The sequence below is a fragment of the Porites lutea genome, chromosome 11 (assembly GCF_958299795.1).
Source record: "Porites lutea chromosome 11, jaPorLute2.1, whole genome shotgun sequence".
NCBI lineage: Eukaryota > Metazoa > Cnidaria > Anthozoa > Scleractinia > Poritidae > Porites > Porites lutea.
The window spans coordinates 8,962,805-9,026,935 of NC_133211.1; the positions used below are offsets into that span (position 1 = coordinate 8,962,805).

The 64,131-nt window shown below is 36.7% G+C and overlaps 1 protein-coding gene and 4 long non-coding RNA genes across 6 annotated transcripts; 2 read left to right on the plus strand and 3 right to left on the minus strand.

The window, feature by feature from the left end:
- Nucleotides 1-2,682: 2,682 nt before the first annotated feature.
- LOC140953159 (uncharacterized) lies at nucleotides 2,683-5,651 on the minus strand. Its single transcript, XM_073402659.1, has 3 exons — nucleotides 5,309-5,651; nucleotides 4,830-4,890; nucleotides 2,683-4,446 (listed from the first exon to the last, which is right to left on the minus strand). Exons 1-3 carry the CDS (start codon nucleotides 5,386-5,388, stop codon nucleotides 2,683-2,685), a joined length of 1,905 nt encoding a protein of 634 aa, XP_073258760.1. The 5' UTR covers nucleotides 5,389-5,651.
- A 24,744-nt stretch (nucleotides 5,652-30,395) lies between these two features.
- Nucleotides 30,396-32,444, plus strand: LOC140952636 (uncharacterized). Its single transcript, XR_012167371.1, has 4 exons — nucleotides 30,396-30,478; nucleotides 30,678-30,745; nucleotides 31,813-31,896; nucleotides 32,192-32,444. It is a non-coding gene; the product is annotated as an uncharacterized lncRNA (long non-coding RNA).
- Nucleotides 32,445-33,254: 810 nt separating this feature from the next.
- Nucleotides 33,255-36,501, plus strand: LOC140952635 (uncharacterized). Of its 2 annotated transcripts, none has more exons than XR_012167369.1 (3): nucleotides 33,255-33,326; nucleotides 34,921-35,057; nucleotides 36,210-36,500. It is a non-coding gene; the product is annotated as an uncharacterized lncRNA (long non-coding RNA). The 2 variants fall into 2 exon arrangements; XR_012167370.1 differs by lacking the exon at nucleotides 33,255-33,326 and adding an exon at nucleotides 34,061-34,455 and having other exon boundaries at nucleotides 36,210-36,501.
- A 433-nt stretch (nucleotides 36,502-36,934) lies between these two features.
- LOC140951391 (uncharacterized) lies at nucleotides 36,935-52,047 on the minus strand. The gene is made up of 5 exons (XR_012167281.1): nucleotides 51,986-52,047; nucleotides 51,643-51,703; nucleotides 50,465-50,533; nucleotides 49,866-49,929; nucleotides 36,935-37,216 (listed from the first exon to the last, which is right to left on the minus strand). It is a non-coding gene; the product is annotated as an uncharacterized lncRNA (long non-coding RNA).
- A 244-nt stretch (nucleotides 52,048-52,291) lies between these two features.
- On the minus strand, nucleotides 52,292-58,470 carry LOC140952797 (uncharacterized). The gene is made up of 4 exons (XR_012167397.1): nucleotides 58,425-58,470; nucleotides 57,709-57,781; nucleotides 52,700-53,043; nucleotides 52,292-52,624 (listed from the first exon to the last, which is right to left on the minus strand). It is a non-coding gene; the product is annotated as an uncharacterized lncRNA (long non-coding RNA).
- Between the last annotated feature and the right edge of the window lie 5,661 nt (nucleotides 58,471-64,131).

The following is a 64,131-nucleotide window of genomic DNA, read 5'->3' on the forward strand; positions in this document are numbered from 1 at the left end:
CTGCTTCTCGTTCGTCGTCGTTGCATTTTGAATCAATATTTTCATTTATCACCGCAAACGACTTTTGAAGGAGATTGTGATCTTTTCCTGGCGGACTGTCAACCACGAAACACCCTTCTGGTTTCTTATATACATAGGGTTTCTCCCAGCAGTCATTCTCTTTCAAAAGACTAATGCATTGCTGTGGCATGTAGTTCGAAAAGAGAGCCCGCGCTTTATTGACTCCTCTTGTGTGAGCTTGGATTTGCGCTGCCTTGAATTCTGAATACCTTTCAGGGTATTCGTAGCTCTCTTGTCCTTTACTGGATCTGAAGGCGAACGCAAGCCGTTTTCGTTTGTGGGAAGAGGATACCTTTGCACCAGCTGTGGAGAGGCGGTGTTTCGCATTGATATTGAACTGTACTTTCGTGCTTCTATCGAGCATGTCCCCAAATGTTGGTTGAGAGTCCAGGGATTGTAATTCATTTGTCTTGCCTTGCAATTCTGCGATAATTCGTTCTGTGCTTTTGGTACCGGAGTTGTACGGACATGCCCAGCGTGGACCTAGGCTTTTAAAATGTAAAAACATGGCCAATTGATGGATGGTACCTGCTGAAAAGATAACTTCTGCTGTAGCATAGCAACCATATGTAATAAAGTGGCCACGCTTTGAGGGATCACTTTTTGCCCCCGGCTGAGAATGAAGACGCAGTTTCTTGAGTTCCAACGCCCTCTTCCACAAGCGGAAAATGTAGATGCCGCATGAAATCGATTCTTGAACGTCCTCTGGTGAGCCAAAGTCTGGAACTCGGAATGGCTGTAAAAGAGAGTACACCGCCCTTATGTACAAAACGGTACCTTGTGATCCAGGAACGTATTTTTCCAGAAGATCTGCAATCCGTGGAGTAAATAGTCTTTCACATGCATCTGAGTTTTGGTCACAAAAATAAATGAGGAGCAAATCCGCACTACTGAATCCGCAATCTAGCCCCAACTCTTGGCAACGGTGCTTTAGATTTTTAAGGTGTTCGATAGTTGCAAGCTTTGTTGTGTTTCCATTGTCATCCCAGAAAGTCAAATCTCGAGTTTGGTATTTCAAATTCTTCAGAAATAGTCTCTGCTCGTGATCATAGTCTAGGTAGGCAATTGATGGAAGATACCAGTAATAAGGGGCCAAATAGCACTCGTCGTCAAGCCCTAGACCAAGGTAAATAACTCCTTCATTTATTTCCTCCTGTGAAGGACTCATCAGATGGATTGCAGCTGACAATGAAAACCCGGCTGAGTCGGTTGAATAACCAACCAAATTTAAAGGACTCTTTCTAACATCTCCAAATTCGTCGAAGTAACAAGCTTTCCTCAGTGCCTCCCAGTACTTTAAGAGATGGACTGCCTTGTAACCTTTGTCTTGAATTGGCCACATGCAATTAATAACTGTAGGTTTGTCGAGTGCTGCCAAACACGTCAAATTGTGAATGGATACAGTCTTGGCTAGCCGATTTCCTTTAATGAGACCATCTACTAACCTTTTCAACGCTCCAAAGTCGTCTAAGTCCCCCTTAGTGGCATCCTTTCTTGGTATAACGATTTCTTCCTCTTTCCAGCTGTCCACAGAAGGACTCCAGGTCGACCCAATTAAAACAACGTTGCCGTTTTTATCTTTTCGCGGGTGAAGGTACCTCAGACAACGGGCACCATCGCTTGCTTCGTTCACGGGTAAACCTTTGAATTTGTTTGCAGCCAGATCTATTGCATCCATGTTTAAGCCAGGCTCCAACCTCAATTGAGACGACGAGTGCTTTGCAGCTGTCGTTTCTTTAGCCAATCCAAAGATATCTGCTAAAAGGGCATAATTAGTCGGACCAAGCTCATTTTTAAATAGCCCGCTTACGTCTTTCACGAGGTCAACATAACGATGATTGTTTCCTTTTTGAAGCTTTGACACTAAATTCTTTAAAATGAGAATCTGCATAGGGTTTCTTGCAGAGATCCCAGTCTTCATCAAACGAACCAGATTAATTACCAGCATTTGGTCTTCCCCGTTAAGGCATGCTTGATGTAGACATTCTTCCCAGTCTCTAGGGCTTAGTGTTTTCCTTACCAGCTCCTTAACTTCTGTCTCTGCCAATTTCCTTCGTTGACTTTCTTTCTCAAGAGCATTCATCATCTCTCCTCTCCTTGCGTACCTTTTGTTGAAACCTTTCAATCCCAGTCTGTTGGCTTTGTCATCTAAACTGCCAGACCTCCGATGCTGCAAAGTGTTTTTCAGGTCTCTCAGTTGACGGAAACAATTAGTGCACGTGTATGGATGTTCACCATGAGCTGACGCCTCCCCTTTACAGGGTGGGTCGAGGCTTTTAATTGCTCCATTGATTTGGACTGGTTTTCCATTTATGACCACCTGTTTAAAAACAGGAATAAACACTGACTTGTAGCTTGAATTTGCTTCATCCTTAAGGACATCAGCCTCTACTTTGTGCATTTCCTTCCAAACTTTGTAAGAGGAGCATTTTTCATGACCTGGATCATGTGGATGACACTTCAAACCGCCATTGTTGCGTCTTTTTTTGAAGAGGCCAGCAGCAGTTGTTCTTCTAATCTGTGAATCACTTCCAAAATCTTTAACGACCTCCGAATCCCATAAATGATAGCACTTGACTTTATTTCTGGTGTGTGCTTGGTGTTGGAACTCGGAGGTCCTTCCTAGTTTAAATTCACTGAAGGCTTTTGGAAATATTCAGAAATACGCTTTTGTTCTTTCCCCGCTAATCTGGCTTCCTCCTTTCTACTGCAGCGGGGCTCTTTCTCTTGGGCTCTTTGAAAGAAGGCCACGGCCTCCAAATGCAATCTAGAACTGCTATGTTCTTTGAGCTGGATCATGCCGGAGAAACATAACGTCGCAGTACCCGACAATATTGCATCCGGTTTTGCCGATTGGGCTCGACATTTGGAGTGAGGTATGCTATTAGTTATAGCCCATCTGAGGTAAGGTATGCAAATGGCGCAGCTGAAGTTACTTTTTTCGATTTGAGTGAATTGTGGGAAGACGTCTCCTTCAAAGGTATATTTAACTTGCTCGGCAGCAAAACTGCCAACCTTTAGAGGGGGGAACGAAGCTGCGACAAAGGCCCTGACTATGCAGTTCTTGTACGTCTCTGCACAGCCTGAAGCTAAATAAAGGGCTGTACGTTCCTCATTTATGTTGCCGGGATCTTTAACGACGCTTGTCAGGTACGCCTGAAATGAAGCAGGTTTCCCAGGAAGATGCGAAGGAAGCAAAGTGGACGGTTTCTTATGAAACCTATGAAATATGTCTGATGACGCCTCTGTCTTGTTGACGGGTATGATTTCTTCTGCACCGCTTGACATTTCAGTTACATCACTTTCACTACTCGCTTCACCATGTTCACTTGGTTGGCAGACGTTTTCGCCATCTCCATCCTCTGAATGGTCGGGGCAACTAGTAATATCCTCGGGTGAATGGGTACGGAATATGTCTGTCTCACCTCCTGAAAATTCATTTTTGTCGTAGCTGAAATCTCCTTCACTCTCAAAAATTTCGCTGTCACCACTTGGAAGAGGAATATCAGAACAAATCACAGTAGTTTCATCAGGATTTCTCTCCAGGACACTTTCCAAATCGGTTAAAATCGTGGAGGGACTACCAGGCACACTCCTCTGACCACCGAAATGCGATTTGGAACGATCAGGGCTTGTTTCGTTTACTTGAAATGAATTTCTTTTGACAGGGACGCTGGTTAAATCACTAGCAGCTTCTGCTAATGTAGCTGATCTGGTCGACGATGGCTGTTTCTCACAAGTATGTGCCTTAATATCGCTAGGCAACTTCCGCTTTAGGAACTGGAAAGCACCAGGCTTTTTCCTCTTAATTTGGCGTACTTTTGCAAAAGGGGGGTGCCTTATTACGTTACCTACGTGCGAAAAAAATGATCTTTTTGGATCCTCATCTAATTCATTACTTTCTTTGTAATGAATCCACAGGTTTTGCTTCGTAGTGATGTCGTTTTCTCCTCCTTCGCGGTAGTATTGACACATCCACTCTTGCACAGCTTTGCGCTGAATGTTTGTTTTAGGGGCTAATTGGTTAGTTTGCCACACCGTGGTGACCTTTTCATTCAAACTCTCAGGCGCTTTGACTTCAAGAGGTGTAACTGATACCGACGGATTTTTTTTATCGCATGATTGCGCCTTTTTATCGCTCACTGGAGCACTCAACAAAATTAGCCCCTTGTATCCCACTCGCCGGCACTTTTTGATAATCGGAACCACATTCTTGTACCCCAAACGAGATAGCGCCAACCCAAGGTAATTAAAAAATAATTCTCTTCCCACCTTTATGTCTGATTTACAAGAGAAACTTTTCCACATCTCTTCCTTACTAACAATGTCGTCTTCTTCGCTTCCTTCTGACACATGATTTTGAAGCCATCGTTCGACGTCTGACATCTGAAGATAGAGTAAGGTAAATGCGAATATTATTTCAACCTAGTGTATTCCATGAACAACGAAAGCAAACAAATTTAATTTTTTAATTTTTGTAATCAATTGACTATCAAAACCTAAAAAAAAGTATCCTGACCAATACAAATAGTGTTGAGTTAGGTTCTTTCCAAGGAAGAGGTTTCCAGACATATCTCATCGTTTTCACTTCGCTGGTGATGAGCGATTTGCGTGAATTTTTCTTTGATAGGCGGAAAAAGAATGTGATGTACTTGTCACTTATCCCAAACTTTGGAACCTTCATTCAGCTATAGTCACTTTACCATAGCAGTTGGCTGCAAAGTGACTCGTGACACATCGTTTAAGCATGTAACTACAAATATATTTACCTTAATATTTGTGAAGTTAATCTCTCTCCCATTTTCCTTTCCATCACCACCTACATCATCTCTGTGGGCAAAAGATAACATTTGTCATTGTATCTATTTCTCCAGCTCTGCCCTGTTTGTACTTGCCTAGTCTTTAGAGACGGCAGAGAGTAACGCTGCGTGTTCCTCCCATTTCTCTACCAAATCAAATCAAATTGTTTAAAAGGAGACCCAGTGGTTAGAATATGTCTGACGTTGGCCATTAGGCAAACTAACCTCAAATCTTGGGAAGGATCGTAGTTTACTACCCTTATCTTTTTTTTTTTTCATCACTTAATGCTAGGCAAAATAAAACAGTCAAATTGCTTGAGATTTTTTTCACAATTTTCTAATACACTGATAGCAATCGGAGGGGAAACAAAACAACATGAAAGTAAATACAAATTTATTGTTGGTCGAAAAGTCTTCAAGTACCATTCAACATTCAATCATCGGCATACCTTTCAATTTCCTTTTCTGCATAACCACCCCTCTTCATTTTCAGCTTGGGATCCACGTAGTCTTTGTCGTGGCTTTCCATATCTAAAAATACAACGGTAAATTACTACGTTATATTATTACTTGCAAACTTGGATTTACTTTCTTAAGTCCAACCCCACACTTAAATCATACATAAGGGAGGAGCAATCGCTGCGAAAGCTTCACAAGGTAAAAGACAACTGTTCGCAGCAGAAGCCATTACTGGCAATCACCGCAAAAGCTTTGCGAAACCTGTAAAGACAATTTCAGCAAAAGTCCTTTTTTAAGTCCAACCCCACACTTAAATCATACATAAGGGAGGAGCAATCGCTGCGAAAGCTTCACAAGGTAAAAGACAACTGTTCGCAGCAGAAGCCATTACTGGCAATCACCGCAAAAGCTTTGCGAAACCTGTAAAGACAATTTCAACAAAAGTCCTTTTTTAAGTCCAAACCCCACACTTAAATCATACATAAGGGAGGAGCAATCGCTGCGAAAGCTTCACAAGGTAAAAGACAACTGTTCGCAGCAGAAGCCATTACTGGCAATCACCGCAAAAGCTTTGCGAAACCTGTAAAGACAATTTCAGCAAAAGTCCTTTTTTAAGTGCAAACCCCACACTTAAATCATACATAAGGGAGGAGCAATCGCTGCGAAAGCTTCACAGGGTAAAAGACAACTGTTCGCAGCAGAAGCCATTACTGGCAATCACCGCAAAAGCTTTGCGAAACCTGTAAAGACAATTTCAGCAAAAGTCCTTTTTTAAGTGCAAACCCCACACTTAAATCATACATAAGGGAGGAGCAATCGCTGCGAAAGCTTCACAAGGTAAAAGACAACTGTTCGCAGCAGAAGCCATTACTGGCAATCACCGCAAAAGCTTTGCGAAACCTGTAAAGACAATTTCAGCAAAAGTCCTTTTTTAAGTCCAACCCCACACTTAAATCATACATAAGGGAGGAGCAATCGCTGCGAAAGCTTCACAAGGTAAAAGACAACTGTTCGCAGCAGAAGCCATTACTGGCAATCACCGCAAAAGCTTTGCGAAACCTGTAAAGACAATTTCAGCAAAAGTCCTTTTTTAAGTGCAAACCCCACACTTAAATCATACATAAGGGAGGAGCAATCGCTGCGAAAGCTTCACAAGGTAAAAGACAACTGTTCGCAGCAGAAGCCATTACTGGCAATCACCGCAAAAGCTTTGCGAAACCTGTAAAGACAATTTCAGCAAAAGTCCTTTTTTAAGTCCAACCCCACACTTAAATCATACATAAGGGAGGAGCAATCGCTGCGAAAGCTTCACAAGGTAAAAGACAACTGTTCGCAGCAGAAGCCATTACTGGCAATCACCGCAAAAGCTTTGCGAAACCTGTAAAGACAATTTCAGCAAAAGTCCTTTTTTAAGTCCAACCCCACACTTAAATCATACATAAGGGAGGAGCAATCGCTGCGAAAGCTTCACAAGGTAAAAGACAACTGTTCGCAGCAGAAGCCATTACTGGCAATCACCGCAAAAGCTTTGCGAAACCTGTAAAGACAATTTCAGCAAAAGTCCTTTTTTAAGTGCAAACCCCACACTTAAATCATACATAAGGGAGGAGCAATCGCTGCGAAAGCTTCACAAGGTAAAAGACAACTGTTCGCAGCAGAAGCCATTACTGGCAATCACCGCAAAAGCTTTGCGAAACCTGTAAAGACAATTTCAGCAAAAGTCCTTTTTTAAGTCCAAACCCCACACTTAAATCATACATAAGGGAGGAGCAATCGCTGCGAAAGCTTCACAAGGTAAAAGACAACTGTTCGCAGCAGAAGCCATTACTGGCAATCACCGCAAAAGCTTTGCGAAACCTGTAAAGACAATTTCAGCAAAAGTCCTTTTTTAAGTCTAACCCCACACTTAAATCATACATAAGGGAGGAGCAATCGCTGCGAAAGCTTCACAAGGTAAAAGACAACTGTTCGCAGCAGAAGCCATTACTGGCAATCACCGCAAAAGCTTTGCGAAACCTGTAAAGACAATTTCAGCAAAAGTCCTTTTTTAAGTCCAACCCCACACTTAAATCATACATAAGGGAGGAGCAATCGCTGCGAAAGCTTCACAAGGTAAAAGACAACTGTTCGCAGCAGAAGCCATTACTGGCAATCACCGCAAAAGCTTTGCGAAACCTGTAAAGACAATTTCAGCAAAAGTCCTTTTTTAAGTGCAAACCCCACACTTAAATCATACATAAGGGAGGAGCAATCGCTGCGAAAGCTTCACAAGGTAAAAGACAACTGTTCGCAGCAGAAGCCATTACTGGCAATCACCGCAAAAGCTTTGCGAAACCTGTAAAGACAGTTTCAGCAAAAGTCCTTTTTTAAGTGCAAACCCCACACTTAAATCATACATAAGGGAGGAGCAATCGCTGCGAAAGCTTCACAAGGTAAAAGACAACTGTTCGCAGCAGAAGCCATTACTGGCAATCACCGCAAAAGCTTTGCGAAACCTGTAAAGACAATTTCAGCAAAAGTCCTTTTTTAAGTCCAACCCCACACTTAAATCATACATAAGGGAGGAGCAATCGCTGCGAAAGCTTCACAAGGTAAAAGACAACTGTTCGCAGCAGAAGCCATTACTGGCAATCACCGCAAAAGCTTTGCGAAACCTGTAAAGACAATTTCAGCAAAAGTCCTTTTTTCACCCCAACGTTGAGACCCCTGTAAAGTTTTTAAAGATGGTGTTTCACAAACCATTGTTAAATTAAGGAAACTGTCATTACCAAACAAACGATACTGTAAATGTCCAAAAAAACCCTGAAGACATTTACGTTAAAACCTGTTATTTCTGCAAGGTAAAGGTAACCGTTTTCGATGAAGCTCTTCAAACAACAAACGAGTAAGGATTCAATGCTGCAAGATAAGAATTCTATGATAACAGATTAATCTCTCATGATTAACAAGCTGTGCTTTAAATGTGTCTTGTAACACCTTTTTTTAGGGCATAAAACTTAAAAAATAATATTTGAAAGGAAAACTGGAGTCACAGGCTCTGTGCGCACTACACAAAATTTTGTTTGGTTTACAGCGAAAAAAATCTGTCGGCAGGAAAGGCCATTTCCAATGTAAGCGATTTTCTTGACCTACGAAAGCTCCAGGGCTCCTTCGAGAATATTTAAGGCCTAAAAACGTTTTGTCTGGCGGCAAAATCCTTTGTTTCTTTACATTGGTCAAGGGTCGATGGTCAAGGTTTCCACTTGATAGTGTTATCCAACTGTCTTTGCTACCTTGACCTTTCCGAGCTCTGGACAATTTAATTTCGCTCGTGCTTAGGTGTAATTAACAGATTTGTTTGCCGGCGAAAAATGTTGATTGGAGTAAAATTTAATGTTTTTGCGATTATATGTAAAAAATGTGTAATAAACGACGAAGGTAATGGTCATGGACGTCAGTGTGATAACATCCGCGAGAAGTTAATCAGCGCCACCGGAAATCGCCGGGTTTTGTTTTCAGGGATTTGTTTTGATCCGCGCAAATGACTCCGCAAACATCACTGTTATTATCCAAAAAAAAATTGGGTTTTAGTAGGCCCGCAATAGGTTGACCCCGCACTAAAATGCTGCTTGTTCCAAACGTTTTTTTGCGGGTGCGGAGATTATGCTCTGGATGGTACTGTTTGACTGAGTAAATGTGATTTTTAAAATGCTGCAGTGAGAGGTCATGGCACGCATATTCATTCTCTGTGGTTTTGTTCAAGGTCGGCAAGATTTCACCTCTGATGCAAGGGCATTTTCTTTGACCTCTTTTGAAGCGTGCAGCTCTTCAAATAAGCATAAAAGTTGGAAAAATATAAGGGTTTGCGTTTTTATTATTTCCTCTAAAATTCCTTCTGGGTCTAAATAACTAAGCGTTTTTGTTTGGTCCGTGAATTTGATGTTTTACTGAAATGCTGTATCACGCTGGGCCGAGCTCGTTCGTTTTCTCTGGAAGATGTTAAATTCTCACCGACAGCGATGTTACATGTCCAAATTTTAGAAGAATGAATCGGAGCTTTAACTGAAGCTACAAAAACTATTTGATCAATTAGATGCCTTTTTCCCTGTCCGCCCTGACTTTGCATTGCGAGTCGGCTAACCTGAGTGTACTACTAGCTAGTTGCGCGGCCAATCGAAATTATCAGTGGCCTAGAGTAAAACTGAAAGATTTAAGCGATAAGAGTTAAATGGATCATGTGTGTATCCTTGTTGACGGAAGGAAAATTTTTTACCCTTTTTGTTATGTATTGAGGTGCGTCACTGAAATGAGTTCGAATAGTGTGTCAGTCAGCACTGTGATTGCTATGTGATGCCTGTCAAAATTTCAGCCGGCACACCTCCCAAAGACGATTTGTTTCTTTCTACCAGCGTCTCTGTACTGCAAACGGATAGATACAAATTATGTCGGGTACGTCTACGCATAAACAAGTCACAATTACTGAAAGAAGTAATGCACCGCCTGGAGAACGAATCCGAGCTGTTGGAATGTGTTTTTACGGACGTGGACAGGACCTGACGACAGGAAATTTGTACCGATTGAAGCGAAATCCATCCAACCCCAAAGATGACAGCTGCATTGAGTTGACAGAGAATGGTGTAGTAAAAGCAACGATGAATGCACGCCTGTCCAAGCTTATGGCACCACTTATTGATAATGCCATTATACGGGAGCCTGAATGGTATGATTAAATTTTGTCATATGGAGATTTGTAATGATTCACTTTCCATAGGTCTTGAAAACCTTAATTGTACTGTGATCCCTTGTTAAAGAATCTTTTTTTTAAATGCGGTAATTTGTGTTTTCGTCACCAGCCGTGTTTTGGAAGACGCAATCTGGAGTCGAGGAGATACTAGACGACCAGCAAGGGCCCACAAAGTTGAGGCCAAGTTCATTTCAAGCCTCACTGACCTTGAACTTGTTCAAGACGTATTTAAAGCTTACAATGTTAACCTTGTTTAAGCATTGCTTTCTTACGTGTCGTTACCGATATTTATTCCAATTGATTGATAAACAAAATGTTCTTGAAAGTGAACTTAAGGCCGTGACTGTAATTTTTGTTATGTTAATGAAATAAAATAAGCAACTGCTGGTTTCAGCTGGTTAAGCTATTGAAATACATTGTTGTCTTGCTGGTTACGAACACTATCACTTGGATAGGGTGAAACCCTGGGGGAGGGAGATACTCCTGGGAATTCTAGATGTGGATGTGTGCGCCCGCTTCTCCAAATCCTGACCCTATTTCAATCCAGAAATGTAATTTCCCACACCCGTTTTCAGACCAAATCCATAGAGGTAGTGGTAGTAGTCAAGCATTGTCCGTAAAAAAATTTAGATATGAAAGGAAGTTAAGAACAATTTCCTTACTCGCTGGGATGAACCGTTTGCAGGAAAAGGGAAACGTGTCGTTTATACCTGTTTACATGGACTAAATTCCGAGCCGATCTCCCTGGCTTCTATCCGTACTCTTATGTCCACGCGGAATAATTTCACCCTGGCCTCGGTAGCCAGGAAGGATATCATGGTTCAGTTTAGGAAAGGGGAATTTTGGAAGACAAAAGTCTAATTATAATTTTTACCGGTGAAGATGATCTGTTTGCAGAAAAAGGAATATAATTTTGATATCCTTAAGCAAGGATCAGAGCGATTTCGATTTTGGTCGCAGCGAATTTACTGTGGGTCCAGCGTGACAAAACTTAGCGGGCATTTATTTCATTCACTGGCAACAAATCTAGCAGTTATTCCCATTCAGACATTTCGGAGAAATTTAACGAAAGTAAAACCTTTGTATTTCACGGTTATGTAACTGGAATAAAAACGCGCCATTACCCATAAAAGACAAAGAAAAAAGTAAAACTAACACTAAAACTCTGTATCAGAGGTCAAATCCTGACAGCACATTATTTCCACAGGAAATTAATATGGGCGTGAAACAAAGCTTCATGACCCCTCACTGTGAGACAACTGGCAAAAATATTAAGAAATGTAGAATTCAAGAATCCTCCACAGCAAAATTTACCCACGTGAAAGTCAAGAATGGAACAAACTGCAGGAATAACATGTCAATACTAGCAATAACCAGAATGTCCCAGTTTGTTTGCCCGTTTTAGCTAGTATATTCGGTGGTCAACGCCGGGAAAAAAACACGCTTGATATTCTCCAGCACACAAGACATTATGTGTTGTTCAGCCTACTGCGAGGTCTTTTACCTCGTAAGATTGCTTCTCAGACCTGGCCTTTTGGGCTGAAATTATGTCACCATAAATCAAAATCCATTAAGAATACGGTATTTTTCTTTCTTTCTTGCTAATGTGGAATTGAAAGGATAAATACGTCCATACGCTCCCGTAGTTCCCCCGGAAAACCATACCAAAATGGACAAAATCTATACCCGATTTCAGGAGAAACACAGCATATTTGCATGTCAATTCGATTCCTCTCGAGTGTATTTCTAACCACCACCATGCTGTGACTTCACACACAATTCCAAAAGTGGAAAAGCTATGGACTGATCCACACAATACGAGTGGGCAAATTCAGTCAGTCCAAACCAAAGCTTGTCTCCAATAAGATCAAGTATTGTAAGCTAATTGCTAAAATGATTATTTGGTGTGTTTATGTGATTTTTCAGTGGGCAACTTTGACCACAAAAAAGCCGAAACAAAAGTTATGTTTAGCGAGTGAAAAATGCAAGCTGTTTTCCCCAGAAAAAAAAATCAAATTAAAAATGTCGCCTCTTTAACCGGAAATTCACTTGTACTACCTCGTGAGATGATAATTTGGTCCTGCTGAATAGCGCACCCAATCAAGCTGCACATAGTGACAGTTAGCTGCCAAAATCTAGCAATCAAAGTGCCGCGTAAACTACGTGGCTATTAAACGATCCGGCTCTTCATTTATTTCAAAATACAGTTCCTTTTGTTGTTACATTTTCCAGTTCCTCGACCGGGAACTGATCGGATAAGCCAGTGTTGATCTCACGGTTTTAAAACACGGCAATAAATTGTGTTTGGCCGTCGGCAACATGATTGCCTCCTCCTTTTCTGAACAGACCTACTAAGGTACATTCCCTGACAGTAACTTCGTCTTCTGCATATAAACTAAAGCGAGAACGAATACAAGAGAAATCATTCAACATGGTTCGTCCCCGACCAGTTTTGAAAACTGCAACGGATATCTTGCGGAGAAGTGACCTATAAATTCCTGGTTCAATTTCACAGTGAAAAGAAATGTCACGCTTAGAAAGAATGTTCAGCTAGTAAATAACACCAGTGAAAACACAGCCTACAATATAGTCAGCTATTTTATCCAGTTTTGACTAGGGCCATATTTTGTCAGTGGTGCCTTTTAATAATTTCGTTTCCTACACAAATTTTGTTATAACGTAACAAACCATCCGGCTGCCGGCTGCCGTTCCTTTCCGTTGCCATTTGTGGGTATTGATCAATACTGTATTCGCACCGACAACTAACTCTGTCTATCCAGAAACAACATTGTATTATAGAAGAATAAGACATTGGCCTTATGCACTCGTTTGCTCCCGTTGGCTAAAAAAAGAAACTTCTCACCAAATCCCGTCTGGTGGGAAATACTGGAAATACAACATGTATTTGTTTTGCCTCGTGAGGACCGGAAAATCTGGTTCTTTCAGTTATGGCTCTTTTAAATTTGTCTCAGTTAGAATCTGGACTGAATAACTTCATTTCGCTAACTAAGAATAGCATATAAATATTATATAACTATAGCATACAAATAAGAACAAACATCCCTGCAACACTTGGTCCTCGTGTAATAACAAGTTTTGAAGGGTGTTGTGCCAGAGATTGACGATTAGCATGTGAACAGGCTACTTGTAAAAGAAAAGGCAAGCGAGAAAAAACAAGGGAGCCTGTTCAAAAAGGCTTTGATACTTTGGCAGTTCTACATCCATAAAACGACTTATTGGTGTTGAATCCCAAAGCGTGCCTAGATGTATCTGGTCAACCAATACACCAAACAGATAAAAACATCTGAGGTCAATCGGAAGGCATGCGCCTCATGAAATGTTGTCCAGAATGATCGATACCAGCAAAACACTTTAGTAGCAAAATCGCTCTGATTAGGCAAATGTATTTTTTGGTTACTTTCCACTCTAAATTATCGTCTGTAGTAGATAAGTAACAAGACTAACCAAATCTATTTGGGGTGGTTTTAGCTGCAAGAACGGTTCGCTTCCATTTTCTTAGAGAAATCCTTATTACTGGAAATCAAGACACAAATGCGTAGGCTTATAGTGAAGTGAAGACGACTTATATTCTCCGCGTAGGCTATATTTTCGCCAGTAAGTAACTACACATATTACTCCGTTTAGCATTCTAGCTATTTGCAGCTGACATTTTGTCGAAACAAAAGGACTTGAAGGAATTAAAAGGCATTATGTGCTACAGTCAAACAAAACTACTATCTCTGAACAGTCATGGTTAATGGAGGTGCATACCGTATCATTGTCAAGATCAACATAATCGTGATAAAATCAAAAGGCATTCTTACCTGCTGGACTTACTTTTACGATGATCTCTTAACCAGGCTACCGGAACAGTGACCCTGCCCGCTATGGAAGGATGCACTAAAAATTGATCACAAAATGCAAAAAGACCGTTGAGACCATAAGGCAACTTACAAAAACTTGCAAAAGGCATTAAGATGAAAGCAAGGACATAGAGAAAAGATTACTTACCTAGAAATCAGCAGAGCTTGGATGTAGCAGAAATTGTCAAAACCCGTAAAAATTCACTTGAATCACACAAAATGGAGACACAAAACAACCAGTGCGACTATGACCGCCACTCCTCAGATGGCATTCCTTGCGCAATAAATATTATGAGGTCTCTATCAAAATCCCACACTGACACCATAACAAAAGACAGGGATGTTTTTTTAAAAAAGAAATTGCATTGTTTGCTGACAGCGTTTTAATGACTGACGTATTCAGTTAACATTTTGTACACGCCTTTTGTCGCTTTCAATTTTCTATCAATTTAGTGACAATTGCATACACGTGCTCGACTTTGCACTAGCCTGCGGTGCACCGTAGTTGTCACTCACAGCCAGCGCTATCTTTGAAATTTCCTTACTAGGTGTCATTTTACTACTCCAGCCAAAAAATAACCGTCAAATAAATTAGCCAGAGAACACTTTCACAAGCCACAGCAAGCCAGCTAGGGGGAAGGGTTTTTTTTTTTGGCCGAGCCAGCATCGGTATTCAAAGGGACAACCACAGCAAGATAAGCGTTTCGGCAAAATTCCCAGCTAGAGTTTCTCATCCATTATTTAGTTACTAGCCAGCAAATTCTTAGCCTGAGGAGCGGATATTTTGAGGAGCGGATTCGTTGGGTACTCCTGACAAGGTGATGAAATTTTCTATCTTTGTCTGATCAAGAAAACGTTGCTTTTCGTCTGATTGGTGGCTGCTCGGTAAATAAGGTTGCACGATAAATTTACAGCCTGTCGTCATACTGCCTGCAATATTGCAACTTGTATTCGGAAAAATAACGACAAGACCTCTCTAATACAATTGGTACTTACTGAATACTTGAGAAGGTTTCAGTTATCAGTACTAAACCATGCACTATATATAAAATAGGGAGCTTAAGCAAAGGTGTCTTTAAGCGATGCACGTCAACCCGAAGTGATGCCTTTTCCCTTTTGCTGTGCCTTCTTGACGCCACCAAATTTGTATTGTTAGTGTCCTGGGTAGTGTCTTGACTCTAATAGAGACTAATTTTTTTGAAAATTTGTGCAAAACCACTGCCCAAGATTGCAAAACGTCCATTTCCGGTTGACGTGCGTCGCTCAAAAACGTCTTTGCTTAAGCTCTCCAATAATACCTTCGCTAAATCTGAATACGGACAGCAAAACCAAGAGAATTGTAATAAATAGAAGTGTCCGTATTGCAGGGTGTCTGTATTACAGAGGAAACTGTTAACTGATGAATTTGCGTATAGAAGTGTCCGAAATGGAAGACATGTCTGTGTTATACAGGAAGTGATTGTATAAAGTTTGGTACCTTTGCTGGATTATGGTCGTACATTCAATAGTATGTTGGTTTATGGGTGCATTGAAAACAGACAACAGACCGTAGATATTTCTCATACGTCAGAATAGTTTTCTCTTACGGTAATAATTAGCTAATAACTCATATTCAACACGTTTTCTCTTTAATAAAGGGGCCCTGATTGACCACGTTTACGTCACAATTTCCTAACAGCATAACAGAAAACGAAAGTAGCCTTCCTCACAATAAACGCACTACTGTTACACTACAGTTACATTAAACTAGTTTCATGCAGACGTAATAGGCGGCACTCTTAATACCTCTTTATGTCGGTATTACCAAATCTATTGTGTTGCATTAGTGAAACTGGCACCACCGGACTAACAAATGAAATCGAACTATACAGCACGTTTAATCACGGAAAAGTAAAGAGTTGAAGGGTTTTTTAAAAAACTGATGCGCAGACCGTCACGTGGATCACCTCATGCTTCGGATTCGGGTAGATACGAACCACGTATACAGTGGAATAATAAATATAAGCCAGTAGCCGTTTCTGACATTTCGAGAGACACTCTTAAAGGTTTTATCCGCAGATAGTAAAGTTTGAGCTATATACGTGTAGGGCGTAAAGAATAAGAACTACGGGAAAGTATGGTTGCACACAAATGGAGAAAAACGCGAAAGGGAATAGGGAGACTCTCCCCAATCCCTTCCTCATTTTGAAGCCTTCAGCCGAAGCCTGCCACAAATTGCAGGCTTCATTTGGAAACATGGACACTACATCAATCAATCAACAACTTTATTTAAGTGTCTAGTCTTCTAGCTTGTGGAAGTGGAAGTATTTACTGGTTTATTAACTGGAAAGGTACTAGTTACTTGTTCATGTGACAGTGGTGTGTATAAAGACAGTTTAAATTGTATTTTAATAAGATCCCTATGTGTGTTTTATGAGATAATTCGTGGTCCTTATGTGATTCTTAGCACCACGACTGTAACATGTTTTCTTGGTTTCTTTATTCTTTATTGCAGTCAGCAGACGTTCGATGTCAACGCTGGTAGTAGATATCTCGTTTGCAACAGGTCAGTCTAACAGCTGTTGGTCAATTTTTTGGTGAAAATGTTTAAAAATAACAGCCTTACTGGCAAGTTAGCGCGCTAATAGGCTACTTGTTATGTTGTAAAATATTTTTCTGTCCTTATTTGTTAACATAAACTACGAGACCGCCGTTAATTGGGTTAACCCTGAATGGACAAACTTAAAGATTTCTTCAGAGACTACTCCTTCGTATGAAATTATATTCATGAGGTACACTGTATCTTGAAAGGAGAGGGGTCTGAATGTATTTAAAACTTAAGATCCCTATTTCTAGTTATCCTTTTATGTGATTTTTATTTGACTGGATCCTTTTGTTTGTTATTTCATCGGATTTGATGGGAAATGTGGCAAGTTTGCATTGGATATAAGGCAGCAGTAAAATGATACCTGACCTCCTTCAGATCAGGTAATAACATCATTCATTCTTTGGTATGCAACCATATTTCAAGGCGGCCGTGTTGGGGGTCAATACAATAGAGTTTTTTCTCAAAAAATTTATGCGCAAATAGTGTTTAGTGCCCACAGGAGAGAAATGCTTTTGTTCTGGACGTCATGTGCAAACCAGCAATAAGGATCCTATTTAAATGACTGCTCTGATCACTGGTTCAATCCAAACATAATACATGTGTATAGGGCATTCTTTGCTGATGTCACTGTTACATTCCCCAAAAGTTGAAAAGTTGGTTGATTTGAGCAACTTTCATAAAAATTTTGAGCTCTTGTCAAGCAGTAACAGGAAAAAGCAGCCTTCGAAAACTTCAAATTGCTGGGTGGCAAAAACATTTATGAGCACTTGGTACATACATTGTAAAATTTCGAGTTTTTCAAAGATAATTTCTCTGAAACTATTCGGTTTATGGGCTCAAATTTTCACAAGTAACCATAATTTTTATGCTCCTTTGATATTCAGCAAGTATACTTTAATAGCTTGATCAGAAAACGAAAGGCATGTGGTAATTATTATAGTACAGCTCAATGATAGGCATCCACGTTACCAGATCTTAACAGGCTTCAAACTAGTTAGCAAGAAACTTGTTTATGCACGGTGCTTCAAAAACGGTTTTGCATTAGAACTGATTAGTATGTATGAGCTAGCATATTGTCCTTGGTTTATTGTTGTCGCAACAGCCGCAACAAAAGGCTTAATGTCTGCAAGACTCAGTGAAGACTGAAACAGGGTTTTGATTCTACACAGTTAATAATGGTAGTAACAAGGTATATTTTTTAAAAATCTGATCCTGTTTTTTGACCTAATGTTTTGATCTCTGTTCCCAAAATTGCTGTAAATTTCAAAGTGCAGTAATCATTGCTTGGCTTCACAATTATCTGTAGTAGAACGTAAGACAAACAAACACACTTTTAAACTTTTTTGAGCAACCTTCTCACTTCTCTCACATCAGAAAAAAACTTTCTACTCTATAAAGTAAATTCAAGATACAGTAGCAGTTGACAACTCTTCGGGAAATTTGCATTCATTTGCACAGCTCGAGTGATACTTGGCGTCAAAACCTTAATAGAATTGTTCAAACGACATTTTGCATAATTGAAATAGCAGAAGTCAACAGTTCACTGGCTGAACTTGAAAACCAATCCATGTCCTTTTATCTGTCACATCCAAAATAACAGGAACATTGTGTAAATGAATGTTTAATACGCGACGGTGTGTAAACAAAGTCTCGAGGTGCTTCTCGTTGTTTTTGTTCTTTAGCTTGTCTTTTGAATTCTACTAGCCAATTTTTTGCGATTGCCTGTTTGAGAATGTCCATCAGCGTTATCGCAGTTGAATACATGTCCGGTCATCGGTGTCTACAGTCAGGGTTTTTTTTTTTACTGGAAACTTTACTTGTATTTTGACCTTTTGACCTGAATTGCTCAGTTTTGCGATACACGATTGCATTTCAGTTTGATATTTCACCCTTCAACGTGATTGCGTACATAAAAGTTTCGATTTGAGTATGCATGTAAAGTTTCATAAAACTTCAGAAACATCCAAGAGCTTTGGAAACAATATAATTATAGTCTCATGCAATACAATCTGCTTTTGAAATAAACATGGCACAATAATTATTTTTTCGTCATGGTAGTTGCAGTCATGTGCTGTTACAAAATAAACATGCTGTTATTTACAATGTATCTTCTTGCTCGTACATGAGTATGGACTGTTTGTTTGCATTTAGAGCAGGCATTTGAAACCATACTTATGAAGCTTGACACGGATGTCCTTGAAGAAACATAGGCTTTATTAGTCCATGGGTTGGACCAAAATTAAATTTCTTACCACTTTTAAGGACAAATTATGAGTAGTGTCATTTCAAAGAATGTATTAAAGTATTGAAAAAAAATTATGATAGCCATCCCCATTGCATAGCTCTAAGGCCTATTTTTGTAATCAAAATCTCAAAAATTACCCTTTGACTTGGAAACATGAAAATGAGGCTAAAAACATATTTTCTAAGACGCGAATTGATTTTGAGATTTACAATAGTAAATAAGAGAAAACAGACAGAAGATGGGATAATTAATATTTCTGTAGCATTCATTTTCTGAAAACCTACTTTTTTCACATCGTTATGGAAATAAAACTATCTCCATTTTTTGTTATGCATTATGGGTAACCAATATGGTGGGGCACATGTCAAGTTTTTTAATTATCTTGTTTTTTTTTTTTACCTGATTCTTTAGTTTTTCTGGCATTTATTATTTTAAAAAAGGCCTCAATAAGCCTAAACAAACAAACTTTACTTAAATAATGCAAATATAAGAAATATTATTTCGAAGTAGAAGTAAATACTTCAAGAGATTCTAGAGATTGTATTCGATAGCGTTCGAGTGCTCAATAACCATGCATTAGATTGTCCGTAGCCTATATGATTTGCTTTTGTCCTCTGTGATGGAATTATTTATTATTAATTGGTGTTCAAAAATGTAACATACCTTTCCAACAATATTTTTCCATACATCCAAAAAATGTCACAGAAAAATGCAGCCTGTGATTGCCTCCCTCTTCAGCTTGGAGTTCCAAATTGCACAGCTGGTTTTTTTGACCTGATACAAGAAACACATTCACTATTGCTTGCATTTTGTTAGGAAAGATTTACAGTTTGGAGATCACATCGTCAAATGGGCCACCAAAGAAGCGTATTTGTTTAGATTCGACACGAAAATGCCTCATTAACTACATGGAAGAGACTGGAGACCTTACAGCTCTTGATGATGCACAGTCAAGGAAGACGCGTCTTCGGGCTGCACAGATACAACAATACCAACCAAGTTTAGATCTTGTCCATAAATTGGAGGATGATAATATTCCAGTGATATATTACCATAGAAATTGCCATGGTATATTTACCATGAAGAAAGATCTTGATAGGTTTTGTAAAACTGCCGAGAGCAAAAGCTGCAATCCTGAATCCCTGAGTAAACCAGGAGAGGAGATCAAGTCCATTCTTTCTAGCAAAGATACCATGTCATGGCCACCAAAGCAATTGGAGCTTACTGTAGATGCTGTTCAGATCTCTGACAGTGTAAGAGCATTTCTTTGTACATCGCTGACCGGAAATACAGAGCCCCATAAGTTTTGTTCACAAAGGGTGCAGTGTCTTGCTAACTCTTTTGGACAAGACCTTGTTTTTGGAGTGACCAATGGATGAGTCAAGACCCCAAAGCACATGCTTGAACTACCCTATGCAGTCAAGTCATGACGAATAATGTGGAGCTAATTCAAACCATTAATCCATTCAGACATGGGGTGTCTTACTTGAAGAACTTAATACCACACTCTGTCTTGAGAAGGTGGCTGCAATGCCAGAAAATATGATCCCACTCCAGACAACATTAAACCATATATTCCTACATCTTTAGCATGGGATAACATCAATCATGTGGAGGAGACACTGTCAGGCGAGGGAACATCCCATCATTTTAACGGAATTGCTGTACAGGTTCAACATTTCGGCCCTTATTTCGCTGCTGTAGAGGGGACCTCCAATGTAGAAAAATCAAAGAGACATATTAAGTGCTGATGTTGTTTTGAAGAAGGAACTTCCGGTTTACGATGCAGGAGACTGCTGGGGAATGCCATCCAGAGCTTATGTGCAAGTGAGCTTCTCGGAAATTGAGACAAATGCTAGGAAGAAAAATCTCTTATGGCTTCTGGTGCATCGATCTTCATGCCACTGAGAATCAAAATATTAGAGGGAGGACTGGATTCAATATCAAAGTGCAGAATGAAGTTGACGAGTATCAAAGGATAACATAGGGTACTTCTCAACCATAGATGCACCAGCAGTGAACATGTCTACTGTCTTTGAAGTGCTTTGTCAGTCATTAGAGATCAAAGAAAGCCTGAAGCTCAGGTCTATAGTAGTTGCTTTTGATCAAGCGCTCTACTCTAGAGTCCCAGGTGATTGCGGAAGGTTCAGTATCGGGTGTGCTGGAAGGACAGAGATACAACCATGCCATTTGCCAACACAAGCTTGTATGAGGCTCTGATGAGACAGTTGTGGTCAGGATTCCAGACCTGGATAGCGGAGAGGCAAAATGAGAGGAGGTCCTCAGTAGACGACATGTTATTGAGTCTTCAAAGGTTGCACAACAGCATTTGCAAAGCCGAGTTCCAGCAGAAATTCTGCGAAAGTTCTCTTTCTGAAGTTGCGGAGCTGTTTGAAAGATACATGTTATTCCTTCGCACTGATAATGGTAAGTTGTTGAAGTTTTGGGTGTCGTATCTTAATTTGGTTGACATTCTCCTAGCATTGATATGAGCCTTAAGGGAAGGTGACTGGGGTCTTCACCTTTCCTCCATCAGAAAACTCATACCGTTGGTGCTTTGCTTATGATTATGTCAACTATGCGAGATGCGACCGGGCTAATTACCAGGTTGCAATATGGCGTCAAAGCCTCCAGAGCTGCCCGCATATACCTTTCCCAGTTAGCCATTGTTGAAGTCTTGAGGAAGGTAAACTGATAGTTAACTGGATGAGTGGAGAGCCAGCACCCATGGCTGTGTTGAAGTTGTTGTCATGCCAGTGTAAGAGGCATTATGAGCTGCCAAAGTGTACTTGTCTCTCAAACGGATTACAGTGTACGGATTTGTGTAGATTACAAGACTGCGACAATTGGTGTGAGAACCCAACAGAGGCTATCACAGAGACTGACAATGAGGATGATGATTAAACATCAAAGCTAAAGGTCAACTGAATTGACCTTGTTAGCCGCCAGACATTCCCGTTTGTTAGGATTCCCTCACCAGATCATCAGAGTTTTTGGAGATTTCGTCTGATTTCAAAGTTTTATATCAGTACATAAGTTATACTAATAGCTGAAAGCTTTTTGATTAACACATTGTGTATTTGTGTTAATGTAAACAAAGAAATTTAACTAAGTAGCTTTCACAAAAGTTGTTTTTAAGATGACACCATTTAATTTTAATTTTTCCAAACGCTTAAAAAGAAACTTAAGTTTAGATTTTCGTATACTAGTCAGCGTAAAATAGGAGTAGCCTGTAAAAATTAAATGGACAATGAAGAAAACTTTCTTTTTAAGGAAATAGGACTTTGTTGCCAAAGAAACCCGAAAAAAACATCATTTTTTAAAATGTCTTGAACTTAAAACATCCTTCTGCATCTTTTTATGGTATTTAAATCAATGCTCGCTCACAATTTAAGAAGTAAAACATCTTGTTTTGCCATATTCAGTCAGGAAAGGAACTATTCCATTACACTGATCAGTGACGTCATTTTATCACGTGATTTACGCAAGAAAGCTACACCGATGACGTGACTAGCATATTATATAAAAATAAAGTAGAGGGAACAAGATTTCTAAAAAGCTATAATAGCCTTTGTCCATAACAGTGGAAGGAAATCCAAAATTTGGGGGTCCAGCCCATGGACTATATAACTTGAATTGGTCTTGTGTCGAGCATACAGTCCCTTACGCACATAAACCATGCCGTGTTGTTATGGTATGTCTATGTAAAATTATCAAGAAATCAGTCTCGGGTAAATCTTTTGTTTTCTTTCTCACGAGACTTGATCCTCGCCATAATTCTTGATAGCTTGTTCTCGATTTTATATTTGCACAGACAACATTACAAGTCTTCATAGCTAATAAAATCACGGCTTAACTGACAGGTGACCAACAACATCGTGACTTAGTTGACCAATCACTGCCATAGTTTAATACTTTTAACTGACCTGTTACAAATCACTTTGACTCTGACGATGACTTCCACACAGGTTGTCGGAATGTCAGTCACTGTCAACAACGACACTCCTACTCAGGACTACATTCACCTTGACAATCATACTCAACCTACTTATGAAAGATTTGTGTATATCTAAAAAAGTTTATTTCAAAACTCACTCACAATTAAGCCTTATCTACAGCTTTGAAATTAAAGTCATGTAGTTCAATGGTACATCTAACCCTAATAAGAAACAAATTGCTCAAAGCTTTCGTTGCAAAGAAAATTACAGATGCAAGAAACAAGTTTCAATCAAAGACTAAAAAGTAAGAGCTAAAAGAAATGCACAGTAGCTTGCATTAAAAGTGGTCACACTTGATGGTTTTATTCTTAGATATCAGTTTCATTTCAGAAAATAATACAAGGTACAGTAGTACCATGTGAGAGAAACTTAATTTTGATAGCACTTGATCGGTTGCGAGTTTTACTCAGAATTTTCGGCAGTGAAGTAAACTTCAGCACATACAAGTGCCTGGAGAATTAGGTTTCATTTCAGTGGTAATAACATTTGTAGAAGGGCAAATGGTTGCCTTCACCCCAAAGTGAAAGCAAGAAAATGAGCAGCAGGAGCAAGTTGTATTACATCATCGAGTTTTGAAGTAAGGTTTTACAGTCAAACTGGGAAAACCATGAATGCCGGAAATATTTCTGGAATGTTATTGTCTAGCAAGAGAAAAGCCAATCAAGCTTGAAAAAACTAAACAGCAAGCAAAAACATTAATTAGTTTGTGGTTTTGTGGCCAGTTCACGTGTCATGATCTTTGCTGTTATTGATCAGAACACAATAAACATTCCTGAGATGTTTCAAGTGTTCATGGTTTTCCCGGTCACACTGTAAAAGTTGTAAGTACTTGATCCTATCTTTTTATCTCCTTTGTATTCTGTAGGGCTAAGAGAAAAGCATACCATGGTAACTGCCTTTTAAAGCAGAATTATATCCAAAGAAAGTAACTGCCAGTTATCATTGACGGCATGGATCAGTCTAAAACAAACTCACCGCATGCAAATTGTATATCAAAGGTAAATTGATTGCTAACACTGGCAAAGTAAAAATCCTGTTTATTCAAATAGTACATGTAGAATAAAGCGCCTGCTTGGTAGTTATTACTTTTATGTGAATTGTCACACTTACCTAACTGTTTCTTTCAGAAACTGATTAAAAACCACCTTGTTCAGCGTAATAAACAGCACTGAATTAAAGAACTGCTTAATTAGTACTAGCTTTCATGTAAATAGTGAGCACGAGCTGTTTTGTCCAGGATCTCAATAGTTTGAGCCACCTTGTACATCTTAATAATTAACAGCACCACAGAAAAGTTTTGCTAAGTAGTCAAACTTTTTCAGTTTGTCCAGCTTAGTAGACATTATGTTAGGAAAGTACTGCTCAGTCTGTAGCTTTCATTTTAAAATAAGTCAAGGTAGCTGTCTGTTTCGTTCAGAATCTCCACAGTAATGGAGCAACCATATCTCGCACAGCAGCTTTCTTTATAGGAATAGTCACACTTTTTTTTGGCAGTACTGTCAAATCTTGCTTTAAAATTATGCACCGTTTATTCAACATTTTTGCTCTGTTTGTTCTGTTTTCCACTTTTGCTGTCTTTTTGCTATTTTTTTGTACTGTAGATCAATGACATCAACAATGCTTCTAATCTATTAAATCTGATATTGTTCACCGACGATACCAATGTATTCATGTTACATAAAGATCTGTAACTATCTCTCAGATATGTTAAACTTGGAGATGGACAAACAGTCAATCTGGTTTAAAGCAAACAACCTTCCTCTAAATCTTGAAAAGACTAAATTTATGGTCTTTAAATTAACCAAGACAAAAACGTTCAATTTGTAATATTCAAATAAGTATAGATCTATAATCAAAATATTATTGAAGTAAAGGAAACAAATTTTCTAGGTGTAATTTTGGATGAAAACCTAAATTGGAAGTCACAAATATCACACCTTGCAAATAATGGACCAACCTACATGTAACATTAGTGTGAAAATCAGCATTAGAAATACCATTTAAAAGCCAATCAATATTTTTCTCATCTGAGGCACAATGGCCTCTACTTCCAAGTAATATTATTGTGCAGCATACTGGCCAACAACCTTTCAAACAGAGCAGCAACACTTGGGCAGTATTGGAAATAATGTTTCTCTTCTTCAAGGTGAAAGACGGCACTAAAACATTTTTTCTAAAAGAGGTGATAAGTCTCAAATGAGTGTGAGATATTGACACTGGACAATCCCTGATATAAAAAAGGTAGTTGCACGATAGAAAATGCAGGAATTTTTAAAGTTTGTGCTTGAAGATGCCTAGAGAAGACAATCTGCTGTTGCTAATGGAAGAAATTGTATTGAGGAAAAGAGAAACATTTTTTTTATGAATCTCAGTACAATCAAAGGGTAAGCAGAGATTGTTGGCAGAAACGGAGACTACAGCAACATTCTTCACAAACAAAATGTGGACATAGATAATAAATAAGCTACAAGGCAGGGATGACTTAAATACCATTTTGTACATCAAACTAAGTTCGTGAATTCTTCTTTATAAGTTTGATCTATGAAATTTCATTAAAATTTAATGAGCGATTTAATAGAGATACCCTTTTAAAGCACCGGTTGCCCTCTTTTTGTAAGCTTTATGAAAAAGTTTCTATCAGATTCAGAAAATCCATCCCAAAGCACATAAGCATATTTTAAAGATAAATGTACCTGAGGATTTGAATAAGACTAAGTGTATAATGGCTCAAATCATATTTCAATGGCTTTAGGAGGTTTAATTTTTTTTGGAAACTGTTTGATGAATTTTTAAAGTATGCTCTCACCAAAGATAAATTAGGTGACAAGATCAAACCAAGATGTTCATGAACTGTTACATTCTCGATAATGCTATATTGTTCAAGAACAGTGGTGAGTGCAATCAATGGCTTAATATCTCTTTTTGCCGAAAAGTAATTATTGCTTTAGTCTTAGATACATTAATAGTCACCGACCACCGTTTGGCCCAATCAGATATTGATGAAGTTTAAAAGAGAAATCGCTAGGAGACAGAACTTTTTCCAGCAAGTAAAAAACAATGAGTGTTGGTTGTGGTTGGTAGGTCCTTAATGTAATTAAGAAACAATAATGGACCAAGGACTGATCTCTGCGGGAAACCGTCTTCAATATTACACCAATCGGAATGCAGTCCTTCAATAATAATAATAATAATAATGATAATAATTTATGAACTTATTGTGCACAACTTAACATGAGAATGATCAGCTGCGCCTTACAACTGCATTACTTTAAAAGAAACAAATAAAAGATAATGCATTAAAAAATAAAAAGAATGTATATGCATGCAAGTAAGAACTGAATATAAAATTGCTCACCAATATAAAGTTTTAAAAAGATAAGTCTTAAGATGCGCCTTAAAACTGTTCACATTAGTAATCGCACGAAGTTCTTTTGGAAGAGAGTTCCAGAGCCTTGGCGCTGCTACCATAAAAGCTCTATCACCTAATGTCTTCGGTCGAACAGCTGGCATAGAAAGTAAAATACTATCTGAAGATCTGAGGTTATATAAGGACGATTTAAATGTTAGTAAATCGCACAGATATTTAGGAGCAATGCCGTGAATTGCTTTGACATAATAAGCAGTATCTTAAATTCTATGCGGGCTTTAACAAGAAGCCAATGTAGACCACGAAGAAGGGGTGAGATGTGGCAAAACCTAGGGGCATTACAAACTAGCCTGGCTGAGGCATTCAAAACTCTCTGCAATTTGTTAAGCTGGTAGTTGGGCAGCCCATACAAAAGACTGTTACAATTATCAACACGAGATGTAATAAATGCATGGACAAGCATTTCCGTTGATTCTCGAGACAAATACTTGCGAATGCGTTTGATATTATGCAAATGGTAAAAAGGCAACACCACGTAACTTGCTAATATGAGTTGACATAGTGAGCTGCTCATCAAACCATGAGCCTAGGTTTCTAGCTCCTGTTACAGGACAAACATCAGTTGACCCAACCCTAGTGCAATTGATGTTAACCTTGACCGGCTGCTGCCTAGTACCTATAATTAAAAATTATGTTTTATCATCGTTTAACATAAGATTATCTGAAATCATCCAACTTCTAATGTCACTGATACAGTCAGTCATGGACTTGATGGCAAAATCAGCATTCGCAGATCGATTGGGGCTGAATGATACATACAACTGTGTATCGTCCGCGTAGCAGTGAACTCGTGGAAGGTGGTGTTCAACGATCTGAAACAGTTTGCGCGTGTAGATAGTGAAAAGCAAGGGGCCAAAACATGACCCTTGAGGAACACCTTCTTTTAAAGGAAACTGATCTGAGAGACTATCATTTACGTACAGAGACACGCTGGAACCGGTCAGATAGATACGATTTAAACCAGGCAAGTGCATTGTCAGTTATTCCCAAATCAGACTCAAGACAACCAATCAGCTTATCATGATGTACCGTGTCAAAATCTGCACTTAAATCTAATACAAGCAAGGTGACATGTTGCTCATCCATAGACATCAAAATATCATTCTTAACTTTAAGTAAGGCCGTCTCCGTGCTGTGTTGCTGTTTATACGCCGATTGAAGCTGAGAATGTAAATTGTTGGTAGTCAGATGCTCCATAAACTGCTCAGCCATGACATGTTGTTTTAGGCCAAGCGACGCCAGCAAATTTTAAAATTCACAAGCATCAGAATCGTTCGTATTATTAACATGGATATTAAAGTCACCCTTAATGATAAGAGGTTCTGGTGTTAGAATGATACTCTCCATGAATGAAGCAAAGTCATCAAAAAATCACTCTTTTTGACAGTGTTTATGACAGTGCAGTGCAGCATCAAAAAAGGTCATTCCATTCTGAATTAGGTGTTAGTACTATATAAACCATTTCCAGATCTCTCTGTTAAAAGATTTGGGTGAAACAAAAAAGCCAGGCAAATCATTTAACATTCAAGTCTGATATAATTAGGTCAAGAATGGCTTCTCCATTTGATTGTTGGATTATTTTTCACTACTGATATTTGGCAATGAAGTATCACCATAATTAAAGTGAGCATTGAAATCACCTAAAAGAACAATAGGTGAGAAGCCAATAGCTGATTGGCCACAACTATTAATTTTATCAAAGCTCGTTTGCAAAGACTCAAAAAGGCCTTTTCCTCATTTGCTGGTTCATGCAGAGCTCTGTAGTTGGTTGGGAAGGCGATTACAAACTGCAAGTTTGAACAAACAACACGAACAAATTTTCAAGCAGCTTTTTTCATTTCTTTGTTGATGTGCTTTTATTTCTTAGCAACAACACCCTCTTTAATTCGAATTCATTTCAAAACTACAAGATTCATATGTTTAAATTAACGGTCTTTTTATAAAGCCTACTCTGAAGTTGTGATCCTGCTCTGAATTTGCCAAAGAAAATCTTTTCTAACATTTTTCTGTCTGTGGCTTTCTCAAGTTTGCTGATTCCTTTACAGTGTTCAATCTAGGCCAAGTTTTTGCATCATTGACACAGAATATTTTATTCTGACGCAAAATGAAATAATTTTATTGTGGAGTCATACTGATGGAAAAAAGAAGTTACCTCATATGCAAGTACTTCCAAAGTAGCAAGCAATAATAGGTGAGCTTACAAGCCCAAAATGAGTGTGCAAGATGACTGTCATTTCAGGATTCATGCGTATAAGTAGTTTTTGGGTTAGGCATTTCATGCAATTCCAGGGGAGACTGGAGCATTCATTTCAACTTTCTGCATACGTTGCTTTGCTGATCAATTCACACTTCATTTGTTGACTTTTTCCTTTTGTTTTCGTTTCATTATGAAAGGACAAAAAAAACTAAGGTTATTTTCTACACTTAAGGAAATGGCACTTGAACCTGAAAAGCATAAAGATGGGCTGGATAAGGATGGCAGTGAAGCTGGAGAAGACCATTTTTGAAATGACCAAATTTAAAATGTCATGTGGGACATATGACCCACTTTGCCATTCTGTCTTTATCCTTGTTTGACACAAAAAGAAACCATGATTTGTCTATTTTACAGGTCAAATTGCACTCTCAGGTTAATTTTGATTTAGCCTAGGTTGATTATCAATTTACTTTGTCCTCTAGCCCTAGTAGACAAAGAAAATCAAGAACAACCTAGGTTAAAAATTTTTAACCTGAGAACAAAATTTAATTTTACCTGAAACATCTATACCAAGACTCAAACCTTTCTTTATACTGAAGAAACCTTAATTATGATGATTTCAAGTTTAAAATGTTGTAAATTTTAGTTCTGGTTTGCTTTCAGTCGCACTCTACATCAACACACATACATAGGTTGAAATTAGGCTGAGGTAAATTTCCTGAAAATTTTATGAGTAGGAAAAAACAAATACGTTATTTGCCAGCCTACAAGCCCGTATAAGAAAAAAACCATGCCCTCAGTCTTAAGTATGTCCTATACAGGCCTCCCAGACGGCAACTAACATGTATGTATGTCTTTCAGTTTACTTAAAACTGAAAAAATCTAAATTAAATCTGAAAAAAAAATCAGACTTTTATACAGAGCAGAAACAGCATGTTTTGATAAGCAGCTGTCCTTTATGACTAATAACTGCAATAGAGCAGCACCACCAGACATGCTTGCAACGTTAGCTTTCCTTGGTACTTAGTGTCTTGATCCACTATAAACAGTGCTACAGAAATTAGTATTATCTTTATAGCTTTAATTAATTTGAGATCATAGGTTTGTTAGGGTTTGTTACATGCACAGACTCTAAAGTTAGACCTGCCCACTAGTCAGGGTAATTTATTATTTTGATCATAATCAAATATTTTATACTAGTAGCCTTATCTGGAGTGTTAAAAGATAGCACTGTTTTGGTCCATGTCATATATATCGCTACAGAAATGTATTGGTCAGATACTTTAAAAAAATTGCAGCACTCTTTTTTATAACTAACCTGAGGTAAATTGAATGAAACTTTTACACAATCAATTTACAAGAGTAGCTATTGTTTTGAGATTTTACAATAATTGTAAATTACACATGTAAAAGTGTTATTAAATTGGGCGCTGTACAGGACCCAAGGAACAGTTGTTACAACATACCAATGCTGGGGACTTTATTGTGGAAACTTAGTAAGAGGAAATTCCCATTGAAATCCCCATAGGCAGATTGGAAGCAAACACAAGAACTGTAGGAGACACAGTCTGAAAAGTCCCTACCTCCCTAGCTCAACCTAGTGATCAATTATCAGCAACTAATGTTCTTGACTCCTTAGTGAGAGACCTATTTTGCAAACCATTTTGAACTTAATAGTCATGATGTGGGATATCTGATTATCCCAAGACATAGTCTCATCAATGTATATCCCGGCAATTTTGTGGTAGTGTTAATTTTCTTTTCTACAGGTTTATCAATTTACTTTGCCCCCTTGTGCAACACAAAATTTTAGTTTTTGCACATAACTTAGAGTGCTATATAGACATCCTGGATTTCATAGGTTCAGTCAGATTTAGACAGTGCTCCCTACAGGTTTCCTCACAGTCTTGACTTGTGTTCATGGCTGGGTTTTGAAACGTTTAGAGCAGCTTGCCAGTTACTGATCCTGAGAAATGTACTCATCACTAAAGTAAACCTGCTGACTTTTTTGTTGTTGTCGTTTTTTTAATTTGTAGGTGGTTTTGATCAGAGCTGTTTTGTGTTGTAAAAAGATGATGAGAAGGAAAGGAGGAAATGCAACATACTGACAATATTGAAGGGTAAGTGATTGTTTGCATCAGTTTATCAGTTTATAAAGAAAATATCAAAGAAAACATCTCCAATTTCTATTCTGTGTGTCTGGTAGACCCAGAAGGTAAAAAGCAATTGTTTACAATGCGAGTAACATCCTAGTGAGTAACTAATAATTATCTTATGGTTGACTGTTCACTTATATTAACTCGGGATGATATTTTTTAGGTAAGTGCCCTTGAAATCATTGGAAATGGAGGAAGAGATGAAGAGAAAGTAGTGTTATACAAAATGAGGTAAGTAATTTAATAATGAACTTTGTACGTACATGTAACACTTTAAGAACATCTGCAAGGACTACCCATTTTTAAAATGCTGACATAATAATGATCAGTACATGACAAACTTCACAACTGATCCATGATAAAACATGGGAGGTTTGCATAAAGGGGTGCATTCTTCAAGTGACAAATGTTACTTTTTTTTTTTCTTTTCATGTCATTTCATGGATGCTTTTGGTGTAAAAAAAATTCATATGATTCTGAACATGGTCCATTGTAGAAAATTCCTACATTATAGCAGTTATCATAAAGCCTTAATTGCTGAACAATAACCCACTAGTGCATAATTATAATCTGTAGACGTTTATGCAGGCCACTAAAATCTGTAAAAAACAGGGAAGAAATTAATTTTTCCATGTGCTTTCCACAGAATTCATCATCCTCTCGATCCCTCCCTCTTACACTGTACCTGGGTATACAAAATCAGTTGTAAGCTGGGGGTAGAGCGTAGTGTGGGGGAGAGGTGTAAGGAGGGAGAGGTCACTTCTGTAAAACGTTCCAAGCTACATGTAAAGAATGACTGGACTTATTTTGTTTTCAAAGTGCATCCTTCTGTCAAGCCGTTTAGTCTAAGACTGAAGATATATGTTGATCTGGACAACAAAATGATATAAGGCAAAATAAAGTAATATGTTATAGACAAAAGGGTAGGAACTGCTTTATATTTTGAAATGAGTTGTAAACTCACCTCTGAGGAAGAGAGGAACTCAATTCAAGATTCCATATGATATCCTGGGCTTCCATATCCCTGATCCCATTTATTGGGTAAGATTACTTCCTTTTTCTTTTTTGAATCATACAGTGCTTTCTATCTGACTACTTTATTCCTGATCAGTTTTGGTTGTAAGGTGATACTTCTCTAATGTTTTAGAGAAAGCAATTCCCTGTAATCTCCAAGGCCGCTACTTACAGGACTGTTTAAGTGGTATGGGAATTAAAGGGTGGTACATACAAGGGATATCTTAGCTTATCTCGGTATGTCAAAGATGACACAGGCTAACGTAGTTGTTGTCTTCTGTCAGGTACAACTTAACAAAATGAAACAAAAATAATATATGGAATGTGAAAATCTTCTATTTCTTGTGAAGATATTCTTTTGAACTGAAGTAAGTATTTTTCCTTTCTAATGTTTTCATCTTTGACGTTACAATTTTAGAATCATAGAAATGCAGATATAGTCATTTCTTGGACACTACAAGTTGCCATAGTGATATCATTTTGAGCTACCTAAATGCATTTTCTAGAATGTCCATTCACCTACTTTTCAAAACCTTACACCAAGAGAGGATGTATTAATTTCTTGAACTTTTTTTCTTGCCCTATTGGCTGCGAAACCTATACGTTCGTTTGTTTTTTTAACCGATTAATTGATAATTCAATCTAATGGCAATTTCCTTGCAGAAAGATGAGCAGTGCAGATGATTTGAAGTGAAAACTGAGTCTGGGAAGCCAGTGGATAGAGATCAAGGAAAAGAAACAAAGAAACTTCTTCGCATCAAGTCACAAAGAGGAAATGTAAAGGTAACGAGATTGGATGATACAATCCTGTGTTGATGCCCTGAATGAGTGCCAAATTGAGTCAGTTAAAGTGCCTATACATGTAGCTGTTATAGATCACACACAACCAAAAGTATTTCATACAAGGCAAAGTTCAATCCCAATAATAATAATAATTGTTTTAAGTACGTTGAATATAAAGACAAAGTTAATGATAGTTAGCCAATGACGTCATGATTTGCCTGAACGACAGAGTGACTGAACAAAAATGGAAGGATGTGAGGAACAACTTGTAAGAGGAATGGAAATCCATCAGTGAATCACACCCAATAGTATTATGGGTCAACCAAAAGATGACCAGTGATGACATCGTAACTGATTTTGTGCCATGAGACTAGGACTTTGCTCCAACAGGACCTGTTGGGCATTGTCAACATTCTATACCCCTTGTGCAGTACAAAATTGAATTTTTGGCTGACAACTTTGTGTGCTTGACACCCTGGATTTCTGAGATTCAGAGATTCAGTGCTCCCAACAGTTTTCTTACAGCACTGGCATGTAAAAATAAATTTCTTGACTTGCGCTCGTGGCTGACTTGTGAAAATTCTTGGGGAACTAAACTTGTCAGTTACTGATCCACATTATTGTTTTGAGAAAGATGTGCTGATCATGATATTAAACCTGGTGAATTGTTCAATTTTTTGCACTTGGAGAGCTGTTTTGGGTTGTAAGAAAATGATGAGAAAGTAAAGAAGAATGCAAGAAACTGACAATTTATTAGGTTAGATGAATTTTTTTTATCAGTTTATTTTTGTTTATTTTTTTATATACACCAGTCATTTGCAAATCTACTACACAAAAAAAGACATCAAAGAAAGCATCTCCAAGTTGTGTTCTTTGTCTCTGGTATACCCAGTAGGTCAAAATGATTTACTTTTCACTTATTTTAACTTGGGATGATATTTTTTTAGGAAAACGCCCTTGAGGTCATTCGAAGTGGAAGAAGAGATGAAGAGAAAGTAGTTTTAGACAAAATGAGGTAAGAAATTTAACAATAAGTTTTATTTGTAACACCTCACGAATTGCAAGGGCATCCTGGTTTTAGAATCTAGACAATAATTAACGGATACCATAACAGACAAGTGACCACATGTAAATACCTTCCACATGTCCCGATATAATTATACAGAAATGTTTTTAAGTAAAAGCCATGATAAGTCATTCCCCATCTTTCCCTATCATAAGTTACCATTTCCTATAACACATCATTCACTATGATAATCCATCACACCACGTCATCACTAGACTTCAGTAAACAATAGTAGACAGAATTCCCTGTCAGTAAACATCATTCCCCATCACTACACATCATTAACTGTCACTAGACAACATTCTAAAACAATAGACATCATTCCAAGACAAGTGACATAATTCACCATCACTAGACATCACTCACCATCACTACACATCACTCACCATCACTAGACATCATTCACCATTACTAGACATCATTCACTATCACTAGACATCACGCACCATTACTAGACATCACTCACCATCAGCAGACATCATTTGCGGTCACTTGTCATCAGTCATCATCACTAGAAATCATTCGCCATCAGTAGACACGAATCACCGACAGTTGACATCATAACTCGACATCATTCACCATCAATAGACATAATTAACCGTCAGTAGACATCATTCACCACCAGAAGACATCATTCACCACCAGTAGACATCATTTACCATCAGAAGACATCATTCACTATCAGCAGACATCATTCACCGTCACTAGACATCCGTCATCGTCACTAGACATAATTCACTATCCCCAGACATCATTCACCATCGCTTAACTTAATTTACGGTCACTAGACTGAGTTTACTATCACAGGACAGCTTACCATCAGTAGACATCATTCACCTCCACCGGGCATCATTTACCACTGCTAGACATTAATTACCGTCACTAGTTATCATTTACCGTCACTAGAAATCATCAGCGTCACTGTTCATTCCTCGCCACTACACATCATCGAGCGTCGTTGGACATCACAGAGGGCCACTAGACATCATTCATCGTCAGTACAGATCATTTACCGTCATTAGATATCGGCGTCAGTAGACAGCATTCACCACCAGAAAACTTTCCGCGTAGTCTCTAGGTTGGTTAATCTCGGAACTGTTTATTTTGGGAATTATGGGATGGTAGACAGGAAATAGCTTGGTATGGGAAAGATGACACAGGCCAACAAAAGCACAACTCGGGAACAAAATGGAACAAAAAAATGTCGGGCGATAATGTATTATTCCTTAGGATGATGTTCCTTTGAACTGAGGTCATTTTTCTTTCGGTTGTTGTCATCCTTGACGTTACAATGACAGAATCATACAAATGCAAGTTAACGATTTTGATAGTCTTTCATACGACACTTGAATTAACCATAGTGATACTGTTGTGAGCTATCGTTAAAGTATTCTCTACAATGTCCATTCACTTACTTTTCACATCCTGACACCAAGAGAAGACATTTATTTAACTTTATTTACATGGCATTTTAGATGCGAAACCTTCACTTCGATTGTTTGATGATTGATAATCCAACCTATCAATGACGATTTCCTCACAGAAAGATGAGCGATGCAGATGATTTGACCTGAAAACTGAGTCAGGGAAGCCATGTGAAAGAAATCAAGTAGAAGAAACCAAGTAACTTCACTCCGAAGCAAGTCACAAAGAGGAAGTAGAGGAATGGAAGAGGCAGAGGTAGGGAAGATTAGGTTATATTATCCTGTTTTAATGAACAAGAGATGTAACCGCGACAGAGCATTTATTCACACTGAGCATAAGAAAGAGACAGGAACAGCTACTTAAACACAGAAGGAGAAACTCTCAAACAACTTAGCAACTACGTTAATTTTGCTGCTCTTTCTCAGGCGCGCTTGCGTGGCCTAGTGGGTAAGTTCGCTTTCTTTAAATTAAACATATGACGACCGCTTGGCTCCTGCCGCCGTTTAATTTCATTTGAGTGATTTATGGAGGGAGCTCAGCTTCCGGTTGAACCTCCGTTGGTTGGCAGTTTTGTTTTTTTTTCTTCATCGTCTTTGAGAAATTTTGACTTAATTTTTTTCCTGAGATTTTTTTCTTTCTTTTAAGCAACCAAAGAGTTCATTATTATTTTTTGAATTCTCTGGCTGTTTAAAAAAAAGAAAAAATCCGGAAAAAAAATTATAGTCAAAATTTTTCTAAGAAGATGAAGAAAAAAAAGCAAAACGGCCCGCTGGCGGGGGTTCAACCGGGGGCTGAACCCCCTTCATAAGTCACTTAAATTAAATTAAACGGCGGCAGGGGGGAAGCGGCCGCCTTGTGTTTAATTTAAAGAAAGTGAACTTATCCACTAGGCCACGCAAGCGTTGCCTGAGAAAGTGAGGCAAAATTAACCTAGAAGTAGGTACAGGGTCTATTGTATTCAGAGAATAACGTTGATTAGCCATATTGTTTATTCATATCCCGTGCGGAATGTTAGTCCGTGACGATACTACAATGGAGAATTGTAAACTATGGATTTTAGCTGATAAACAACATTTGATATGAGCGAAATGAGTTTTGACATGAATTTCTCAAACTCATTAATAATTCATAAAGAAAATTCAAAGGAAATTCATGTTTAATGAGTGTTTGGATATCAGATGAAAAACTGCTCATTTTTGCATCCTTAATTTCTCCTTCAAAAATGATTTTGTTTGAGAAGAAATATCAAACATTCGACACAGTGTTTCATCACCAGATGAAACACCTCGAAGTTCGTCAAAAATACTCCGCTGCGCGTCGTATTTTCAATTCTCTTCTCGGTGTTTCATCTGGTGATGAAACACTGCGTCTCATGTTTGATATATTACTTCTCTCTTCTTTTTCTAGCCATCCATTCAGATTACAAGAGAGGATCAGATCCTGGAGATTCTTTTTAAGAAATCTTATCAAACATTTGTAAAGATTGCGTAATAAAGTTTATTTTCGTTGTTGTATAGAACGTAGGATAAACAAGTAAGTATTCGAACGACTACTATAGAAACTAGTATTTAAATACTGTTTGAAAGTAGTGAAATTAATTTTACACTACTTTCATGCAGTATTCAAATACTTGTTTCTACTAGTCGTTGAAATACTGTTGATCTTTAAGCCAAATAGTTGGCTTTGACATACACTACAATAGTGTTCTACACTTAGTCAAAATTTTAGATCGAATTTCAAATCCTATAGTGTTCTATACTTAGTCAAAATTTTACTACACTTTCAAATACTATAGTGTTCTACACTTAGTCAAAATTTTAGATCGAATTTCAAATACTATACTGTTCTACACTTAGTCAAAATTTTAGATCGAATTTCAAATCCTATAGTGTTCTATACTTAGTCAAAATTTTACTACACTTTCAAATACTATAGTGTTCTACACTTAGTCAAAATTTTAGATCGAATTTCAAATACTATACTCTTCTACACTTAGTCAAAATTTTAGATCGAATTTCAAATACTATACTGTTCTACACTTAGTCAAAATTTTAGTTCGACTTTCAAATACTATACTGTTCTACACTTAGACAAAATTCTAGTTCGACTTTCAAATACTATACTGTTCTACACTTAGTCGAAATTTTAGATCGACTTTCAAATACTATAGTGTTCTACACTTAGACGAAATTTTAGATCGAATTTCAAATACTATACTGTTCTACACTTATACAAAATTCTAGTTCGACTTTCAAATACTATAGTGTTCTACACTTAGACAAAATAATACTCAGATAGACGTTTCAATAAAGTTTATCTCATGTATTTCAACGAAAGTTCTGACTCCTGGTGTGACAAAAGACTGACGTTTTAAAGCACGTCCTTTAGTTCACTCCATCTTCAGAGCGCTACAACTGAAAAAAAAAAAGAAGGCAATCAAGTTAGCAACTATTCTGTCAAACATTATCCTACACAACTTTCACCGCTCAACTTGACATTACACTTCTTGAACATTCAGCACGGGATTCGAATAAATTATAACTAATCAAAAGGCTACGCACGATTTTGAATTACAGTCAAATTACTGTATGCAAAACAAGATCATTCTAGATAAAAAACCAACAAAGCGAATTATACTTCAAAAACTTTTCGTGTGACACAAGAAAGCTATAAAATCCTTCTCTAGTCGAAAATTGGAAACACAAACTGCCTTTAAATATTTTTTGCGCGGAGCGAACGCTCAGAAACGTTGTTTGTTGTGTTCTAAGATTAATTCACAAGTAAGGTGACATTCCGCACGTGGGATGAATAAATTATGACTAATCAACGCTATTCACTGAGAACAATAGACCCTGTACCTACTTCTAGGTTAATTTTGCTCCTCTTTCTCAGGCAACGCTTGCGTGGCCTAGTGGATAAGCTCACTTTCATTAAATTAAACACAAGGCGGCCGCTTCCCCCCTGCCGCCGTTTAATTTAATTTGAGTGACTTATGAAGGGGGTTCAGCCCCCGGTTGAACCTCCGCCAGCGGGCCGTTTTGCTTTTTTTTCTTCATCTTCTTAGAAAAATTTTGACAATAACTTTTTTTCCTGGATTTTTTCTTCTTTTTAAACAACCAAAGAATTCAAAAAATAATAATGAACTCTTTGGTTGCTTAAAAGAAAGAAAAAAATCCAGGAAAAAAATTGAGTCAAAATTCCTCGAAGACGATGAAGAAAAAAAAGCAAAACTGCCCACCAACGGAGGTTCAACCGGAGGCTGAGCTCCCTTCGTAAGTCACACAAACTAAATTAAACGGCGGCAGGAGAGAAGCGGTCACCATGTGTTTAATTTAAAGAAAGCGAACTTACCCACTAGGCCACTATGAACTATATCGTTATCACTGTAAGCTCTAACAAAAAAAATCAATATTGAAATTTACAGGTAAAAAAAATGAAAATTCAACTTCAACAGATATCTCCTATTGCAGACAGCCCAAGTGATCAACTACCTCTCTATTTTTTTCTCTTTTTCTTAGTTTATTTTATTTTTTATGAAGAAACAGCAAAGAAAGGAAAAGAAAAGAAGTCCCGGTTTTTTTTTAAATTGTATCAATTTTTGAGCACGTGATTCGTATGAGGATAAATTAGAAGTTCCAAAACTTCTATGTTTCTTGAAGATGTTTTTTAGAATTTGTGTCAATGACCTAAAAATAATAAAATGTCTTCGATTCAAAATGCAAACCGATAGAAGAAATAGAGTGTAAACCTGAGAGGAAGGCTACTTAATTTTTTTATTATCTACAACTCTAAGTTTGTTATAAGATGTGTTTGAAGTAAACGTCAAGGCCACAGTTCAATGCTTAAATGAAATTTCTATCTAAAATGTCATCAGTTTATGAATTGAACACTTTACTTAAAAATAGCATTTTTATTTTTGGCGAAAACAGTTTTGTTTCAGGATGGTAAAATAAAGACTTCATATTTGATGCCCAAACATTTTTCTAAACAGTTGAGTCCACAAGTCCACATAGAAGACAAAAAATGTCATTTTATCATAGTTAAAAATGTCCATTTTTCCAAAGGGGTTAATCCATGACTTTAGTAAAAAATTTTAAACTTCTTCCGAAATAAATTTTCTTAGAAAAAGGCCTTGGTATGATGTTTGACGATGTTCCATATAGAAAAAAAAGTCTTTCTAGACTACACAAATGTCATTTTAACATAGTGGGAAAATGTCCATTTTTCCAAAGGAGTTAACCCATGATTTTCGTCAACAATTTGAAAGCTCTTACGAGTCTCATTTTCTTTGAAAAATACCAAGACATGATGTGTAATATGGTTCTAAAGGGGAAAAAAGACTTTCTTGACTTTATAAATGTAATTTTAACATAGTTGGCAATGTCCATTTTTGCAAAGGGGCTAACCCATGATTTTCATCAAATATTTGAAAGTTCTTCTGATTCTCAATTTCCTTGAAAAATACTTACACATGATGTTTAATAATGTTCCAAATGGAATAAAAGGCTTTCTAGGATACAAAAATGTCTCCTTTTGATACTGAGACAATGTTCATTTTTTCAAGGGGGTTAGCCCATGATTTTCCTCAAACATTTAAAATTTCTCCTAAGTCTGCTTTTCTTTGAAAAATACCTAGACATGATGTTTAATAATGTTCTTAATGAGAAAAAAAGAATTCCTTGACTTAAAAAATGTCATTTCAACAGAGTGGAAAAATTTCGATTTTTCCTAAGGGAAAAACGCTTACCAGACTAAAAAAAAATGTAAATTAAAAACATTGGGAAAATGTCCACTTTTCCAAAGAAGTCAACCCATGACTTTCGTCAAAACTTTCAAAGTTCTTCTGAGTGTCATTTTCTTTCAAAATGATCTAGAAATGATGTTTTATAACGTTCTAAATAGGAAAAAGGGCTTTCTACACTACAAAAATGTCATTTTAACAAAGTGTGAAAATGTCCGTTTTCCCAAAGGGGTTAACCCATGATTTTCGTCAAAAATTTGAAAGTATTTCTGAGTACTCAATTTCTTTGAAAAAGACCCATACGTGGTGTTTAATTATATTCTAAATGGCAACAAAAGGCTTTCCAGACTACAAAAATGTCAATCTAACATTTGTGAGAAAATGTCCATTTTTCCTAAGGGGTTGCCCCTTGATTTGCATCAAAAATAGGAGTCTCAATTTCTTTGAAAAAGACCTAGACATAATGTTTAAATATCTTCTAAATAATATAAAAAACTTTCTAGACTACAAAAGTGTCATTTTATCATACTCGAAACATGACCATTTTTTCTAAAGGGGGTAACCCCGGATTTTCGTAAAAAATTTGAAAATTCTCCTGAGTCTCATTTTCTTTGAAAAAGAGCTACACATGATGCCTAATAATGTTCTGAATAAAAAAGGGCTTTCTAGACTACAAAAATATCATTTTAACATAGTGGGGCAATGTCCATATTTCCAAAGAGGTTAAACCAGGATTTTAGTCAAAATTTTGAAATTTCTTCTGAGTCTCATTTTCTTTGAAAAGGACCTACACATAATGTCTAATAATATTAAATAGGAAAAAAGGCTTTCTAAACTACAAAAATGTCATTTTAACAAAGTGGGACAATGTCCATTTTGCCTAAGGGTTAACCCATGATTTCCTTCAAAAATTTGAAATTTCTTCTGAGTCTCATTTTCTTTGAAAAATACCAAACCATGATGTTAATAATGTTCTAAGTGAGAAAAAATACTTCCTTGACTTTAAAAATTCCATTTTAGCATAGTGGGAAAATGTCCAAATTCCCCAAGGGGTTAGCCCACGATTTTCCACAAAAATTGGAAAATTCTTCTCAGTCTCATTTTCTTTGAAAAATACCTACACATGATTTTAATAATGTTCTCAATGAAAAAAAAAAAGGGTTTCCAAACTACAAAAATGTCATTTCAAAATGCTGGGAACATGTCCACCTTTCCAAAGGGGTCAAGCCATGATTTTCCTCAAACTTTCAAAGTTCTTATGAGTCTCATCTTGTAAGAAAAAGATCTAGACATATGTTTTATAATGCTCTAAATAAGAAAAAGGGCTGAACATGATGTTTAATAATGTTCTAAATGGCGAAAAAGGCTTTCTAGACCAACAAAAATGTCAATCTAACAGTGTGAAAATGTCCATTTTTTTCTACAGGGTTACTCCATGATTTTCGTCAAAAATTGGACATTTCTTCTGAGTCCCATTTTCTTTGAAAAAGACCTAGACATAATGTTTAAATATCTTCTAAATAAAAAAAAAAACTTTCTAGACAACAAAAATAAGAAAAAGGGGTTACCCCATGATTTTCGTCAAAAATTGGACATTTCTTCTGAGTCCCATTTTCTTTGAAAAAGACTAGACATAATGTTTAAATATGTTCTAAATAAAAAAACTTCCTAGACTACAAAAATATCATTTTAACATACCGGAAAAATGTCCATTGTTCTAAAGGGGGTAACGCATGATTTTAGTCAAAAATTTGAAAATTCTTCTCAGTCTCATTTTCTTTGAAAAAGAATTAGACATGATGTTTAATATTGTTCTGAATAGAAAAAAAGGGCTTTCTAGGATACAAAAATGCCATTTTAACATAGTGGGACAATGACCATATTTCCGAAAGGGTTAGCCCAGGATTTTGGTCAAAAATGTGAAATTTCTTCTCAGTCTAAAAAATAGTGACACATGATGCTTAATAATGTTCTAAATGTGAAAAAGGGCTTTCTACACAACAGAAATGTCATTGAAACATAATGGGATAGTGTCCATTTTTCAAAAGGGGTTAACCCACGATTTCATCAAAAATTTAAAAGTTGTCTCAATTTCTTTGAAAAAGACCTATACATGATGTTTAATTATATTCTTGAAAAAAGAAAAACGCTTTCTAGACTACAAAAATGTCAATCTAAAATTGTGTGAAAAGCCAATTTTCCCTAAGGGGGTACCTCGTGATTTTCCTCAAAAATTGGACATTTCTTCTCAGTCTCACTTTGTTTGAAAATTACCAAAAAATAATGTTTAAATAAGTTCTAAATAAAAAACTTTCTAGACTAAAAAAACCTCATTTTAGCATACTAGAAAAATGTCCATTTTCCTAAAGAAGGGAACCCATGATTTTAGTGAAAAAATTTGAAATTTCTTCTGAATCTCATTTTCTTTAAAAAAAAAACCTAGACATGATGTTTAATAATGTGCTAAATAGGAAAAACGGCTTTCTACACTGCAAAAATGTCATTTTAACAAAGTGTGAAAATGTCCGTTTTCCCAAAGGGGTTAACCCATGATTTTCGTCAAAAATTTGAAAGTATTTCTGAGTACTCAATTTCTTTGAAAAAGACCTATACATGGTGTTTAATTATATTCTAAATGGCAACAAAAGGTTTTCCAGACTACAAAAATGTCAATCTAACATTGTGAGAAAATGTCCATTTTTCCTAAGGGGTTGCCCCTTGATTTGCATCAAAAATAGGAGTCTCAATTTCTTTGAAAAAGACCTAGACATAATGTTTAAATATCTTCTAAATAATATAAAAAACTTTCTAGACTACAAAAATGTCATTTTAACATACTCGAAACATGACCATTTTTCTAAAGCGGGTAACCCCGGGGCAATGTCCATATTTCCAAAGAGGTTAAACCAGGATTTTAGTCAAAATTTTGAAATTTCTTCTGAGTCTCATTTTCTTTGAAAAGGACCTACACATAATGTCTAATAATATTAAATAGGAAAAAAGGCTTTCTAAACTACAAAAATGTCATTTTAACAAAGTGGGACAATGTCCATTTTGCCTAAGGGTTAACCCATGATTTCCTTCAAAAATTTGAAAGGGGATACCTCATGATTTCGTCAATAATTGGACATTTCTTCTCAGTCTCACTTTGTTTGAAAAATACATGATGTTTAAATACGTTCTAAATAAAAAAACCTTTCTAGACTAAAAAAAACTTCATTTTAACATACTGGAAAAATGTCCATTTTTCTAAAGGGGGACAATGTTCATTTTTCCCAAGGGGTTAACCCATGATTTTCGTCAAAAATTTGAAAGTTCATCTAAGTCTCATTTTCTTTGAAAAAGACCTAGACATGATGTTTGATAATGTTCTAAAAGGAAAAAAGGACTTTCTTGACTTCAAAAACGTCACTTTAACATAGTGGGACAATATCCATTTTTCCCATGGGGTTAACCCTTGACTTCCCTCCAAAATTTAAAATTTCTTCTGAGTCTCATTTTCTTTGAAAAATACCTCATTTTAACATAGTGGGACAAAGTCCATTTTTCAAAAGAGGTTAACCCATGATTTCCGTCAAAAAATTTGAAATTTCTTCTCTGTCTGATTTTCCTTGAAAACGACCTGGACATGATGTTTAATAATGTTCTAAATGGGAAAAAGAGATTTTTAGACTACAAAAATGTCCTTTTAACACAGTGGGACACTGTTCATTTTTTTCTAAGGGGTTACCCCATGATTTTCGTCAAAAATTTGAAATTTATTCTGAGTCTCATTTTCTTTGAAAAAGACCTAGACATGGTATTTAATAATGTTCTAAATAAAAAAAGGGTTTTCTAGACTACAAATTTTGTCATTTTCTTTGAAAAATACTTAGACATGATGTTGAATAATGTTCTAAATGGGAAAAAAGGCTTTCTAGACCACCAAAATGTCGTTTTAACAAATGGGGACAATGTCCAGTTTTCCTAAGGGGTTAGCCCATGATTTTCAACAAAAATTGAAAAATTCTTCTCAGTCTCATTTTCTCTGAAAAATATCCAGACATAACGTTTAATAATGCTCTAAATGAGAAAAGGGGGCTTTCTAGACAACAAAAATGTCATTTTAACATAGTGGAACAAAGTCCAGTTTTCCTAAGGGGAACAGGGGTCTTTTTTGCATGAGCATGCGCGACCGCTGAACAAGCGATGTGCATGGAGGCTCACCATAGGGTTTGCCTTCATCAAAATGGCGCGTCTCAAAGCTATCATAGCGATTATTTTGCTCGTTGGTCTTGGCGAATGTGCTCGTGATTTAACAAAATGTGTAGTTTGCAAAAAAAACTCTAACATGGTGTTAACAAAAGCGAAGTAGACCGGCTTTAACATACACGAGCTACTATCAAATTTCATCTCCCCACTTGACTTGGACAACAGCGCGCGTATATGTAGTGCCTGGAGGATTGCGCTGACCTCATCAAAGTCTAAACAAAGTGCAGAAACGTTTGTTGATGCAAGTAAACATTTTCAATTTTCTTTGTTTTGAAATGGAAAAGGAAGAGAAATATTAAAAAAAAAAACATAGCAAATTTCAGCGAGTGGGTTTGAAGTGCACGAAAGCCGATGTTCAGTTCAGCAGTGAATTAATATATGTTCTACAATTTTCCCAGCACTTTAAAGCTACAAAATTAAGCGCACATGAGACGTAGATTAGTCACCTGGTGAGATGTTGGTGGTAGTCACTCTGTATGTCTCGAACAATAAAAAAAATGAATATCAATGAGACACAGTCAAAACTGCATTTAATAGGACTGAAATTAGAGTCCAATCTTGTGACCGATTTTGATGAAACAAACGGTTAGGTTTCCCAAGAAGTACAGTAAACATGTGATGCCGACCAAAAGTTAAAAATCATTAGAACATTTAAGTTCTGGCCAAAAGTAAATCCTGTAAAAGATGCGTTACAATGTTAGTCCACGCAAAAACAAGAAGTTCTACAATTTTCCTATAAACAAACTTTGTATCGCTAAAATACTTAAGGCAAAAACTTTCTATTCCAACTGAAAACGGCGTGGTAGTCGCCCGCTGATCGTTATTAATCCAGTCCCGAAATATGGCTAAATCAGCTATTAACAAATTATTGACAGAAATCCTCTACGGCATCGAGAAACTGATTTACATCCGATTTATAGACAAACAATAAATAAAGAACATTTTGCTCAATAGCTACGCATCAGCAATGCATTCTATGGCAAACTTTGCGGTTCTTAAAGGGGAATCAAGACACGAGTCGAGCGCCAAACAACAACAAGCAGCCATGTTCGTGTCAGACATCCTTGAGAAACTTGCTCTTTCACCTCGTTCAGCGCATCAGTCTCCACTTTAAATCAACAGATCTTTACTTATTTTGTACAACGAAGGTTTTCCTAAGTTCCTGCTACCATTTCAATCTCAAGCGCGCTTTAAGCGAACAATTTGGTTCCTATGACTATGCAGCACGGTCGCTGTCACTGGTCGCGTGCTCTTTGACAAGTCAGCGGTCGCGCATGCTCATGCAAAAAAGACCCCTGTTCCTAAGGGGTTAGCCCATTATTTTCGACAAAAATTTGAATACTCTTCTCAGTCTCATTTTCTTTGAAAAAGACCTATACATAATGTTTAACTCAATGACAAAAAAAGGCTTTCTAGAGTGCAAAAATGTCAATTTTAACATAGTGGGACAATGTTCGTTTTTCCAAAGGGGTTAACCCATGATTTTCGTCAAAAATTTAAAAATTCTTCTGAGGCTTATTTTCTTTAAAAAAGATCTACAATTGATGTTTTATAATGTTCTAAATAGGAAAAATAGCTTTCTGCACTGCAAAAATATCATTTTAACATAGTGTGAAAATGTCCATTATTCCAAAGGGGTTAACCCATGATTTTCGTCGAAAATTTGAAAGTTCTTCTGAGTCTCAATTTCTTTGAAAAAGATTTATACATGATGTTTAATTATATTCTAAATAGCAAAAAAGGCTTTCTAGACTACTAAAATGTCAATCTAACATTGTGTGAAAATGTCCTTTTTTCGTAAGGGGCTACCCCTTGATTTTCGTCAAAAATAGGACATTTCTTCCGAGTCTCATTTTCTTTGGAATAGACCTACACATGATGTTTAAATGTATTCTAAATGAAAAAAAAAACACTTTCTAGACTACAAAAATGTCATTTTAACATACTGGGAAAAGGTCCATTTTTCCAAAGGGAGTAACCCATGATTTTCGTCAAAAATTTGAGAATTGTTCTCAGTCTCATTTTCTTTGAGAAAGGCCTAGACATGATGTCTAATAACGTTCTAAATACAAAAAAAGGGCTTTTTAGTATACAAAAATGTCATTTTAACATAGTGGGACAATGTCCGTATTTCCAAACGGGTTAACCCAGGATTTTGGTCAAAAATTTGAAATTTCTTGTGAGTCTATTTTTCTTTAAAAAATAGCTAGACATGATGTTTAATAATGTTCTAAATGGCAAAAAAGGCTTTCTAGACAACAAAAATGTGAAAATATGAAAATGTCCATTTTTTTCTAAGGGGTTACCCCATGATGTTTGTCAAAAATTGGACATTTCTTCAAAGTCTCATTTCCTTTGAAAAAGACCTAGACGTGATGTTTAATTATGTTCGAAATGAAAAAAAAAGGCTGTGTAGACTACAAAAATGTCATTTTAAGATACTGTGAAAATGGTTTTTTTTAAAGGGGTTAACCCAGGATTTTCGTCAAATATTTGAAAGTTCTTCTGAGTCCCATTTTCCTTGAAAAATACTTAGACATGATGTTTAATAATGTTCTAAATGGGAAAAAAGACTTTCTTGGTTTCAAAAATGTGATTTTGACAGACTGGGGCAATCTCAATCTTTGCAAAGGGGTTAACCCAGGATTTTCCTCAAAACTTTGAAAGGTCTTCCAAGTCTCATTTTCTTTGAAAAAGATCTAGACATGATGTTGAATAATGTAAATAGGTAAAAGGGCTCTCTGCACTACAAAAATGTTATTTTAACATAATGGGACAATGTCCAATAGTGGGACATTATCCAATGTCCAATGATTTGGCTTTCTAGACTATAAAAATGTCAATCTAACGTAGTGTGAAAATGTCCATAGACCCATGATTTCCCTCCAAAATTTATATTTTCTTTCAAAGTCTCATTTTCTTTGAAAAATACCTAAATACGATGTTTAATAATACCCAACATGGGAAAAAGGGCTTTTTAGACTACAAAAATGTCATTTTAACATAGTGTGACAATGTCCAATGATTTCCTTCAAAAAATCAAAAATTTTAAAAATATTAAAACATGATGTTCAATAATGTTCTAAATAGGAAAAAATGACTTCCTTGACTACAAAAATGTCATTTTAACATAGTGGGAAAATGTCCATTTTTCCAAAAGGGATAACCCATGATTTCACTCACAAATTTATGTTTAAATATGTTCTAAATAAAAAAAAATTCTAGACTACAAAAATGTCATTTTAACATACTCGGAACATGACCATTTCGCTAAAGGGGGTAATCCAGGATTTTAGTCTTATTTTTCTTTTTCTTTTATTTTTCTTATTAAGTCTTATTTTCTTTTAACAATACCTCAACATGATGTTTAATAATGTTCTAAATGGGAAAAAGGCTTTCTGGACTACAAAAATGATATTTTAACATAGTGGAACAATGTCCATTTTTCCTAAGGGGTGAATCCGTGATTTGCCTCAAAAATTAAAAATTTCTTATGAGTCTCATTTTCTTTGAAAAATACCTAGACATGATAACAAATAATGTTCTAAATGTGAAAAAGGACTTTCTAGACTACAAAAATGTAGTGGGACAACGTCCAATGATTTCCCTCAAAAATTTATAATTTCTTCTAAGTCTCATTTTGTTTGAAAAATACCTAGACATGATGTTCAATAATGTTCTAAATGGGGAAAAAAGACTTCCTTGACTTCAAAAAGGTCATTTTAACAGTGGGAAATGTCCATTTCTTCTAAGGGGTTAGCCCATGATTTTTAACAGAAATTTGAAAATTCCTCTCAGTCTTATTTTCTTTGAAAGAGACCTAGACACGATGTTAAATAATGTTCTAAATGTCAAAAAGGCTTTCTAGACTACAAAAATGTCATTTCAACACAGTGGGACAATGTCTATTTTTCCAAAGGGGTTAACCCATGATTTTCGTCAAAAATTTAAAACTTCTTTTGATTCTCATTTTCTTTGAAAAAGATCTAGAAATGATGTTTTGTAATGTTCTAAATAGGAAAAAGGGCTTTCTGCACTACAAAAATATCAGTTTAACATAGTGTGAAAAAGTCCATTTTTCCAAACGGGTTAAACCATGATTTTTGTCAAAAATTTTAAAGTTCTTCTGAGTCTCAATTGGTTTGAAAAAGACCTAAACATGATGTTTAATAATGTTCTGAATGGGAGAAAAGCCTTTCTAGAGCTAGCCCATGATTTTGGTCAAAAATTGGAAATTTCTTCTCAATATTTTTTTCTTTGAAAAAGACCTTGATATGATGTTTAAAGACGTTCCAGATGGAAACGAAATCTTTCTAGACTTTAAAAATGTATTAATATACTCAAAAAAGCATTTTTATAAAGAATTTTGTTAAAAATTTGAAACTTCTCTTGAGTCTGTTTTTCTTCAAAAAAGACTTAGACGTGATGTTTACTTAGATAAGATGTTTGATGACGTTCTAGATAGAAAAAGAGGCTTTCTAAACTGCAAAAGTGTCATTTTTAACATAGTCAGGTAATTAGCATTTTTTCAAGGGGGTTAACCCACTATGTTGGTCACAAAATTGAAATTTCATCTGAGTCTCTTTTTTACTGAAAAAGGCTGAGACATGATGTTTGATAATGTTCTAATTGAAACAAAAGGCTTTCTGGACAATAAAAATGTCATTTTGACAAAGCAGAATAATGTGCATTTTTCCAGAGGGTTGAATCATGATTTTGGTCCAAAAGTAAAAATTTCCTTGCTTTTTCGGAAATGGACTAAGATATGACAGTCTATGATGTTCTGGAGAGAAAAAAAGGAGCTCTAGACTATAAAAAGGTCATTTTAACATAATTGAAAAATATGGAATTCACCCATGACTTAAGTCAAAAATTTGATATTTCTCGAACTGAGTCTGCTTTTTTCTGAAAAAGACTCAGGTATGATGCTTCATGATGAAAAGAAGGCTTTCTAAACTATAAAAATATCATTTTTTACAAAAAGGGACTTGATATGATATTTGACGATGATCTACACAAAAAAGAAGCCTTCCTAGACTATTATTATGACATTTTAACATTGTCAAAAAATTAGCATTTTTCCAAAAGGGGTTAACTCATGACTTTGGTATTAAATTTGAAACTTCTTCTGAGTTTGTTTTTCTTTTAAAAAGAATAAGATATAAGGCTTGATGATCTCCCACATAGAAGAGAAGGCTTTATAGACTACAAACATGTCACTTTACCAGAGTGGAAAATTTGCATTTTTTCAAAGGCATTAACCCACAGCTTTGTTAAAAAATTAAAAATATCTTTCAAGTTATTTTTTCTTTCAGAAAGGCCTTGATATGATGTGTGATGATGTTCCAGATAAAACAGAAGTCAAAATCTAGACTATAAAAATGTGATTTTAACATGCTTGAAATAATTACTGAATGGTTTTGAATACTAAAAGAATTCACAACTATTTTTGAAAAAATTTCCTCGCGAAAGCTTAACAAATACCTTCAAAAGTTTTATTTGTCGGCAAGAAACCCCAACAGCCACTGGTTTGGTCATTGCTCGCCAAAATTGTAATTGTTGGCAACAGCAAATGAGTTAAATATCATCATTTTTGTACCTAATTATCTCACTGTTTTGGTATATACTAAAACTTTGCGGCTCAGTAAATTTCCACCACTAGCCACCGAAACTGACGTGAAAAATTGTTCTGTATATAATTCGGGTTGTAAATTTAGACTACATTTAGTTCTAATAACAAATCACTATACTTGGAATTTACATGTAACTGTAGTGAAAACTTCCAATGTTTCCTTCTGGTTGTTATTGTAATTCTTTTCTTTTTGTAACAAGTGCTAAATATCACCTTTGCTTTGTCTCGTCCTGCCTATGCTAGACAAGCTTAACAGCCATTTGCCAGGCATCCAATATTATAAAACTTTACCTTTTGTTAAAGAAATAAATTGTTGTTTCTTGCATTTATCTCCTCTCTTATGAAAATCTAAGAGTAAGCTTTTTGAAACTTGTCTCTCTTTAGTCATAGCTTTTCATCCCACAGATGTATCATGACAATTACAAAAATAATAACTTACCCCATTTCATAAGTAGACATTCCATCTTCTCCATGACCACCATTCCCATGACACTTGGTGAATCCTAAACCAAGAAACAAATCATGTGTTTTATCAAATGTTCAAATGTTTGTGTCAACTATGTTACTCTCTAAAAGCTATCACATCCACAGCAATAAAATCAATTCTGTTTTAATTAAGTAATGGTCCAGATAAGACGGAAAGAACAATGCAAATGCAATGAACAAATCAGAATGCTTGTGCAAAAAGGTGCTAACTATTCCGTTGTCTCAGCTACTACACTTCTGATTGGTTTTAACATCAAATTTTATCCCCACAAGTAGCACGAAACTAATCCTTTGTTATCTAACCAACTTCCTTATAACAATATCTCATCTGAGTCTAAGTTCCACACAAATCCAATGTGAGGAACATGTAAAATAGACCTTATTCACGATGCCCGACATCTTTGCACACGCTTAAGGACTGATGGGATAAAAGTGATGTCAAATGGTTTCTCAGGGGGTAAACAAGTGATAAATATAATCAACACAAGAAAATCTAACGAATATTTATCAAGACCATGAAACAGCGCAAACTGAGCACATAAATTAACTTACCATTGTCAAGTTCAGCCCATCTGACTATCTTCTCCTGAGGCTGCTATCTTCTGATGAACAGAATAACAGCTATAATAAAGAGAGCAGAAAAGTCTCTCATAACTGAGGATACAATTTGGTGTGTTCTACTGTTAAGGGAAATAGTAGACTATGTTTCATACATCTTATTCAATTACATCTTATGTGCAAGTATACTTTTGCATGTCATATATTTTTTCTTGAGCTCCCCTGCCCTCCTGAAAAAGAAATTATGAGCAGTGTCTACCCGCAGTATACTGTGTTAACGGTGAGAGACACAATGAAGACACATTTCAAAGTTTTGCTGTCTATTCCTCGCATTTTTTTAAATTTTGTCTCCTTCCCTAAATGATTGGATTAATCATTTGAATGAACATGAATTTTTATCCACGGATGACTATATATACACATCCCAACATACAGCAATATGTACATCTAACATGCTCCCTAAATTAACTGCTTAATAGGCCACCAGTTCTTTTTCCTAAGTGGTCGGCTAAGATGATTAACGGCAGCGAACAAACATTGGTTGCTTTTAAACTTTAGAGTTTGCAGGTGTTTGAAAAGTGCAGTAAATAAAGGATTAATATCTTCACCCAAGGTTTTTTGTTTTGAAATGACCCACCCTCTCCTCATTAATTGAAAAAGGTGCCCCATCATTGGGGGACTGGAAATGTAATTCTATCCGCCACTTTTTCGTTTTGCTACACAGACCGTGCCACACATTTTTAAATGGGGTGCTAACGGCAGCCCAATAATTACTTTACCTTATTTTTTCATACTTTATTGTATACAAAATAAGTCATTTAAAATTACAAAATCAGCATCCTAGAGTTAGCAATAGCCAACCTGGATTTCACTCATTAGACTGGGGTAGACTGTATTAATTTCAATTTTATTATAATAAAATAATTATTAAGACGATTTACAAAATTTAATCATGTATATTTGGTTGAAAAGATGTACCAGATGTTGGTAGTTTGCAATTCTTTTATTTTCTTGCAAATGATTTCATTTCTTTGCTGCTTTCTTTATTTTTGGAACAAAAGCCCTTTTCCCATAAAAAAACACTGATCAGAAGGATTCTGTTAATTGAAGTCTGATAGCATTAGTGTGCAAAAAATATAATCCTATTTGCTGAATTATAATATTTCACTCACCTCTTCTTGCCTCAAATGGCTGTTGATCTTGGAAGAAAAATCATCTTTGGTTTGCACAAACCTACACAAAATTTGATAGAGAAAAAAATTCTTACAAACCAACACAATAATAAAATAATAATTAAGAGCGCACTTTTGGTTTCAAGCAGACTAAGTAATTAAGCCTACTTAACATCAAGAGTTAACGACAGGTCCCTACATGAACTGAGACAACCTTGGCCAATTATTTCTCTTTTCTTCTTTTTGTTTTGTTTTGCTTGCCCTATCAACCCACTTTTATGAGAGGGACAACGATGGGAAAGCAGTGATTTTATCTAAATAGTCAGACGCAATATTCATATACCTTAGATTTGTTTCTCGGACAATTATTGTGCACCAATCCATTAGCAAGAGAACCACCACCCCTTTCTTCCTCTTCTCTATCTGAGAGAAATTGTGGTCATTTTCTAGCAATGTATGGCCTCTTACCTATATGATCAAAAGTAAAGAATTGTTACAAAAAAATAACAATAAACAAGGGAAGACAAGAGGCACTCTTTACAGAAAGACTTAATTCTGTTGCAACTAACCCTCGATACTTGACATTTGAATGGAAAATTTCCCCTAATACTAAGCCCTTTAGAAATTCAATAAGCTCACCAAAAAGGGCTTCCAGATAAAAAAAAACAGAGCTTATTACCGAAATTTCATGATATACAGCCTATAGCCTTTTTAATTTGGTAGGTATGGTCAGGAACGCTTATTAATTGTGCTTGGCAGATCTCAATACTTCTTTATCCCTAGCCAGCAGACATGTTGAAATTAGTGGGTATGCTCAGGAATGCTTCTTAATCGTACCTGTATCAGGAGAATGGATTACCAGGTATTTGTGATGGATGACATCATATGTCCCACTCCACTGCATGTAAGCCAGAAACGAGAACACAGTTTGGTTTTAATTTCGTCCAGCAGCCATCTGAGTACACTGTAGCTCACGAGTAATCTGTAGGGAAATTGAAATAAAATCTATAACAAAAGGAACTTATAACAGGAGCCTGACATTTAAATGGAAAATTACCTCTGTTTTCCTTGAAGTAGGTTTGAAGGTAGGAGGATCCTGCGTTTAAATCTCTTTTTGCAATATCATCCCAAAACGTAAACATGTGTCCTTGGTCATTGATGCAGTCATGAATTCCCATGTTACACACCCACATCTGTCTCATATAGAAAACGTCACAGGTTCTGTTAGAAATCAGAAGAAATCATGTCCACAGCGTCTTTGCTGTTGCACAGATTAATTTTGCAAATTCCCCTCCAGGTCTCCTTTGCTGCATTTTCATCTTTTCTTTTTGATTCATAGCCTTCCTTATGCTTTTCTTTGATGGTGGTGGCCTTGTTTTAGGAGCTTGTCTTGTTCAGTATCTATAAAGAACAGAAAAATAAACCTATAAATTATGTCTAATTAAGATAATATACATAAGCTAAATCCAAACAGATCAACAGAGATGGGAATCCATCCTAAGGTAATTGTTTTTCTGTGTGTATGTTATATGCTTGTTCTTCTCTGCTTGTTCTTCTTTGGGTGTATGGTATATGCTTGTGTATGTGTGGGTATGTGACAACTGCGCTTTTCTCTGTGTGAGGATGGTAACTGATTATTTACTGTGTCTGCATGGTAACCCACTGTTCTTTTTTGTGTACAAGGTAACTGTTTCTTCTTTTGTATGTGGGTGTCAACTGCTTTTCTTTGTGTGGACGTTCTTCAGGGTATTGATGGTAACCGCTTTCTCTTCTGTGTATGGATGCAGAAACGTGTAAGGGGTTTGAAACATGTAACTCACATTCAGTGCTCGTGAACATTCATTTTTATTAAGTACAATATGTGGAAACCCTCACTGCAGCCTCACCACAGCCCATGCACAAGTTGTTGCGTGACTTTCACAAGGGCAAACATGGCAACATTGCCAGTGATTTATGAAGATTACAATTCATAATGTTGGGTTTGGTCATTAGGGAGAAATCTACGACTGAATGTGAAAAAAAGCAATAGGCTGCTCAACAACTTTACACATGCATCACACTTTTTTGTACACTTCTTTGCCATCACGGCATGACTATGACGTGAAAATGCCCAATTTTACATTTTGTGGAAGGAAAAACACAAGACAACGACTTTCTTTTTTTCTCCCTGAACTTTGATAGAGTCTTTAGAATTCAACTCCAGAAAAATGTTTTGTCTGACAAATGAGTCCACAAAGAAGGTAGAAAAAAATATTTTGACAGCACAAGATACAACAGGCCCTGGGTTCTAGGCCAGGGCTACCAAAGGTGGCCATACCAGGGGCATAAAAGGCTGCATATATCACATGTAAATCCTCTATCAAGGCTTCTGAAGCAACCTTGCTTTGGTTTCTTATTTTTTCTTGTCAACTCTACCTTTTGTGTCATGTCTGGCAGCAAAGACCAACTGTCTGTTTTTACTTGAGATAGTAGTAAACAGTAAATGGATTCCTTTAAAGATTTACTAGCAGAGACTGTTGGTCAAATCAACAAAGATGATCCAACAAAAATTTGGAAGCTAGAGCAGCAGATGAAGGAGACCAAAAACGTAAGTTCAACCAAGCACATAAACTCATGAAGAAGGCTAACGTAGACCAGTTGAACTTTACCTTTAAGCTAGTGGAGACTATTGACAGTGCCAAGTCAGCTGCAGAGAATGCTCAGCAAGAGATAGTCAAGTTGGATCTTGCAGGCGAGAAGCTGAACTGAATTCTCTTCGCAGAGAAATCAAGTTTGTTTGGGGGACTGTTGAGGAAAATAAACAGAAGAACCTGGCAGCCATTTCAGAGCGCCAAAAGATGCTCCCATGCAGCGTCAGGCTCGCAAGAAGAGGAAGACCAGTTTTCCTACAGTGCACCTTCAACTGCAGATTCTAACCAGTGGTATCGCCAGCTTCAACCTCAAACAAACAGTTTCAACCCCAGCCTCTCATGCCAAGTGTTGCTGTTTTTTCTTCCTGTTGGCTGAATACTGAAACCTGTTTTGCCTGTGAAAAACCCAGTCATTGGCATTCCTGTTACCCAGCAATGGCCAAGCAAGCATCTCGAGCTCCAAATTGACTGGATGAAGGACCACAATCAGGTGCAGCCTGTTTTAAGTTTCTTTGCAGGAATTAAATTTTTGAAGCAGAATACCGTAATGTGGATCAGGAACATCTCAATGTTTTCAGTTTCTTTTGACATCACGCTGTAAGTTTTGGACTTATTCAAGGACTCTGGGAGCCAGTTGATTTTTCAATTCTACACTGTACCTTCAGTTCGGGGAGGGCTTTTTAAGTGTATCAATTTGTGGCATACTTTGTTAGTTTCATGTTCATTTTGAATGTTATTAGCCAGGGCTACATAATTCCCTTCTTCCAGCTTCCGAAACCATTTTTACAAAGCCTTTTGTGCCTCCAACAGTTAACAGTTCTTTTTTATCCGAAGATGTTAATAGGCTCCTCAGTTTTAACCTCATCCCAGAAAGGCTTCAAATTCCTGACATTGTTTACCCACTTTTTTTCATCCACTCTGGTGAACATAGGTTTATCTCAGATTCTAGGCACATTTACACTTTCATTTGTTGACAAAAAAATTTAAGTGTAATTTTTCACATGGGTTTCTATTTATTTTAATTTTACCTCAAGTCCGGTTACCATCAAATTGAAATCTTTCCTTTTCTCCGAAAATTCCTTGCATTTGCCTTTGATTCTGGTTTGATCTGAGATTTTCAGGTATTTTCTACTATGCATGCTTCTTTTTCTTTTCTGTGCTTCTTTTCGTAAGCCCCTGCTTAGTTTTATCAAAATTCCTAAATCCTGAAGAGCCAAGGCATCCCTTTTGCCATTTTTCTTGATGACAGAATGATTGATTGTGCTCAGGCCAAAATAAACAGTTTGACCATCAATGCTGATTTGCTCAAATCTGCCTTTTTTCTTAAGAAAGAAAAGTCTCTGTGGGAGCCCATTCAAATTATCTTGTGGCTTGGAGTTATGCATCTTAACACCATCAACAGATCTATTAGAGCCATGGATGAAAAAGGATAAATGGATTGGTAAATTTCCTCTTGACCTCGTCACACGCCTTCATAAAAGTTTTCTGCCAAAGTCCATGTTAAACGTGTTGCAAGTGCAGCCAGTCAGATCATTTAATAATAATATTATTATTTCCCTCTTCAGTTGCATGGGGCCTTTGGCCTGTATCAAGACCTGATTTCTTTTCTCAGTTGTTTACTCAGCTGTCTCCATGGCAAGAATTTTGCAGTCTGTGGACTCTTTGTAAGAAATTGGGCTAGCTAAGTTTTTTATTTCAACAACAATTTTTATTGAGGGGTTCCTTTCTTTTCAGTCAGTTATTAGCTTCTCCAATGGTTTCAATTCAGCCTGTGGTGCTTTTATTGAGTCTGATCCTGTGTTGTTTTTCACCAGAATTGTTCCTTGGCAGAAAGTGCTTGTAGCTTGACTTGAGCACTTTAAGTGGTTTGTGTGGCCTTAGAAGCCATTGCGAACATTTTATCTTATTCTAGGTTTTCTGTTATTCTGACAAACCAGAGCTTCAAATTCATTCTGTGCAACGACCACAGGTAATGCGACCTACATGTATAGCAATTAGCCCTAATTGCTTTTCATATTTGCTTTCTAAATTGTATTTCGCTTTCGGTTAAGCAGTTCCCCAGGGTCTTTAACATCAGTGCTGACTGTATCAGCAAGCTTGTTGATTATGATTATTATAGCCTTTATGATTTTGTTTTTCTAGGGCTAAATCACCTTTGGGGTCCTCATTCTATTGACAGGTCCACCTGTACGTAGCTACAACACCAAGTTACCTAGTTTTAACTCTTGATTCTATCAGTCAGGCTCTGAGGCAGTTTTGGGGTTATGATAACAATTGGCTTTGGCCTCCAGTTTGCCTCATTGTTAGACGACATGACACTCAGGGACCCCTTGTACCTTCCCTCCTCCCCTTGGAAGTCAGCTTTTTTCTGGAATGCCTATTGTAGATATACATGTAGAGTGCACTGGAATAGTTTAGTTGTCAACTAGGTTTATTTGCTTAACTTCAAGGGGTTATTCGTTCCAGGGAAGGCCCATACTTCCCTTTTTGATGTTGTAGCACTTCAAATTTATTTTCGCCACCACATACATCCTTTTTGCCTGAAAGGCTTCTACTCTATGCCTGACAGAAGGTGCAACCTGTGTTCCTAAATGCTACTTAGAGAACCCTTATATGCTCAGATTTGGAGCCATTAGCTTTTTTTTTGTGCCACTCCCCTTCCCACCTCTCTTTGGGTATTCATTTTTCTGTTTCCTTGGCTTACTATTATTCCTTTTTATTCTGTGCTCTTCAGATTTTCTCTTTGTATTTTGATTATTTTGAGATATTATTCCACTCTGGTTTCTGGTGTGGGCTCCAGAATTTATCACCACCACTGCTGTCACTGTTGCTTAAGCTCCATATTATGTTTTTTTTATGGGTGTGGGAAGGTGGAGTCAAATTATGTCACTTCGTTTATGGAGTTGATTGGTCCATTAACTTACAGTCTAAATAGTACTTGCAAAAATGAATATTCACGAGCATCAGGAAAAGCAAACATATAAGAGTTACCCATTTCAAACCCTTGTGAGTTTCTGATGGATTATAATATGCTTGTTTCTTCAGTGTGACCATGGTCACTGCATGTTATTTTTTCGGCCTGTGTATGGTAACTTCTAAATCTGTGTACTCTCATGTAATGAGTGCAGTTGATGTGGCCAATATCGCTAATGCAATCATCATAATCAGTGTAGTGAGAAGCAGTTGGAGTAGCCAGTATAGTACGGATGTGTAACCATTAAGAACAGAACACTTAGTGTTCTTTTCTTAATGGTTATTAGGTGTCAAAAGTGTAAACAATGTATTCTGACTACAATAGAATAAGAGTGGTCTCTAACATTTACCTGCACTTTTAGAAATCTATGGGTATGCTCAGTGAAAATTCTTCTCTTTAGTCTTAAGTCATCACCCCAAAGAGGAACAGACCTATAGTTTTGTATTTTACAAAATAACTTACTTCATTTTTCAAGTAGACAAATTCCATCCTCTCGATGACCACCATTGAACCAATCCATGACATGAAATGATACCTAAATGGATTAAACCATGCAAATACTCTCTAAAATAACATTAACAAAAAGTGGCCACATTTACAGCTGTAAGTAGCCACCTGCCATTTGTTTTTCCTTTTCTAAGCAGAATGACAGAATGGAAAAAGAAAATCACAGAATTTTTTTGAAATCAACCTCTATCATCAACTTATGGAGCCTGAGAAGGCAAGAATTACTTTAATAGACAAATTTCTCAGTGAAACAGTAAGCTGTCCAGAAACACCTCCAGTGTATTATCAAAATAATTCAAGAGAACTGGTATTATTTTAAAATCTTTGTTTGAAATGTGAACAGTTTTTATTTATTACTGCAAGTACTGCAGGGAGTAAAAAACTTCCAGAAATTACAACTCTCTAATAGCACCAGCACCCCCTAAACACTGCCCATCTCGAAAGTAATGAGGGTCAATAATGTTTACCATCTTGTTATTAACCAACAGGCACTTTTGAAAGTGGTGCTATGCCATGGAATGGTATGAATATAATATTGGACATTCAAGTAGAAGAGTCAAGAAAGATGAACCCAACCTCTTCTCACAGTCTATTGGAATCACCAATTTCCAAATATACATTTATACCAAGACACATGGAACAGCACACTCTAAGGAAATGAATTAACTTACCATTGTCTAGTCCAGCCCATCACTGACTCCTCCTGAGGTTGACACCGGATGAACAGAATAAAAGTTATAATAGAGGTTGCTTATAAAACTTTGATAGAGTTTACATACTCAGACAACAAATTACTATAATATTAATGTGGTACAGATTAAATCACTAGTTTAGTTGTGTTGACAAAGAAGACACTCCCTAATCAAGTCATTGAGTGTTCTGTGATTTCATGGGCAGTCTGTGCATGCTACTAAGCACAATAGCATCTTGACATCTCAATACTATTTAAGCCCAGAGTGTTTTGAAAAGTTCTTCATGGTTTTGCAGTGCAACTTAAGCTTTTAAACCTACAAGGCAAAGAAAAATCCTTCTCTTTCTTAAATATTTTGTAGATTAATCACCTTTTCTAAAGATATTGTAGATGAAAGCCTGATGCAACCCAGCTAGGTGCCAAAAGCCATAAGGTGACACACTAATTTTTTATTACTATTAGTAGTAACAAATACAAGAACAAGTCAGTATAGTATTATTCGGTAAATTCATTACTCCATACAGGAGAAAAAATGGAACTCATTCCCTTTAACTTTTACGTGTATCTTTACCGTGACTGATGCTTCAATATACCAGTAAACACAAAATTTTATGTTGCATAATTACACATCACCGAATAAGTTTTTTTTATAACAAAAATAATTTGCAGTGTTCACCTGCCATTGTCAACAGTTATTAGTCATACAGAGGCTTGTGAAGGTTATATACATATACCTAAAACTCATTTAACTTATGTAAGCTACCAGCAGTAATAATATTTTACTCACTTTCTTGGGATTCTTCCTGTCTGCCAGTTTCAATCAATAGATCTCACACTTGATCTTTAATTTGGCCATAGTATCCTCACAGTCTAATAAAAAAGAAAATACATACACCTTATTTGATGGTTTAACATATAATACAATGTACGTGCGGTTATTTTGCAAGTTGCGTTGTATTTTTCCAAGCCTCGCAGGGGCGAGGAAAAACACGAGCAATGAGCAAAATGTCCGCTCCTATTTTATGCTAAACCATCAAATAAGAGGGTTATTATTCCACTACAAAAAAAAATTACCAAAAAATAGAAGCAAATTGCCAAATAACTAAGAGTATTCAGAAACATCCTGATTCCGTCTGTGAGAATGACTGTTTGAAAATGTTTGCACGTATTTATTATGCCAAACCATTGAATGAGAGGTTAATTATTTTACTGCAAAAGAAAACTGTTATTTTGATTTCTATTTTCTAGTAAGAGTATCCAAAACATCCTGATTCTGTCAGCCATAGTTGCTCCTTTTGCATCTGCTGGTATTCGCCTTGTTGTACACCGGTTAAACCAGGACACTACAATGTATTATTGCCTCGTATTTTGCTTGTATATATGGTAAAATGACATAATAGTGGAATAATAAATGAGATTACACTGCACTGGAAGTCAAAATTTCCTCATGACTTGTACACAACAAGTGTGGTACAGTTTGTGTGGATGGATCACTACTTTTGCTAAAGCAGAGCAGCATTTAACAGGAATAGAACTTACATCTCTAATATAACCAGATATTATAGTGTAGCCTTCAGTGTATTTGTAATTGAAGGACATTAGAGCCAAAATATCCTTAAAGTGGTACCAACCTATTTTTCCTTATGTCATTGGAGAGATAATATTAAACCCATTGACGCCCATGCCAGCCAAAACCGGCGGCACGCACAACAAATAAATTATTATTCACTCTTGGCATTAGAGTTTAACTTATAAACACCAAATTATGCAATTCTTGACTTAGGAATGAAAGGTATCAAAAAGTTTATGCAGTGTGTCACTCACTCACAGTGTTGATACTTTAATGTGACTAAGTCGTACTAAGTCGCCTCAAACAAGAGGCGGGGCCCGATAATAAAAAATGACAATTCAGACATGGATTGATCAAACGCCCACCAAAGCCACATGTTTGCAAAACTATTCATCCCATTCATATTAATTTACTGGTCTTCTAAGAAAGTGTGACGCAAGTCATGTAAGCAGCGTGCAAAGAACGTCATGTCCAACAGCCCTGGGCTGGTAGATTTTGTCATCTGGCTAGTGAATTCTGTTTGTTAATTTGCACGACAGGCAAGTGAAGTTTTTTGGGAAATTCAAGTTACAGAAGAACTGCTGTCAATCCCGCTCATCAATTTTTTTTTTTTTTCGGGCTCTTTAAAATGACTAGTACATGTTAACTACAGTTTACAGCTTGCAATTCAATGAATATTACACTCTTGACAGGAAACCTCTTGCCAAGATTTAGCATAAAAATGTCATAACAATATTGTCATTTTCATTATCACCTTGGTAACATTTCTGTCTGGCTATGGTGGTGCATTTCACTTCATCCTAACTTCCATCTACATGTACTTCACAACACCGAAAATTAATAAACATTTTATTGCTAAGAAACATGTATCATAAAAATCAATGCCACGGTATACCGGTAGATATGGAATACTTAATGGAAAGTGCACGCATGTAGTATTTATGCAAGAGTTGTTGACGCACCAGAAGGTGCTTAAATAGTGGAATGGGTACACAGGAGACTTGCTTGGCACCACTGCAGCTTTTGATTAAACATCTCATTTTTCACACATGCAGAAGGTCTGCCATTCTAATTGATTGTATCATTTTTGTGAGTATGAAAAACATTGTTTGCTCCACTAATTGGTGAGAACTCATTTGTGCAATGAAAATTTACTTCATACCTTTTTACTGATTATATCTCAGTGTGAATATAATAATAAACTTGACTGGCATATAAAACAGGATATTGATGCATCAGTCAATTCTAAATCCATTCCCCTTCCCACCAGTAACTTACAGGCAGTTGAGGAATTTGTCAGTCCCAAGGGTGGGACATTAGAAGATTCGAATCATTATACATTTTTGGGAAACTGCCCATGCTTATTTTGGATCTGCTTCCCACCACCATACTGAAGCAGCACTTCGACTTACTTTTACCAATTATCCTGAAGATTGTCAACTTGTCACTGGAATCCAGTCATTTTCCATTTTCTTTGAAAACTGCTGTTCTATCTCCACCACTTAAGAAAGCCAACTTAGATCATGAAGTTCTTGCAAACTACAGACCTATTTCAAACCTCAAGGTAATCTCAAAAATTATTGAAAAGTTGTCGCAGTACGTCTTCAAAAATATTTAGAAACTAACCAGCTAAATGAGCCACTACAATCCGCCTATAAACCTTTCCACAGTTGTGAAACCACCCTTGTGCCCATTTATAATGACATTTTGGTTGCTATTGATAAACGGCACCGTGTTATGCTTCTACTGTTAGACCTGTTTGCTGCCTTCGACACTGTGGATCACGATATCCTCCTTACAAGATTACACTCTGAATACTCTATCTCTGGCATAGCTATTGAATGGTTTCGCTCCTACCTTACAAGTCGCTCGCAATTTGTGTTAATCAAAGGATGTAAATCGCAGTCTCGTGAGCTCAAGTGAGGTGTACCTCAAGGTTCTGTCCTGAACGAATGAAATTCAAGATTCTACTACTTACCTTCAAAGCTCTGCATCAGCAATCTCCAACCCACATTCAAGACCTTATCACCCGCTACTTACCTTCTAGATCACTTCGGTCATCCTCTATGCTCAGTCTGAATCCCGTTAGCTTTAACCTTAAGAACTATAGATCTAGAGCATTCTCTGTCTCAGTCCCCAAACTTTGGAACAAATTACCTGACGACATACGCTCATGCGAGAATTTAAGTCTTTTAAAGCATAAACTTAAAACCCACCTTTTTTAAGAACTTTTACTTAAGCCATTAGGAAAATGTATTTGATTTTATGTGTGTTTTATTTAAATTTACATTTATTTTAATAAACTTTTAATTCTAATTTTTTTCACTTTGTTAAGTGCCTAGATCTATTACTGGATAGGCGCCATATAAATGTTCTTCTTTTTCTTCTTCTTCTTATTATTATTATGCTACCCGTCCCATAAGCCAACATTAACACTTACCTCTCACCTAGGGCAAAATGTTGGCTTAGGGGAGGGGTAGGTGGGCAGTTTCCCAGAAATGAATAATGATCCAAAGATTGAACCATCCTGATGGTTGAGCATTAATTTTGCCCACACCAGGGACACTTTCAGGTTTTTGATGTCACTACACTGAAAACTGCTGTTATTCTAAACCAAAGGGTGGGTGTGTGCGGGGGGAGGTCTGCAACACTTGACTGGTCTGATGCATAGCATTTGTACATAAGGCTGAATCCTGAGTTCTAATTCACTCACCTCTGTTATAATCCCATTTTAAGTTCCACGTATTTGGGATAAATCATCTTCAATTCATGCAATTAAACCTACACATGAGATTTTACAGTAAAGAAAAAGAATTTTAACTCTTTAAGGGCACTCTGACATGCTAGCATTCATCAACTTTAAGTAGAGTATAGCAAGGGCGATTTGCTACAAATGAAAAAAAATCTGGTTTCCACGAAATATAACCTGTTCACATGATTATTAGCCTTTACAACTGAGTAACTCGTTCTCAACGCAAATGACGTATGTAACTTTGCTTCTAGTCAGCAAGAATCAGTTATATGTGTAAATTACGTATCATCTTCACTAGATTCGTTTCAAATACTGCCTAATACGGTGCAAAAACTATCAAAACCAACCTTTTGTGGTCTTTAGTTTGTGGCCATGTGCTCTGTCACACGTCCGCCATTTTGAATATTACATGGGTAGTGAATCATGTAAGCGATAGCAAAATGTCTCATTACATGTAGTTCCAGTCTTACTCGGTTTGACCTTGGTGTTTACAGCGAGGGGTTTTCAGTGCGTTTTAAGGTGAAGAGCCTGATTGAACAACCGTGGTCGCGTTAATGTTATCTTGTTAAAAAAAAGAGTGACTTGAGAATTTAATAAAAGGACTCTGAGGCACCTTGCTGAAATTGCAGATTATCAGGTCTCTGTGTAAGCTGCGTGTCAAAAGACCTTAAAACTCTCTTCCGAGTTTTTTTTTATAAATGTTATCTGCTAAACTTTGTGAAGGACAAAGCATTTTAGTCGGATAACCCTCTCGGCTGGTAAAATCCCTCGGAGGAAACTCCCACACGAAAGAAAAGTAAGTGCTTATCGCGTTGTCGGAAAATAAAAACGCCCCAAGAGGCCTACTGCGACACCCAGCAGGATGGCATTTGTCATTTATACAAACTACAACCCTACGGGTAAAAGATATTGGCTATTCGTTCTGAAAACCTTAAGATCAAAACCTACTAAATCAAAGGTCAGTTTTGGACGTTTTGAAAATCCACGCGAAAACTTCATCTAAAACTTTTTATCAAAATATATATCCACTCCCTGATATAGCCGGACAAGCAAAGACCTAAAACAAACCATAAGCTTAAAATTACAAAAGCGACTGGACAACGGTGTTTTACAAAGGATGAAATTAAAAGATGATTTACGTTAATTTGGAATCAAACTTGTGACTGTACATGCAACGGTGACAAAATAACACTTACTCTAGTGTGTATTTGGGTATTAAACAATTTGAAATTTGAACCTTAGTACCTACTGCAAAAAAGAAGCTTTTAGCGTTGGACCGAATGTTCAACGTTGCCGTACCTCGTGGTTATAATCGTCCCACTTTCCAACTGAAAAGTCTCCTGAAGCCACGTTTAGCGTTTTAGG

What these genes read in the sequence shown, in the direction of transcription:
- LOC140953159 (XM_073402659.1), bottom strand. Translation starts at nt 5,388, where the DNA reads ATGGAAAGCCACGACAAAGACTACGTGGATCCCAAGCTGAAAATGAAG. An exon ending in GCAGAAAAGGAAATTGAAAG is followed by an intron (nt 4,891 to 5,308) that starts GTATGCCGATGA and finishes TTTTGCCCACAG; the next exon opens with AGATGATGTAGGTGGTGATG. An exon ending in TTAACTTCACAAATATTAAG is followed by an intron (nt 4,447 to 4,829) that starts GTAAATATATTT and finishes CTCTATCTTCAG; the next exon opens with ATGTCAGACGTCGAACGATG.